Source organism: Cupressus sempervirens, chromosome 11, assembly GCF_028749045.1.
Source record: "Cupressus sempervirens isolate cs-2001-9-10 chromosome 11, ASM2874904v1, whole genome shotgun sequence".
NCBI lineage: Eukaryota > Viridiplantae > Streptophyta > Pinopsida > Cupressales > Cupressaceae > Cupressus > Cupressus sempervirens.
The window spans coordinates 226,873,236-226,945,324 of record NC_143128.1 but is presented as its reverse complement, the minus strand read 5'-3'; the positions used below and the strand labels follow the sequence as shown (position 1 = coordinate 226,945,324).

General features: G+C 36.4%; 1 protein-coding gene across 3 annotated transcripts; it reads right to left on the bottom strand.

Moving 5' to 3' along the window:
• Positions 1-16,467: 16,467 nt before the first annotated feature.
• On the bottom strand, positions 16,468-65,443 carry LOC149528987 (Glycosyltransferase family 29 (sialyltransferase) family protein). Of its 3 annotated transcripts, XM_089809520.1 has the most exons (14): positions 65,288-65,424; positions 65,009-65,188; positions 64,822-64,895; positions 56,319-56,405; positions 56,073-56,150; positions 55,790-55,890; positions 18,729-18,921; positions 18,406-18,496; positions 18,222-18,286; positions 17,883-18,037; positions 17,624-17,705; positions 17,400-17,509; positions 17,060-17,264; positions 16,468-16,766 (listed from the first exon to the last, which is right to left on the bottom strand). In XM_089809520.1, exons 2-13 carry the CDS (start codon positions 65,094-65,096, stop codon positions 17,069-17,071), a joined length of 1,320 nt encoding a protein of 439 aa, XP_089665646.1. In that variant the 5' UTR covers positions 65,097-65,188; positions 65,288-65,424; the 3' UTR covers positions 16,468-16,766; positions 17,060-17,068. The 3 variants fall into 3 exon arrangements, with proteins under 3 accessions (XP_089665646.1, XP_089665648.1, XP_089665647.1); XM_089809522.1 differs by having other exon boundaries at positions 16,468-17,264; positions 65,009-65,137; positions 65,288-65,443; XM_089809521.1 differs by having other exon boundaries at positions 16,468-17,264; positions 65,009-65,165; positions 65,288-65,410.
• Positions 65,444-72,089: the final 6,646 nt, after the last annotated feature.

Below are 72,089 nucleotides of genomic sequence, written 5' to 3'. Positions count from 1 at the left end.
TACATAAAATATTGTAAATTGATTTATATCTTTTATATTTACATTTTTCTAATATAAGTTAAACTAAATGTAAGAAAATTACAGAAGATTCCTTTCTTTATAAATGTATAGTTTCAAATAACTTTTCATCACTAGCAATCAATATTTGCATAGTCGTGTGAAGCTCTAAGAGTATGGTTTTTTTCTTTTATGCATGACATCAAGTGGTGCACATATGTTTTGTTGTGACTTGCTTGTATTGCTAATACATGAAGCTTATTTGTATTGGATGTATCTTTCAAATTCATTTAAGAGAAATCTACAGTGTGCATGGATGCTTACATAGTCGATTATTTTCTTTGATTTTGTTTATAATTTATATTTGTGTCTAGTGTTTTTTGTTGGAATTTACAAATAGGAAGATTACTTTTGAAAGGCAGGGGGAGGGGGGGAGGAATCAGAAGTAACGCACTTTAACCGTTAAAACTTTTAGCTGAAATTAATTACATGCATGTAAACATATCAAAGAAACATAAAGTAAAGATATCCATGAAAACACATAACGCAAGATTTTGGTCACCTAGAAACCCTTCAGAATGAGAAGGTAAAACTAGGGTGGGGATGACACCCACAACTTATCACTACAGTAATATGTAACTAGTTAAGGTTACAAAGTTTTGACCATCATTGATGATCTGCCCTATGAGAGGCCTGCCCTGTTAAAGGCTTTACAACTTGTTAAAAGTGACCTATCTAAAGGATTTACAAACACTCACTTGGAATGTTACCCTGTCAAAGGATTTATCACCTTGTTAAAGGTTCTACAATATAATTGTTAAGCCAACCTATCATCATAGGATTTTCATTCTTCTAATACAATGGTTAGAAAGTATATAGTAGAATGTATTGACTTAATGACTTACAATCTCTATTGCTGATTCCAAATCCTTGTTCTGCTCACTCTATTTTGATTCTTCCTAATCTGATCTCTCTATGAAATGTTGATGCTTTATTCTTACCAACTAAATTTTGCAATGTTGCTCTTCCTTCTCTAAGTCTTTGCACCCCTCTAAACTTCGCTAGCATTCTGTCATGCATTCCATATACTACTCCTTCATGCTTGAATGATGGGGTATTGACCTCCTTATAAAGGCTTTGAAGACTTAAGGTTAGGTATGAATCCATGATCAATATTCATTCATCTTTTCCCACTCAAATCTTTCACTTTTCCTATTGGTTGCATGTTGATTACATAGGGAATATAAAAGGTTTGATCTTATCTTTAAGATCCTTCGAGATTCATCCTGAGTTAGCTCAAAAATGGTTTACAAGGCACAAACTCATATGTTGATTCTGTGTTACTCGACACTTATTGATTGCTAATGCTCGGCAACATATAGGATTTCTATCTTTCTCGGCTCCTATAGTAACTCTATCTTGCTCGGCACCTATAGTGACTTGGCATCTATAGTGACTTAGCATCACTTATCACTCAGCACTTAATACTTGCTTGACACCTAAAGTTCACTCGGCACCTATTGGATTTATGGATTGACACAACTATAGCTCAGCATGTATAGTGTACTTGGCATCAACTTGAAATTGGTTAAGTGTGTTGACACTCAATTCTCAAAACCAATCTAAGACCAACAATCTCCCCCTTTGACATGAGTGTCAAAAACACTTCACTAAGCATTATGAATCTAATCTCTATGAGTATAATATACATCCTATTCGGCATATGTACAAAACTTCAAAAACTTGTTCAAAATTTTGTAAAAGACTATATAATTTGTAACTCCCCCTAAGCTGATGTGCCATTTTGTTATCCAAAATTCCTTAAGCTGGATTTGTCTCATGCTGATGTTTCTGATACTCTTTTATCTTTGCCTTGTCTGCTATGTTTCTGCTCTATTATGTTTGTACTCTCCCTTTCACACATCTTCCTTGTAGTTTTTGTATCCTTTTGGCATTCAAAACTCAAAATTGTATTATCTCCCCCTTTGGGTGTTATCTCCTTCATTTATTATATCTCCCCCATTCTTTATTTCTCCCCCTTTTTGACACTTATGTTAAAGGGTCCTATGAATGAATTGAATATTTAACCAAAAGGGTTTTATTTACTTCCATGATAATCTTCAGAGAAGCATCCCAATTGTCTAATGCAATTTCCAGTGCTTTGAGCTGGATGGTTGTCTTTGTTGCAAGGTGTACCAAGCCTTCTACTGTAGAAAGATTTGGATCTTTCTTCAAAACATTCTTTGCATAGGCCATCTCTTTATGCAATACTTCCATGTGTGGGGTGATGGCAGACTGTATCTATATCAATTTGGCCTTAATATTAGCATCATCTGCTATTAGTATAGCTAATTCCTTTTGAGTGTGAAGCATTGTGGCAAAATGCTTCTCACTTTAAGCTAGATCCTTTGGTAGTTGTGTGCTTGATACCTTGAGGTTCCTCTCCAAGCTCAATATCCTCTAGCTAGTTTCTTGTGTGAAGTATGAGGAATCACACAATTTAGAGTACAATGAGAATATATTATCAAGTATTGCTTTCACCTTTTCTACCTTCTTAGCCAATTCTACTTGAGACAGTGCTATCTCACCAGATATTTTCTCATTCACCTTCATTTGAAATTTCTTCTCAGACCATTCAAGTAATTTGACATTAGTATCAAAGTATTCATTTTGTACATGGTCCACTATGTTGGATAGTTGCTTCATAATGGGCTTTGTCTCATCCGGTATTGACAGGCTAAAAGCATCAAGAAAGATGTCTTTGATTTCTACCTATGGTTGCCTCTGCCTATACTCATTCCTGAGTATTTCTTGCTTCTTCTTCTTCTCCAATGGCTCTTGCACTTCATTTATTTGTGCTATGTTCATTGTTTTATAGTCATAACTCAGTATGACTATCTCCTCATCAAGTGCAGGGTCTCCATAATGAAGTACCCTTGATACCTTGGTAGAGCTTGAGCCTGGTGCTGAAATTTGCAATGGTATTGCATCAATGCCCGACTGCTTAGTAGGAGTCCCTATAGTAGGAAAACTGACCAAAGTTTGTATTGCCTCTTGTTCTCTCTCCTTAGGGGTTTTCTCCTCTTCCCTGTCTTCTTCACTTCTACCTTGATCAATTACAGTGATTAGAGGAGGTGCACCTTGACTCTATGTTGTAGAATTAATGGTATCTTTCTGTCTTGTTTTCTCATTATCTTGTTCCTTAGTAGTTGAAGTTACTATCACTATGGAATCAACCTTAGCAATTGCATCTTGTGCTTGTTGCTCTTGTGGTTGTCCACTTGTAGTTATAGGAGGTTGTGAAGGTGGTTCTTGTGTATTCATCTTCTCCTTAGTTATTTCAGCTACTGCCTTTTGTAATTCCTCTACACTCACCAAAATAGGATTTTTACATAACTGTGATGGCAAAGTTGTTTGGTGAAGAATCTTTCTAAGATCCTCTGCTATCAATGGATTAATGTTCTGACTTGAAGTATTGGGAACATCCTTCACAATTACTTTCTCTACAATTGTAGGTGCTACATGTGGAGGACTAGGTGGTGGCAGTTGTGTGTCTTGGACACTCTATTCCTGGTGCTACTCCTCAGTTGTTGCCATGTCACCTTTTTGTGTTTCCTTCGCCACTATTACCTCTTCCTTTTCTTTCTCTCCTTATTCTTTTTCTTTCTCTCCCTCTTCTTCCTTTTCATTTTCCTCTTCTTCTTCACCATCATTTCTTCCCTCAAAGGGATCTTCATGTCCTTCCTTGATTGTTTGAAGGCTATAAATCACTTTCCATATAAGAGTGGATTTCTTCACAACATCTTCTATTTTGTTTTGCAAAATACCAAAGGCCATGTATTTGGGTGCAAATTTGCTCCCATGTTTCTTGCTAGCCTTTCTTATTTGACCTTTTGTAAGGTCAAGCATTACATGAGCCAATTTTGACTCTCTTATCTCTTTCTCCATATTTAGGCAATAATGCCATTTATTTTCTACAATTGAACTTAGCTCCATAGGCATAGAATTATTCAGTTGAAGTGGAGTAGTCTTGAACTTGGCCATCATAGTGTAGATTGATTCTTCCACTATGTTCTACTCTTCTCTGCTTATTAAAATCAATGGTTTTCAATCTAGTCAAATCCATTTCCTTTCTGCTTCTCTCATTTCCATGTCTCCAATGGCTCCTATCTTGTAGTCGTAACACCTCCTAACATCTTGGACCATAATTACCTTAGGAGGAATTATAGATAGGGCTTCAGTTGGGTCATTTTTGTATGCAACTTTAGGGATTGGTCAAAAATCAGGTTGTTTAACTTCATTTGACACTAATTGGACCTCAAACAGCTCTTTCTCCTGAGGTTTCCTAGAACTGGAGGCCATTTCTTCTATCTAGGGTTTAAACATGAAGAAAATTTGAAACTGTGTAACTCGGCACTAGTATAAATACCTTGAAATCGATGAAACTAAGTTGAATCTCTGTTGAAATCAGCTCAAATGTTGGATTTTTTGTTTGGAATTCACTTTGTTCTCTTCTTCATCTTTTATCTTTGTTCGCGATGAAGAAAAATGGCTCAAAATGTGGTCATATACCCTTATTTTGTAGCATTTAATGTTTAGTGCACTTACAGCTATCCACTCAGCTTCTTAAGCATTACTGCATTACTCGGCTTCCATTGTCTTTCAACCACTCGGCATCCACTGGAGTTTCCCTCACTTGGCTTCAACTAAAATTTCTTTTCACTCGGCTTCCACTACCAACTTGGCTACAATTGACCAGTCAGCTTCTACTGACTTTGGCAAACAACTCGACATATACTAAGATTTTACTAGGCATCTGAAGGCAACTCGGCAACACTTATGAAATCTTGAAATTTTGACTTTGCATCTCTATTCATGTTGATCTCTCCTTTTCAGTACTTACTTGTCTTGGAACTGATGTATGATAAAATTTTGTATATCAGTCTCACATACCTTCTTTTACTTAGTTAGACGAAGTGTGACCACTTGACCTTTTGGGTGAAGTGATCCCTCCATTGGATGTGTTGCTTCCATCTCTTCTCTTCCATGTTTGTATTCATCTCTCCTCTGATTTTTTCAACATCAACTTTTACTTTTCCTTTGTTGAACTCAAACTTGGGTGCCTTGGACTTGGTTGGAACTGAAGCATGTGGACTCAACCACCTATTGTAATCCTGACAGTAGTGATAGCTCTGCCTAGTATTGTAGTCCCAATTGTAGTGATGTCCATGGCTTTTGGTCTTTGTTGGTTGGTTTGGTGTCCACATAGGTTTTGATCTACATTCAAAATCTTTATGACCATACTTCTTGCAATTGTATTAGTGACCTTCAAATTTTGGCGTCCTTATAGTTTTGGTCCTGCAATCTTGTGCCTGGTGTCCTTGCTTATTGCATTTGTGACAGTGACCCTTGTTCTTGGGTTTGTCATGTTGATTGGCATTCTTACTCTTGCATACATTAGAGGTATGTCCCTTTTTACCATAGAAATGACAAGCGGGTTTAGTGTTCTTACCTTTGTCACTTCTTTCTTCTACAATCTTTGATGACTCTCCTTCTTCAGTGCTGGTGTAACCTAGTCCTGAAGTCTCATTGCTGGATCTTGGTGATTTCAGCAGTTGTTCAAAGTGCTTAATGGCTTCACTAGATTTTTTGAAGCTCTCTAAAATCTCCTTCTCTCTTCTCAAGTCATTCTGCAGCTATTCATTTTGCATTTTCAATGTGGAAATCTCAATGTCCTTAACATTTAGCTCATGATGTGCATTCATCATTTGGCTTAGGGTGTCTAGCTGCATGTTGGAAACTCTTGCAAGTTCTATTGACCTTTCTTCCAATATTGGCAAGGTTTCATTTGTCATCTTCAATCATAGCCTTATCTTCAATGGCTCTCTTCTTCTATTCAGTTACCTCACAAAGCATCATGGCTTGTGATTCTTGCTCAATTTTGAGAGATCTAATCTCTTCTGCTCGAGCTCTATTCTTCTCCATCAAATCTGCTATTGCTGCATCAAACTCTTTGGTATCTCCATTGGCAAACACTTTTGTGGTGTCAATCTCCTTGTACTGTGTGTCATTTTCAGCTATGGCATTCTCTCTTCTTCTCTTTAGGGATTTCCTCAACTCTTCCCTAGCTTCTTCAAGGAAATGCAGAATGAGATGTATATCAATCTCTTGGTTATCTATGATCTTCCCAAGTTTGTAGACTTCCATCTCTAGATTTTTTTCTCCAAGCTGTAAGGCTTCTTCTTGTGAGAACTTAGCTCTGATACCAGTTGTTGGAATTTACAAATAGGAAGATTACATCTGAGGGTTGGGGAGTAAATTAGAAGTAACACACTTTAACCTTTAAAACTTTTAGCTGAAATTAATTACATGCATGTAAACATATCAAAGAAATATAAAGTAAAGATATGCATGAAATCACATAACACAAGATTTTGGTCACCCAAAAACCCTTCAGAATGAGAAGGTAAAACTAGGGTGGGGATGACACCCATAACTTATCACTATAGCAATATGTAATTGGTTAAGGTTACAAAGTTTTGAGCATCATTGATAATCTGTCCTGTGAGAGGCCTGCCCTGTTAAAGGCTTTACACCCTGTTAAAAGTGACCTGTCTAAAGGATTTACAAACACTCACTTGGAATGTTACCTTGTCAAAGGATAACATCATCATACAGTTGTTAAGCCAACCTATCATCATAAGATTTTCATTCTCCTAATACAAGGGTTAGAAAGTATATAGTAGAATGTATTGACCTAATGGCTTACAATCTCTATTGCTAATTCTAGATCCGTGTTCTACTCACTCTGTTATGATCCTTCCTGATCTAATCTTTGTGCAAAATGTTGATGCTCTATTCTTACCAACTGAATTCTGCAATGCTACTCTTCCTTCTCTAAGTCTTTACACCCCTCTAAATTTCACCAGCATTTTGTCATGCATTCCATATACTACTCCTTTGTGCTTGAATTATGGGGTATCGACCTCCTTATAAAGGCTTTGAAGACTTAGGGCTAGGTTTGAATCCACGATCGATATTCATTCAACTTTTTCCACTCAAATCTTTCACTTTTCCTATTGGTTGCATGTTGATTACATAGAGAATGCAAAAGGTTTGATCTTATCTTTAAGATCCTTTGACATTCATCCTGAGCCGGCTCAAAAATGGTTTACATCTGAGTTTGTGAAGGCATGAACTCATATGTTGATTTTGTGTTACTCGACACTTACTGATTGCTGATGCTCAGCACATATAGGATTTGTGTCTCGCTCGGCTCCTATAGTAACTCTGTCTTGCTCGACATCTATTATTTTCTCGGTACCTATAGTGACTTGGCATCTATATTGACTTGGCATCACTTATCACTCAGCACTTGATACTTGCTCGGCACTTGAAGTTCACTCAGCACCTATTGGATTTCTAGCTCAGTACATATTGTAGCTCGGCATGTATAGTGTACTCGGCATCAACCTGAAATTGGTTAAGTGTGTTGACACTCAATTGTCAAAACCAATCTGAGACCAACATTTTTTTGGATAATCATTGGAGTGAGATGTGATTATCTCTTATATAGGCTTTGATCCTTCTCAATTCATTAGGTGTAGTGTCAAAAATAATAAAACAAGGCATTTCAAAAAAAGAATGTGGCAGAACCTCATAAAAATAAATATCTTTCTCATTTTTTAATGAAATTTGATCATATGACTTGTGTTGAAATTGAACACTAGGAAAATAAAACCCTAATATCATCTTGAAAAATGTTTTGAAACGCAAGAGGTGGGAAGGGTATTTGTTTAATTGGAAATGAGTGTTGAATATTCAAACTTATACAAACATAGTTTAATGAACTATAAGTTGTAGCTTGTTAAAGGGTACTTACACCATATGGAAACCCTGAAGTCTATAAAAGATATTTAAGATCCATTAAATAAGCTCATTGGATATGAAGTATAAAGTGTTTAGACAATATTGAAGAAGAGATTGTATCTATAAAAGATGGAAAAGGGTGCAAGAACATAAAATCATATAAGTTTTGCTCTCCCGAATTAGCAAGGTAGCATCAATGAGAAAGTAATGAATGATGAGACAAAGGTAATAATTTTGAATACTCTACTGAAGAACATGTATAGTTTACATTAAGAAACAAACACTTTATCCTTAAGAAGTAATTTGTACTATGCTTGGTCATAGTTAACACCCAAAATTAGAAGTTTGATATTTACATAACAAAGCAATCTTGCCTTCAAGAAAGGGAAAGTACAAACTGAGGTGTTCCCCTTCAACATGAAATGCAAATTGTTTCTATTTTAATGCAATGGGATATATAATTTTGGATTGCAAGAAAAAGGGCATGGGATCTACTAGTTGAGAAACTAGATCAACATGCTTCCTTGGTTGAAGAAATGGATCAAAATGCTTCCTTGGTTGAAGAAATGGATTGGGAAGGCTTTGTCAAAGATGAAAAGCTATCTTTTCCTAGCGACAAATATTGTGTTTGATTATAATAAATTACAATAAAATATTTAAGTTCATATTAAAACTAATAAAAAATACAAATATTAGAATCTAGACTTTCAGATGAATAAAAAGATATTTTTAGATTTTTATGAAAGTGCCTTTGTTGTGAGATATATGTTTAAGTTTATTTAAATTTGTTTCACAATAGGGATTAAGTTGCCACATCGATAGTTTTAAGTGAACGGGGTTTTCTTCAAATCTTTGCATTTAAACATAACTTATGTGCCTCAAAATAAAATAAAAAATTATTTAGTTAATAATTACAATTGAAAAGGTTTTAATTATGTATTCCATTGTGTAAGAGTCATTTTGAAACTATTTTGTTTGCCAAAACTATGATATGACTTTGATTTATCCATAATCAAGTGGATTTATCTATCAAACACTTGCATGTGAATTTGAATATGTGGGAGATTTTTCCTTTAGCTTTTACACAATGTTCTAGAAACCTAATATTTTAAAATCATTAGAAATAATTATGGGAAACCATTGTGTTGTTCTTTCCATATGTTGATAGGAAAGGTAACAAGTCATGCTCAAATTTGTGCTTGAATTGAGTTGTCTAGTCTATTCCTAGATTCTTTAAAGATGAGATTAGGTAACATATAATGTATCTTGCAAAAGAGATAATGAAACTATTAGTGAACAGATTGTCCTCCAAAGAAATATATACAATTAACCTCGAAAAGCCCAGATAGGAAGATTGAATATACACTAATAGTTGGGTCACTTCGCTATTGAAAAGCATAAGCACCCCAACTGTTAGTGCATATTCAATCTTCCTATCTAGGCTTTTTGAGGTTAATTTTTATATATTTCTTTGGAGTACAATCTGTTCACTAACAGATTTTTGGCGACTCTACTAGGGATCCGGAAGCTAAGATCGGTGTTAATATTTGTTTCCTCGGTTTTTTTATTATCTTCGTGTGCAGGAGATTGGCAAATCTATAAAGACCATGCCGGAGATGAAAACCATGAGAAAGCCAAGGCCAAATCTCACTCTCATGGAACTTTATTCGATGGAGGATAAAGTGTTGCGCGAATTTGTGGACAACTATAAAGAAAGCGTTTCTCGAGATTTCAAGAACAATTTAAGTTTGGAAGATGATTTTGCGTCTTGGTTGTTGTGGAAAAGCCTTTGTGTTAGATTCCACAAGTTGAAAGAGTTATAAGAAAAGAGAAAATGTTGCAAGTATATCAGAAAAGAGTATCACTAGTTAAGTGAAGAGTTGAAGGTTGATGAAGAAGAAGCTCCAGTTATCTCAATTTCACCCATTTACTTCAATCACCTTGTCATGAATGACCAAGAGGTCTAGACAGATTTACTCCAGTCTCATGCTAATCCAATTTTAAAAGATGAGAATATCCATGACAACACTAGAGAAATGGTAAGCAATAATGATGAGATCTTGCCTCAAGTTCCTTTTTCACCTCTTGTAGAAAGTTTCACAATTGAGGATCATGATGATCATCTTTTTCTTAAAAATTGTGTTGGAATGCTTTCTAACAATGCTCTACTAGAATATGAATCTTTAAATGTCATGGAAGATGGTGAGAATAGTGTCTCTTTGTATGTGAACACTGAACAAGGCCCCAATCTAGAATCTTTTCACTCTGAAAATAATGCAGCAGTAGATATTATTGGTGATGTTGATTTTGAAAATGGTGCTGAAATTTATCTTGAAAGGGATTATGTTGTAACTTTGGCCAAAGGACTAAATATGGAAATAAAACTGGAGCAAGAGGTCTTCCTACTTAAAGAAATGTTACAGCCTCAAGACAACTAGACATGGGTAAACGGGAACATTCAAGTTGAAAGTGAAACCATGGCAGCAATGACAACAAAGATAAAGAAAAACTGGCAGTGAAAGAAGAAGAATCCCCGATAACATCATCTCACTTCACCTCTCACAATTATGCAGTTTTTGTTGAACATGATGGGACTCAGGGAAACATTGATGAAAGTGATCTTGAATTATTTTCCTCTTTGGTTTTAGAAAGCTTTGTATTTGAAATCAATGATGATCATCTTGCTGTGAAAGTTCTTATTTGTGAAAAAATTGCCAATGATATGTTACCAGAATTTGAATCCTTTGTCTCTAATGAGAAGGTTGGAAGTAATATTTCCTATTGTGAAATTGATGGTCAATTCAGAGGAGAATTGTGTCAATCTGAAAATAAAAGTGATGTTTGTGATGAAGTAAAGATTCCTTTGGTTGGAGCTTCTCATGATGAAATTCTTTTTGAAAAACTTGATGACTCAGTCGGAAAGCTGAAGAATACTCTTCTTAATGAAGAAGAAGAAATCATACATGGATTTCTATCATCACTCCAACTAGATCATCTCTTCAATAATGACTCGGGTATTCATTCAAATCAAATTGAAAATGAAACATTAATTGATATTTTTTATTTTCATCTCCTATGTGCGGCTTTGCTGATTTGGATTGTGGAAGTAATAAAACTTTGGGAAAGAAAAAGGATAGCATAAACTACATACTTTAAGGCAGTTTGATTCTTGAAAGGGATGAGGAGAGCATGTATCTAAGAATCGACCCTATGTTGGATGAGGCATCTCTTGGTCTGCGAGTTGATCATGATATCAAATGCCATGTACAAATGGTGAGTCTTTGTGACAGCTTTTTCGAATATTGTGCATCTTTTCTTAAGGAGGTTTCTTCTTTTCAAATTTTTCAGTTTGAAGTGAAACCTAGACGAATGAATGTTGAAGATGAATTCTTGGGTGAAAAGAGTGCTATGATGAGTTATGGTTGTTCAAGAAGAAGTGTTGGGTCAACATATTTATATGCACCTTTAGTTTGAAGTTCAACATTGAAGAAGTCGTCAGTAAGCAATGGTTTGGAGCTACTCCATTAAGACATGCTTTGCTTTTACAAAAAGGCTCCTACTTCTCCCAGCCAGTAAATGGATTCATGTGTGACTCTTTTTCTTTCTTCTATTTCTTGTGATAGACTCTCTTTCTACATTTGTATATATTTTGTAAATATTCTTTTGGTGTGTGTAGTGTTAGTTTGAATAATGTGCAAGTTTCGTACTTGTTGTTAGTTTAGGTTAGTTGGCTTTGCTCTGCTCCCCTCTGCCCTCTCTACAAGAAGCTCTCGGTTCTCCCTTCTTAGTGACTCTATTGCCCAATGGATAAGGCACATGTCTTTTCCCAAAGATTATTGTTCTTTGTTTTTGAGTCAAAAACAGTCCCACACTTAAAGCCCCTATGAGTACCCATATAGAGCTGGTAATTAAGATTTTAATTTATGGTCTTGAACTCCTTTGAACCATGGTTCGAAGTGGTTTAGATTGGTTCGAAGTGGTTCAATTTTGCTCATGCAGGTTCAATGGTTCGCTCTGAGAAGTTCGAAGGTATAATCCCTTGGCTCGGGTTTACTGATTCTTTTTCTAGTTCAGAAATGCAGTTTGTCAGCTTACATAGTTCGGGTTTCAGATTTCAAAGAGTTAGAACCGAGTTGATTCGTAGTCCAAGTGCAAAGATCAAATGCTTTGAACACGAATGCGGTAGTTCAATCCCAAATGCAAGGCCAATAGTACGAAGATAAATCCAATGTGCGATTCAAGTCCTTGGTTGCATTAGATTTCAAATGTTCACAATTTCTAATGGATTCCACGAGATTCATGTTTCAGAGATGCAGTTTCAAACACATGATAGATTTGATTGATCCTATATGCGGAGTTTGTGAGCTTTCAAAAGCTTGGTCTTCAAGATCAACCGAGTCCCTCGACAACCCATTGTGACTGGCAACAAGGAGATTGTTTACAACAATGTAGAGTTCCAAAGACTCGGTCCACATCAAGTATTTGATAGGAATACCCATCCATGCGGCTTTCTCCAATGTGAAACTGGGTGGTCACGCAGAAAACATATCATATGGAGGAGACAAAGCATGACAATACACAATGTATTTTGATAGATGTGGAACAACTATTTGGAGGTGGTTAAGAAGAAAGATTCAAGTCAAAGCCGCACCCATATCTCTGTTTACGGGCTCATAAAGCATCGTGTGCGCAACAGAGGTGAGAAACAATGGCAAAACCATAAAACTCGCGGGACCCGTGAAATGCATCCACTAACTGTCGCGCATTAACATTGATAGGGTTCATGCGGATTGTTTATTAAAATGTCTATGATTCACTACGGGCTTAGAAATAAAGCCATGTGTTAATTGTTAGAAGATCAACAACAGGTGTTCGGCATTCCCACTCATACCAAACACCGAAGAAAGTTACACAGAACCTCCTTCTATATGCAGTCGCAGATGGTGATTAAGTATGGTATGTCCTCGGCTTGAATTAATGAGGACAGTATTCAGGGCTTGAATTCAAAGAGAACACAGAACTTTACTCATCTCAGGTGTATATGCCAGTTTGCTTTGAGAGTGGAGGCGTTCAAATGTAAGCGAATTGTTTGACGAAATACCAAAATGGTGGAGAGAAACATGTGAGTAAGAACAATCAATGAAATAATTGATTATATAATCAAGCCTCAAGCCTTCGGTTCATATCATCCTCAGCTGAATACGGCATCTATCGTAGGAACGAGATATAGCAAACAGAGCTCTTTACACATGGAAATATCGCCTTTGTCCCGTGTAGTGACAATAAGGAAGCGAATTGTGAAGTGTGGTTTAGAAGATGAAGATGTGCAATCCCACCCACTAGCCGAAGCCATTATGCCGAGTTCATCATATTATGAACTCGACATAATATAAAGGCGGGAATTGTGTTCGCTTATTTCGAACAAATCGTGATTTGGGTTTTGACTCAACATGCGGCTTGCAAAGAAGGAAGATGATCAAAGTTTTATTGATCTCTTTATAATGACTCCCACGACACTTTTTAGTAACAGTGAGTATGGCTAGTATACATATGATATGTATGGCAACACCATTGTTATTGTCTGCCACGTGGAGATCATAGAGGAAATGACTTAGTGTTACAGTCACAGGTGCCCCTGAGCAAAAATTGGGAAAGAAGCAAACATAATTATAATGTTTTAATAAAAATTATAATTGCCCTTCACATATTTAGTTTTCCTCGACAATGAGATGTGTAATGTTATGTGAGGACACAAAAAGCCAATAAGAAATTGGTGGGTGAGAGAGAAGCATTCTCACGAATCCGTTTTAATAACTGAAAAATATCCTGTCAAAGCAAAGGATAGGAATAGCTTTCAAGAAACAGTTACAAAAACTAAAGGGGAATTTTGTCTTCAGAATTCGGAGATCAAACTGAAGAGGGGTTCCAATTTTCCTCAATTTTGCTAGGGGAGACTTTGAGCGATAGCAAAATTAGGGGCTATGAATATAGGGAGAGAAGGGAGATATTTCCTTTTCCAAATAGTGGTTTTGTATGTATCAAATAGCAAAGTCAGTTTTATTTTGTTGTGTTCAAAAGAATATTTTAATACATCTAAACTTTGAGTTTGTGTTTTAAATCTCTGATCAATGTTAATCTTTGTACTATATTGGTTATCTCTAAATGCAGTTTGATATATATGATTATTGTCACGATTATATTCTGGACTTTGTGTTTTAATTGTTTGTGTGTTTGGAAAAGACCATTCTTCTTTTTCTCTATGTCTGTTATGTAATGCAGCATTCGGGTGAATGAACTTTGTGTCATTTATTGTTTATTTCCTTTCAGCCAGAATAGTTTTTCCGCATCTATGTTGTGTTTACAACTAGACGTTTGTAAACCCTTTGTGTTTTTTGGTTAAAAACATTCATATTTGTATTTTTGTGAATTCATTGTAAATCATACATGGGGAGCTATACCTGGATAAATTCAGAGGGCACTTACGCTTTTCAATAGTGAAGTGACCCAACTATTAGTGCATATTCAATCTTCCTATCTGAGTTTTTCGAGGTTAATTTGTATATATTTCTTTGGAGAACAATTTGTTCACTAACAGAAACTTTATATAAAATGTCATTCTTAAATGCTAAAACTATGTAATCTAAATGGATCATACACCTAGGGAATGAAATGGTGTCACTACTAGTATTCACGTACACATCCCAAACATGGCTCTTTGTAACACTATGCTAAATAGTCAACAATGTAACTTTTTTTTCTTACACAAGCTCAAGGGAAGATGTGGTCTACACTAGAAAAAATAGATGAGATATCATTTTAATTGTATGTATAGTACTTCAAACCTAGTTGAAAGATATTTTAAAAATTAACATTTACACAAAATATCCACTAATCTTTTAAATCACAAAAACAATACGATCGAGAAATGTTTATATTCACATACATTTTAAAAATTCACAGATAAAAAATGTTGTGTCTAATGTAATCAAACATAAAACTCAAATCCTTCAATCATGAATTAACAATACAACAATTTAAAATCTAAACAAGCAAAACCACAATCAAAACAATGGATTTAAACAACGAGCCAAAATCATTTGATGTTAACACATCTCAATTAATCAACATCTAATCAAACCAATCAAGGCAAGCATCCAAACTACCATCGAAGCACCCAAATTGACTAATCATTATCACACTTGCAAAAAATGATTTACCACATTATTTGATCAAGAACTATTTTGTATGGGCTAATTGTATTTCAAGTGTTTTTGTCCTTTAGGCAATGGCAAGTGTAGAAATAGAGCAATTTCTACTAAAACAAGCGCATAAGCCCAAAAAAAATTGTACTCAATTTATATATCTCCCACCTACATGTGAATCCACAATTTATAGGATTGAAACATAATGTTACAACTTATGAAACCAAACCTAGAACTTTAAATAGTCAAATTCAAATTCAAAGTTGGGGCCAACTTAACCCTTCTAAGTTGTTCATTATGTTTCATTGCATGAACATTTCCTTTCTCTAATTCATTTCAAGTTATCTAAAGACAATCAACACACATACATAGAATAATCAAAGTGTCATTCCTATATTAATTACTAGTATCAACATCCAAGACATTCTCTTCACAATTATGAGTTTTCAAAATTCTTAAAAAGTCGTTATAGCAATATTTTATAAATTTTAACTAAAAACCAACCCTTGCCTAGAAAACTCCAAGTGTTCCTCCACCATTAATTATCTCAAATATATTAGAAACATTCAAAAAACTTTTTTTAAAATACTATAAATTGGCAAAAATTTAGATCTATGCAACAAAATAATAAGATCTACAATTTCACTCAAGTCACTTCCACAAACACAAAAATGACTAAAATGACATCAATCAATTTTCAACTTTTTGAATAATTCGTCCAACAACACATTCTTATCCTACACGTGTATAGAATATATTGTACTTAAGCTAATTCTTTCGAATAAAGTATTTTAAAAAGTTACAACAATAAATTAATATTTAATAAAAATTACTATTATTAATATAAAATAATTACTATATTTTCAGTTTTATTTATATGAACAAAACATAAAATGATGAGCAATGAAAATTTACAACCGTCATAACTTTTCTTTGACAGGCATCGTTACTTTCAAATTCCTGGCCTGGTCTTTCTCAAGGAGACGAGTTCTTGCAATTACATTATTTCATTGCCCATACGATATAGCATTACAAGAGCTATTCTAATGTGCTCTACCATGAATTTTGTATCACGGTTACTATTGAACTTCAGAATAATGTATCACAATTAATAAATGTACAAATTATCTGCACTTTGTTTTTAAGGTGTTACAACTATCTTATCTCCATTCATTCATTGCCTGTACAGTTGCAATTCGGCAATGATTTGTCACCATTACATGTTGCCACTTCAATTGAGTGCATTGTCCAGCAAATTTACCTTCTACCAGATCATCCAAATATAAAAAATATGAAAACAAAAATAATGACCAAACAAGTAAAAACCATTCCTAAGAATTGTTTGTCCATAAAAATGTCTCCTTGGAGTAGTTGTACACCAAGATAAGCAGAAAAACTATGAGAAAAAACAAATTCAAATATTAGAATTGAGCAAAATCTCGTTTGTACATCTGAAAGCCTCCTCTTAAATGCAATTGACCTTCTGAACTCCGCCAACATATGGCTCTTACACTGTAATCGAAAGCTTGTTCTCCTAACCAATCAAGCTAAATTTTGTAGTACTCATAAAAGGGGAGGGTGATTGACTCAACAAATGCAAGAATGTAATTCATGAGTTTCTCAGAGTAGCATATGGTAACTTCAGGCACAGGTAGCATTGTAGAAATTAATCAAATATTTGGATGTAAATGTGAAGACCTGCAGGTTCAAAAATGCCAATCCGGAAACTGTAGTCAGAAATTAAGTATAGACCACTTAGGATGACCATTTTCTTTAATAAGCTAACCATAAATGTAATATAACTGATTGAGAAAAAAATCTCCAATGCCAGGCGTTCCGCTTTTGAACTAAAAGTGTCAGGAAAAGATGATAATCCCAGCTCAACAATTGTGATTGCAATTTAAATCATTTTCAAACTTTGTAGATCCAACAAGACTATTCAGATGTGTTCTTCCATTCAAATTATCAAATTGGAATGATTGGCATGCAACCTGCTGACATCATGTACTTGACTTTATGCAAAGCATTTGATTTGAAGAACTGTGTTCAAGTGGATACATGGTTACACCATGCACATAATCCTGATGCTCAGCAGCGACCTTTCTAAGCCCTGAAGGCTTTTTCAAGATTCTCCTTGAGCGATATTTTATGGTACCACAGGATGCAAGAGGATCTCCTGTTCCTCGAGCAGTCTTCCTGTATTCCATTAAATAACTTAAATAAGCCAGTTACAAAGTGGGATTAAATAATTATATAGACCATAAACCTGCAGATCAAATATTTTTTACTCCAAATTTAAATCAATGAGTTGCAAAAATAAGAAAACTTTACCTGAGAACCCGCTCGGAAGCACTTCTTGCAGCATAAAGAATAGTCTTGTCTGGAATATCCTTCAAAATGCGGTCAGGTTCAGACCTCATTGGAGAATGAATCCTTATGAGCTGTAATTTAAAATCCATTAATAAATTCCGTGCACAACTAAAATAAAACCATTGATCAAAGGATCTTCTCATAGGTTCTTAAACCTTGAACTGTAGTTAATTTGTAAGACCCACCCCCAAACATTCCATCATCTGATAATATGCTCTTCCTTGAAGAGGAGTATGACCTTGTCTTGACTCGGAAAAATATCTAGTCCTGAGAATACACATTTAAAACATGGAACATTATACTGGCTTCCCAATTATAAAATAGGTTCCTCTTTAGACACATGATGAAAACAAACATTAGATACTCTCGAGAGCACCTTTTGTTTCAGAAATACTAGCTAGGCAGTGTATGAGTAATTGCAATAATCTATGCAACAGATTTTACCATTCTGTGTAACCAGGATCCACAGTAAATCCATAAATATCAACCGAATCACATACAGAGAGTGCAAACTCAAGTGCTCTGACACCTGTGCCTTTGGCCGAGGAGCCAAAAGATGTACCTAACATGAGATACACTGGATTGAGAATTGGAACTTCCTGTCAGCCAAAAAAGCTTATATAAGCACATAGGAAATCAAATTCACATTAGCACACAGGAAAGCAAGCTTAAGCAGCATTCCAAAACCATAAACCTTGAATGCCAGCAGTTTTAATAAAAAAATGGCATCCTTTTTAGAACACTTGTATAGACATACTTTAAGCTAATTGGCCAATCACTTACCCGGATCATTTTACTCATGATATCATGAATAGTAGTTTTGATAATAAGAACCTCCTTTCCAGTTTCTACAATAGAGATGAACAAGCCAAAATTATAACACGGAATATTTTTAATGGCTATGAAAGGTCATGATCATAATTGCATTAGGTCAGACTGTTAGGAAAGTACATCCATGAAGCATTACCATCCAGAGCTGCAACTTTATCAAGAGCCTTTGCAGATCCCCTGTTGAGCAGTCGGAATGTAGATTTGTGGCCCACATATTGCGTATAATTCTAAATATGCACAAGAACATACCATCAAGAAATATATATTTATATAAATATAAAAATTGAACATGTGATTTCCTTAGCCGTCAACATGTCTAGATAGAGTAAGCTCAAGGATGTTCTCTCTTTTATCCCTAAAATTATTTTTTTTATTGTTATCCTCTCAAATCTCTTTAAAGGCAGGTAGAGAATAAAAGTTTAATTCTAGATATTCAGATCCTAATCAAAGCACACTGACCTTTATGGGAGCTCCATTCCCTCGTATAACAGCATCATAACTGTCAATCTCTTTTCCAAACTTTGTTTTCAAAAGATCACCTGAATTACCCACTACAGCACAACGTTCAAACTGTCTTGGCAAGAAAGGTGGTGTATCTGGAAGTACTAATGCAAGCTTCTCCATGCAGAGTGTCTTGTTTTGGCAATTATTACTGCATTATACGAGAGAGAACAATAAGATGTAACATGCATTAATTAGCCTCAAAATTATTATATCATTAAATAACCAAGAATATTAAAGATTCTAAAAAGCAATTTTCTTATAACAATTATGCAACTATTTGTTTTCAATTTTCAAACTCTTTGAGCAATAGGAAAAGATCCAACATGACAATCTCACAGAATTCTTTGAAAAAAAAAATCAGTAGAAAAACTATTGGCACCCAGGGTGTTCTCCTTAAGCATATGAAAGATAACTTTTTCAAATTCCTCCAAGGAGATAGAACTCATGAGTGCCTCATTCATATGTGAGATAACTAAGAAAGAGGGCATTCAATGTTAACTTCTATACCACCCAAGGAAAAACCTTCCTAGAAGAGGGAAGAGAAATAATTGATATCCTAAAAGGAAGATAGTTGAGTTCCCTGAGCGAAGTATCAGTAGGGGAAGAATCCTCTATCCTTGACCAACTTATGGAAAAAAAGAGTGTTTTGGTCTCTGGTTCAAAGCTAGTCAATTATTCATTTTTGCTTGCAAAAGATTTTTTTACACCTCATTTATTAAGTTCACTGGACAGGGAAGATCCCATAGTGCAGGGTTCAAGAGTAATATCATCATCACCAATTTGGGAGGAATGTCATCCATTTTTTCTTGCACATTAAATATGTTGCCAAAGGGGGACCTATTCAACTCTTCGAGCTTGAACTTTACATATACCAATAATTTTGAAAAAAGGGGTACATGTTATCCCAAAATGGAAGTTTTCCATCTGCCCACCAACCAACAATGAGATCATGTATCAACTGCTCATGAAGCCACCACTGGAAATAGAACTAGTTCAAGCCACCTTTCTTTTTTTCCAATCTGAGAAAACATTAAAATCACCTTCTAAGACCCAAGGAGGAAACAAATAATCGCAAGTCATATATGAGCCCAGAGGCAATTCTTCCCTTGAGAATCTGAAGCAGCATAATTATTGGAAAGGAAAACCGAATTGCTCCAGTCAAAACATGAGGTGATTAGAGAGATAGAAAGTCTACTTTTTGAACTTATGTTATCATTCATGTCAAAGGAGTATCAGAATGTCATGGTTATTTTAATTCTGTCATGTCTGCCCCTAAGCATTTGAGTTCCAGAAGTACAGTGACTAGCTATGATGATGAAATTAGTTAAATTATGTTTGCATTATCATCTTGTATCTATACCAAATAGTCCAAGGTGATCAGGAAGTGCGATCTAGACTTTTTGAGGCAAACAGTCCTAATTTGCCAAAATTAGAGCATCCATTAGAGGATCCCTTCTAATCTTTTTACTTTCAAAATGATGCTATATCTTTTGCATGATGTAAAGACCTCTGCAGTTGACAATGCAAGATACGCATTTCCATACGTTTAAGAGAGAAATATCAGACTCCACACAAGCCAGTGTCTTGAATGTGCCCATTTTGATTCATTGTTTCAGCATACCATAATGATTGAGGAAATATCCTTGAGGGATATCTTGAAGTCTAATATGCACTTAAAAATCAATCTGGTCATATTGCAGATGTTATCTGGACAGATGTAATTTCCAATTATTGGCTTGCCTACTGATAATTGTTTGCGACTTATCTCAGATCTCACCCGCTACTAATGTTCATACAGTACGCTTCAAAGCACTAGAAGTCATGACTTGAAGAATGTAAAAAGGGCAACCAGTTCATACATGTGTGCATTTCAGCACCATCCAGAATTGCCTGATGTCAAGCATGTCATGGGAATGTTCAGAATCATTGTCCAGAGTGCAAAAGAATATTTTAGAGCAGAAGTATATGCATTCATGCATCAACTTGTTTAAACAGTTCAAGGCCTATGAAGGTCTCTATTTCTTCTTGGAAGCAATAGATAGATTGAAGGATACATGTCTAGAAGCTTCAACATTATCAGATTCATGCTGAGAGATCTCATTTTGGCAAACATGCTGAAAAATGGCAAATTTTGTTCATCTTCATTAAGTGTTTGAAAGGATTCTGTGCATCAAGTCTAGAAGCCTCTACAGTTATCTAACCAGCACAGTATAGTAAAATGTCATACAGGATTTGTTTTGATATATGGGCAACTTTTCAGAAGAATAGTCATGACCAGGGAATTGTACTGGTTTACAGTTCAACATCTGACATGAACACGGAATATTGGCACCTATGGGCCATTTTCTCTGATTTTTTTAGGGCATATTTCCATATAAATTTCAAAGAATTTTATAAACTGTTATTTTTCAGAAGAGATACCATTGTTTATTTTCACATTCGAATCATTCAAATCATTTTGCCTAACTGCTTTCCCGTTTGAAACATTGCTAGGAAAACTTTATTGCACCTCCTGGTCATTGACAAGGCTCCAAACACAGCAACCAAGAGAAGCCAGTCTGCATAAGATCCCAAACTCCTAGAACCACGCAGTCCAGGAAGCCACACCAGTGAGAGGAGACGGAATAGTGAAGTCCCTGATTTCCAATGACAAGGACATATGAAGACCAAAAGGATACGTCCTTATCTTTGCCGTGAACATCCAAATTCAGAAGGGATATGAATGCATATAAAGTATGGATATCCTACATGTTCTACATATGGGATTGAAGGTCCACAGCGCATATGAACCATGATTGATGGCAATGAAAAATAAAATGTTTTGGCCTCACGATCACGACATGCATCAGAACAACTAGAAAAATGGAATTTTTAGATGGAGCTCCAACTGAGCAAAAGGAGGAAGCCAAATAAGAAGATGTTGACCAAGGCAATCCTTCAGAATTCAGCCAGCCGTGAATACCCAATCGATTCCTCCATTGCAGGAATGGATGCTTGACACCCTGATGTCACGCGAGGATACTCTGTGCTCTAAAGTCCAAGGTCAAGAAACACAAGAAATGGGCTCGACATTATATGCATTGAATCGTTTTGCATTTACTATTATCAAATTTGATTTTCGAAAAAAAAAAGGTGGCAGGGATAAGAATTTATAATTCCCAGGCCTGCGGAATCATCCTAACAACTGACACCTATAAAGATAATTAGTCACCATTTTAACCAAGAGAGGATGCAAATGGTCAACGGCCATAGGGAGACTATTACATATCCTAAATCATTAGACTTATGATATGTAATTGAGTAGTTGCTATTGAGTTAGGAGATTTGAGATGGTGCTTTGGTTCAAAATTAGTTTTTTGCACCTTTTTAAATGTATATAAATATGAAATGCAAAAAGCAAATAGCATACCACATTAGACATGATATTTGATGATATTAAAATAAAAAGCACGCTGTCCACAGATACTTGATCTTATATATATTTTGATCAGTATATCAGAATTACTTACGAGCAGGAAAGCATGTAGATGTTTTTTCTTCATGAATCAAAATACTTATATGATCTTGTCCATTTGGAAGCATAGGGATAAAACATCATTAGCAGAGTTCAGTCCTTTATGGTCATCAAAGCTGATTTGTGGATTGCTCAGAATTCGGTGTGTATAAGCATACTTGCTCATAGCATTTCGTGTGTGAAAATTCAAGGATTGTATGAAAGATTAGTAAGTCTTTATATTCCTTGTTCTGATTGGTCTTCCTGTCATAGAAGTCAAATTCCTTTCAGACTGACATTAAATTGCATATATAATTAAGTCCTTTTCATTCTGAATATTTTAGCAATTGACAATATTACATTGTCTCATAAAGTTGCATGTAAAAAACCGTGTTGTGAATGACTCTGTTGCCCAATAAGATAAAGACACTGATTCATTCACAGATAGTCTTTTGTGTTGTGGCTGGAAATAGTAATTCATATATGTTTCTATTTATGTGTTAATTCATTTGTCTTATAAATTGCATATCAACATCTTTGTTTTAAACATTTTTACTTTCAAGTACTCATATTCGTAATCCTTCTAATTTCAGAGCATTGATGTTCAAAACACATTTCATTTAAAGTACATTCATCCTGAAGTAAATGGTGAAGTTTTGAAGTCAATGTAATTTAGGCAACTTTCACATTAAACTAGTGCCCATCTAAAAGTCTTCTGAACCATGTCATTGTCATTCAAACCTGCAATCAAACAGATTAATGGTCAGCATTATTGAAATCTGATAGAAACTTTACAGGATCCTACTTTAAAGACAGAATTTTATTTTTTCGTCGAGCCCAAGAGATGGTTGGGTTCCCACCTCTCTTGGGGCTCTGTAGCCCAAAAATAGGTCGGATTTCAACCTGCTCTGGGCTTCATGTTCATGACTTGTATTTGACCATGCTTGTTTATGATTAACAATAGTGCTTTGCCATTTGAGGAATTGATGAGTGTTGTTCAATTACATGATGAATATGTTAAACTAAACTAGTCGCTGGCATGGTTGACTGGCAAAATGGTGAGAAGTAGACTCAAGCACTGAGTAAGCATTGAAGTGTTGTCATTGATTGGCAACTGGTTAACAAGAAGACTGAAATGTTGCAAGACAATGCAACCACCAGTAGACTGGCATATCAGTCATGACAGAAGTAAAGAAATGATCCAGCCCATGACAGGCAGACAGGCATGGAAGATTAATGGTTACAGCTGAGTCACCACTGATGTGACAAAACCAAGAGAAGGTTTGATAGAGACGTGAAATGCACGCAGAGAGAACCAGCGGAAGCAACAGAAGGAAGCAAGGACACAAGTCTATATGTAGACTCACAGGTGTTCAGGCAGGCCTACATGTAGGTAGTCACGGGTATTTTGTGACTATGTTCGTTGTGCATTTCAAATTTTGAACTGATGATTTGAGCGGGATAATTTTAGGGTTTCTGATCAAGGATTGGACGAGTGGATTTAAGGTCACTCAGACTTCATTTTGAAATTGTTGTTGTTGCTGTTGTGTTGAAGAGAGATCTGTGAAGACAGACAAGAATAGAGAAGAACAGAGTGTAGCGGCAGACCAGTGCCCAAGGCATGTGAAAGAGGTAGTGAACAAAGTTCATTCACTGAGTCAAGCCAGAACAAAGGAAGGAGATCAGAGTATCTTTGTGAAGCATCACAGTGGATCTACAAGGCAAGTTGTGCCACAAAAGAGCTAGTAATGAGGTTCGTAAACAAGATTGTTGCATTAATCGGTAGAATTGTACATACTTATTCACCCCACCACCCCCCCCCCCCGCCCCCCCCGGGCTAGTACTGGTTAGGAAAAACAATCGGTATGTACTAATTCACGCCCCCCTCCCTCCTCTCCGCCTTCTCAATACCGACTGAGACCAACTGAATAAGATGGAGGATTGATCCATGAGAGTGCAAGATGTTGAAAATCAGAATTGAAGAAAGGCAAGTGCATTTAAAGATGATGAAGCAATTGAGAAATGAGATCAACTTCCAACTAGAATGTTAATGAAATGAAAAATGGACAGATTTGAAAATGTTAATAACTTAGCAAATTTTCCTGACATTAACATTGGTGAGTCCAAGAGGCGGTCGGAGTCCGACCTCTCTCAGGGCTTCGAAGCCCAAGATGAGGTTGGAATACAACCTCTCTTGGGGCTCCAAAATCTGACCAACCCCTGTATTCCACCCTTGACTACAATGTATGAGCCTAGTCACTTCTCAATTCGCTCAAACATAGAGTTTAAAATCAGAATGCTTATGTGTAGTTGGCACTTGCAAAGCAAAGTATAAATGGTGGAGATCAAGATTTTGAGGCAAGGAGTGAATGAAAGGACTGAAAGAAAAAGCTCTGATTTTAAAATATGCAAATGATCAATTTGGATTGCAGCCTTGATAAAGAATGACAAAAAAATGTGAAGTTGAATTAAAAAGCATCTTACTGGGAAGTTCCATGCCCAATCTTTCGCCTTAAGCACTCACTTGTTAGGTAAAATCAGAGCCAGTTGAGATCAAGAAAACACAAAGACTTGAACTTTAAAAGCATTCAACTCAGATTTATCAATGAAAATCAAGATTAATGATGCAAACTGAACATTTATTTAATGAAGTTAGTAAGCTTGTGAATTATGTGCTGAGTGCTTTGGATTTTCTTTAATTCTGATTAAAATAGAAAATGGTGATAATGGTTTCCCTACAAAACAGCTGTACTTTAACATATATTATTTTTCTTGTTTTGCAAGGCTGAAGTGAAGGAGTGAGATACTTAAGAGCATGACGCAACTATGGAAAAGTAATATATGAAGAATTCATGCATTAGTAAGCTGCAAGTGGTTCATCTAGAACACAAGTAAGATGATGTTCAAGGTTGAAGAACAAGTGCAACATCAAGGTCAAGGCATCATAAGGACATCAAGATTTCCTGTACATGTAAGTTCAAGCTCATGCCAATGAGAAGATTTCCAAATTTCGAAGATGGAGAAGTGGAATTAAAAGTGAGATTGCAAGATAAGAATGCTGATGTCGAACCTACCCATTTCCAACCAATCAAAAAACACTCATTGAACATGTCCAAAACAGTCAAATCATATCATGCCAAGTGTACATGTGACGTCCACATCATGTCTCTACCTAACTCTTCTCTAAATGATCATTAAAAGAAATGTAATTTCTTCTTGGCCCATGAGGTTGTGCCTTATTATAATTGGACAAGGATTTAAGGCTTGTAACATTTAGTTTGGACCTTGATTCCAAAAGAATCTTGGTCATTCCTTGTAACTGAAAATAATTCTCATTTGTAACTCATTAGATAAGAGAGAGTAGAGTAGGAGAGGACACTTGAATGAAATTGTTGCTAGAATGCTATCAAAGCAATTGCTAATTTATTGTTAGTCTTCATGGTGGATTACTTGTGTTGCTTTGGAGTATTGCATCGTTTCTATATTTCGTCATTTAGATCAGGATTTCATTTCACGGTGATTAAAATTAGTGTTTAGTTGAATGGAAGATATTTTGTATACATCCTTGTTGAACTCATTTAGACCAAACCACTAGCTTCTTGTTGATTGTAAGTTTGTCTTGCATTGTCGAATGACATATTTATGAGCTTTACTTCGATTATGGCTGGCATATTCACATGCATCAGTGGATGGTGTTAATGGAATGGTAATAGTTTGAACAACTTACCTCTACCTTAGGAGATCGCAATAGTTTGGTTGGTGTCGATGGCTAAACAAAGTCTAGTAGAGGCACAAAGACATCTGCAATTTCTTGCATTCTAGAAGTAGAGTAGCTTTCTAAACCCTTATCCCTTTGCAGTTTGTTTGGTTGGAAATAGTTGAAGCAGTTGATATCCATTGATCAACAAGCATAGGTCCCTTTGTGATAACAAGAAAATCACATCATAACTAAGTCAAAGTTTGAGATTGGAAGGAATCTTGGGGTTGTCTTATTTGATCACACAATCTATATACTTTGTTTAGCATATGAGTATCCTTATTCAAAGAGAGAGTTGGAGATCTAGTGTTTCCTCTGGAATACTAAGTATTATATTATGCACTATGTACTGCAATAAAACTCCCATCAATAGTACCCATTTTCTTTTGTATTGAAACAAAAATCTAGGACTGCAATTCATTCACAAATTGATGTTTCTATTATGAAGTAATTGGAAAATATTTTCTTGTTATTAACAATGATCAAGAGATAATGTATACAAGAGACTGAACAATGGTTCCTTAAGAAACAATTATAAAGAATAGAAACATTGTATTCTAGAAACATAAAACTAAATATTAGAAACATTTTAATATTTACACAAGATTACAATAGATAACCATTAGATACTAAACAAAGATAATAGAAACTATCTATTATCGTAATACCCTCCCTTAATGGCTAATCTATCCAGAGCACAAAACTATCAAAAAGCTTAAAAGACAAATTTTGTCTGCTCAGAGTGCTCCACATTGTTCGCTGTGGGTTGCGAACCAGATTGCTTATAGATAAGGCGGCCAAGTGCTTTCGACATTCAACCTTCATGTGCCCAAACTTGTGGCAATAGTTGCATTGAATGTTCTTTTTCCTAGAACCTTCTAAAGCTAGAGCAGAGGACCTCTGCTAAGAAGACTGATGTGAACCTAAACCACCTTATCGCTATCGCGATATTCGACGATGGTTAGCATCTGCTATTTCCACGTGCCATAATTGCAACCGTTGAACTTTTGAATTTCCTCGAGCAAATTATTAGTCAAAGATGCCATACCACGTTTTCCAATGAAGAAAAGTGATATCTGTGAAGGCACTCTTCAAGGCAAAATAATGGAAGACCCAAAAAATTTGAAGGATGACCCAAAAGAGAGCTCAAAAAACCCAAAAAGAATATGTTATCAGTTTTTGGATTGGCTGGCTCAAAAATCGAGGCACCCAGAAAAAACAGACGACAACTCAACTGAGATCTCAAAAAGCCCACCACAAATCTGTAAATGTTTTTTTGATTCGTTACAGAAAATTAGTGTTTTGAACAAAAACGACCCTGCTGCAAAAAATGGCAGAAATGTGCAGAAAAAACCAAACAGATCTGGATAGAAATGGGTTGCAGAACCGAACCAAAAGTCGGCGAATTCAAATCTCTCAAAATGGAATCCCTAGTCGGATTATAGATAGAGTTGGAAGTAAATATGCAGGTAAATAACTTTGAAAATATAAGGCAGATAATTTCGACCAAGAAATTATAACAATTTTCGAAAAAATTTAGAGTATTGATTCTAATACCATATTACAAAGTGATTGGAAAATATTTGTTTGTTATTAATAGTGATCAAGAGATCAATTTATACAAGAGACTAACGATGGTTCCTTAAGAAACAATCATAAAGAACAGAAAATTTATATTCTAGAAACAGAAATTAAATATTAGAAACATTCTAATATTTACAGAAGATTACAATAGATAACCATTATATACTAAACAGAGATAATAGAAACTATCTATTATCGTAATAGTTTCTACCATAAAAGCACTAAGTTTGGGGAATTAATCAGCAAACCTAAAGTGTAGGATATTTTGAAAAAATTAGGAAAATATCAAATCTACAAAAAGACAGGAAAAAAATGAAAAAAAACAGTCAAAACTACATTGAAAAATTAAAGGGGATTTAAAATAGCATTAATATATTGAGAGAAAATAAAATATAGAGTTCAACCCATTATTTGTGGCAAATAGAAGGGATGAACAAATGTCAAAAGCCATTGAATTTTCTATAATGGATTTTCCATTTCCTTGCAGCAGTAACTCTAAACTTGCACTAAGTGTGTTACCTACCTTACCTAGTGGTTCTCTCTAATCATCACAAATCCAATTGGAGGAACTTAAACTTTTCTGTAAGGTCTAAAATCCTATTTACTTGTTTCTCATTGCATGAATACATGAAGACTTGTGTACTAGCAAATCTTGGATCTTGATGTATCACATATGTATTCTCCTTTCAACTTCCTAAGATGGGAGTCTTTTTGTGAATGGATGGGTGCTCCCTAATAGTGAGATTCATCACTTGTTTTTCTGAAATTTTTTGGCCTCACAAGCTCATGTTGCACTGGGGTTATTGTGTATCATTGCATCCTTGTGCATTTGATTGCATATTTATTCTCTTAGACTACAAATTTGCCTAAGTTGCCAATTCGGCTGCGGATTTGGATGCAGGTATGAGAATCGGGTGTGCGAATGGGCAATTTTTTTTTGGGGGGGGGGAGGGTGGGTTGGATGTGGTTGGGTGCATATATATATATATATATATATATATATATATATATATATATGCGCAAAGAAATGCAGAAATATACAAAATTAAATTTGGGTCATGTAAACACACTACATGGCAAACGATAGCTGATGGTAAATTAATTTTGCTAGTAGTAAATAAAGTATTTGTAAAGAGAAGAGAAGGTGCTTATCATGCAAGGGCTTTGCTGAATAAAAAAGACCAAGTTCTGCTAAAATATAGGACTGACCAAGCTCAGGCAACTTAAAGCAATTAATGTGGCTTTAAAAGACTATGTTGACCCCTGATTCTCATGATCAGATAGTTAATGTCAATAATTTGATTCCAATTCTGGCATAGGCAGCAAAAATCTAAATTGCTATCGATAATTAAGTATGCACCAGTGACCACCCAACTAACCTTGGCAAGGAGCTTTTCAAAATACATTATCCCCGTACATACATCTTCAAACCATGATGAATCGAATCCAACAAGTAAACAGCTGAAAATATTTTGCATGGGGTCACCTCAAGTTCTGCAAATGAAGGCCATCTACAGTTCTGGGCATGCATACTAATATACCAGAAATGGAACTCTGTGAAAGATTGAAAGTCCCCGTGGTTCCAACACCTGATCATCAGCGGGTGAATGGTTCATCTAGAAATAGTTTAAGTATTTTGGAGTTAGAGTAGGTGGCAGCTTGTAAAGCGTAAACATTTGTTTAAACTTTTTATGTGAAAAATGAAAAAAAAATTGCTTTTGGGCTATTTTTTAGAATCCTGGGCCCTGGATGCATCTGGATGCTCGGGGATGTTGTCATTGTGCCCACATGAAGCGCATCAGTGCCCTGTGAATGCTGTCATGGTGTTGGATTTATGATAATATGAGAGATAATATTATAGGAAGAGACGTGTCATATGAAGTATCATACATTTGGAAATATGAAGAGTCTTGTAACTGGAAATCGAAGAGACCATCAGTTATGATATGAAGGGTCTTTCAATCCTCTATATATATATACATTATTGCCTTGTGTGATTATGTATGGTATCAAATAAAAGGATTGTACTTGATCATTTTTTATTAATAAAAGAAGATTTTTCTGGTTTGGCTGGGTATTTCCCTTCCAGTTGAAGGGTTTTCACAGGATAAATGTCTTGTGTCTTTTGTATCTATTTTTCTTTTATTATTGTTGTTTATCATTATTTCTTGGCCAATACATTAACATAGAAAAGTGTCCATATTTGTTGCACATGAAGCACTGGATCTTAGAAAGACCTCTTTTCTTTTTCTTGGAATCAGAAGCTAACTCAAAGTTCTTGTCTCTGAATCTTTTATAATTTCCTTTCTTCCCTTTTCCTTTTGAGGTATGGGCTGCAAGTACATGATCATCTTCATGACACTTTTTGTGTCCATTTCCTCTAGCTTCTAATCTGCATTCTTCTTGAATGCAATCAACTCTCAACATGTCAAATTTAGGAAGCTCGTCTCTCCCACTGACACCTTGAATGAAGGATTCACAAGAGTGGGGAAGTCCATTCATGGCAAGCATAACTAAATCCTTATCTGCAAAAGATTCTCCAATTGCTCTAAGTTGGTCCTTTAACTCTGTAATCTTCATAAAATATGAAACAACAGATTCTCCTCTAGCCATTTTCACATGCAGAAGTTGACGTCTCAAGGCTAAAGCTCTGCTAGTGTTGTTGAATTGATGCAAGTACTTGGGAGTCTGAAGCATCTCTTTGGCTGATTCCATTTTTGATATAACAAGAATTGGATGATCCTTAACTGAATTGATTATTATCTTCTTTGCCCTGACATTTTCCATTGAGTTCTTTCAGCTTCTTCAGTTGTCTCCATAACATCAGAATTTACATAGTCCAGAAGCTCATTCTCTTCGAGTGCAATCAAAATCCTAGGCTTCCATGAAGAGAAGTTAGAGGAGCCATCTAATCTATCTTCAGCTTTCAAATCATTCACCATTGTCACAAGCTGGAAAATGAACAACTGACAGCAGAGCAAAAAACAAAAGTAACTTGATACTTCTAGTTCTTGATCGTTTTCTTTGAACCACTCTAATACCATGTTAAATTTGAACCAGAAATATGTATATGAATGCAACAATTAATATATAAAAAATTCAGAAAACAAAAACACTAAGGAATTTATCCTAGGAAAAACCCTCCTGCTCGAGGGAAACATCCCAGCCCACAAAAAAGGATCTCTTTATTCAGAATCTCAGAAAACAATTACAAAGTCTTCAGCTTAAGATTGGAATCCTCAAAATTATTCAATCAATTAAATCTAGTTATCACTTTCAAGAGATTAAATAGAAGTAAACAACATAAACAAAAATCAGTTCTGTGATCAATCACTGATCGTTCTCCTGACAAATTTGATCAATATAAACATAGTTATTGAAACTTCAAAAAGTTCTGATAGACAACACATATTCATCTCACTAAAGAATCACGATGCACAACCTATCTCAGATGCGCTGAAGAAGAATAATATGCGATAGACAAACTGAATATATCTCTCTTGAAAAACGATCACCATTGAAGACCAATCGAACATTCTTCAGTAACTACAAAAAGGGCACTTGAAGAAGAAAAATGGCAGCTGAAATGAGAACCGATAACGTTTAATGCAAGAAGGTGAAATGAATTGATGCCAGCAAACCTAGAAACCGACATCCATAAAAACTATGAACAGTCAAACATAAATGACACAGGCTCAAGCAATATAAAACTGCCAGCATAACACAGGCACATATATAAAGCCAAATAAGAGTACTGTTGAAGTTAATAGCAGCAAGACAGATCTTAATATCAGAATACATTTGATTGAGCTTCTCAGTATTTGCACATGTTATAATTCTTGTTGACGGTCTTGCATCATCCTGACCTCTCTTGTGTTCTGATGGCATATCTCCAGCTACACAGCACTTTGGCATCAATTCCATCTTCCGTGCTATTTTTTATTTGTCGTTATAGTTTCCAGCACCACCATTTTTATTAATGAAATTGATGGTCTCTATTAGTTGATGACTCTTCAATTTTGTGAGGTGATGAATTCGCATAACTGATAAGAAAGATTATCATGCTCGAAGTGGCATCATTGTTGGCAGTCTTTGCTGAAATTTATCGTTTCCATTATCGTGGCAAGACATTTTAAATGATTGCTATATTATTATCAACAGCTTCAACTATTACGTTTTCCTTGTCTCTTCGTGCATTCATGTGGAATCTCATCATATTCTTGGCAGTACTATCCAAGACATTTGCAAGAGGTAATTATTCTACTGGATTGCATGCCTGATATATGTCTCATGCCTTTGCAATCATACTGCTTGTATTGAAGGGACTTTCAGGGGAGAACAGAGATTGTATGTAGTTTGCTTTGAGAATCTGCTGAAGTTATTCAACAGTGTCTATGTTGTATTGTGATTATTGTGTGCTCTGTGTATGAGCAGCTGTATGATGTTCTCTAAGCTTTGTGTATGAGCAATTTATATCATGTTATGTCTATGCTCTGTGTATGAACAGTAGTGTCTTGTTTTCTTATATGTGCATTGTGACTCCCTGACAACAAAACTCTGTTGGTTATTTGATATTGATCATTGAGTGATCACTGCATATTGAAGACGTCAAAAGGAGCAGAGATTCTTGTAATTGCTTAAGCAAATCTGAATAAGGCACTATCTGTTGGCGTGGCTGAATTTTTCCCTCAAGTAGGAGGGTTTTCCCAGGATAAATTATTGTGTCTTTTGTTATTGTATTTTAGTCTTTTGCATTCCATTGTATTCTGGTTCAAAATTTAACATGGTATCAGAGCAGGTCAAAGTAAAGATCCAACGCCAGGATAGGACGGTTGGATTCTTCAAGTTTCATGATGTCTAATATGTGTCACTATTGTTGGCATGTGTTGCCAGAACCATGCTGTTGCTGAGATTGAGGACTGATGATTAAATGAGAAATCATCCTAAGCTTAATGTGCATTAGTCTTGATGGGTGTTGTTGAAATTTCTTGAGTCATTCTTCCAAATAATTGTTTGCTATGTATTCTCAAGCTAATCACATGTGATAAGCTAAGTCACAGAAATTTAAGAGATTATGATGGTGGGAACATCGAAAGACATGAGGAATTCATATAAGTATACATAGCTAAAGAGCCATGGAGAGTAGGGTCTCAAAAGAAACTTCTTACCTGGAAGGATATTTGTCTGCTAATATGATCTATAGTCAAGTGTTCATTGAGGATGTTCTGATCTCAGATTTTGTGGCTTCTCATGCAGCCTTGTTTAAAGTTTTTCTTCTGACTTCAACATTATGGTTTTTGTCATGCTCATCTATGCTTACATGATCAGCATTCTAGTCTGACACAAGGCTGGCATTTAATGTTTTGCAATCATTCATTTGAAATCTGAGTTTTAGGTCGTTGGGTTTGAGGTTGTTCTTTGTAGTGAAGCAAGATTTAGTCGTCTTGTAGAAGAATAAGATATAATTCCTTTGGTACAGTGTGATTAGAAGATGCAGCAGATGGGATGCATATTTGAAAATGAATGGTGTTAGGGTGCTCTTTTTTCTTATCTTAAATTCTTTTATGGGGCAAGATCAGCTGACAAACGGGTTTTCTGGATGAAAGCTTGTCCTTTTCTGGTTGTGTAGCTGATAGAATGCAGAGAACTGTTCAAGGAGATTCTATATTTACAACACAGGAGCCATCCTGATTTCCCTGAGTGGGTGTTGAAGGGGAATCAACTTGTTTGTTGTTCCTATTCTGAGCATATGTAAAGACTGGAAGGTGCAGGAGCATTGCTAAATTAATCAACAACCAAGAGATAACTATTTTGTGATTGTACCTTTGATTATTGGTCATGAATTTTGTAATTCATGTTGTTACGCTAGGAATAGTGAACCATGTTTAGCATTAGTCCATATTTTTTCTCTTCAAATCATAGGTTGAATCTGTTAATTATCTTTTTAAATGTTTTCAAGATGAATCTAGAAACAAATATGGGGATCCTACTTGTTGCCATGGGTCTGATATAATGTCATAAAAAGCTGCAGATTTAAATTGAGACTATTTTGGGCAAGTATTGAAGATGATGTTTAAATCCTAGATATCTAGTTGCTCTATTTGTTACAAGATTCAAGAAGAGTTGGCAGATTAACGGATTTCCGGATGATTGATTCATTAACAGAGGAACAAATGTGTTCCTTATAAAGAATTACAAGGACGTTGTTTCTAAAAGAAACAACGTAGACTGAAGACGGAATTAGAAACAAAACTAGAGACAAGATAGGAAACATTCCTATCTGGACTGAAGAAAAAAGAGACGGGATAGGAAACATTCCTATCTAGACTGAAAGACGGACTACAGACAAGTAGTTGACTATTATAGAAAGTATAAGATATTATCTTAATACCCTCCCTTAATGGTCAACGTACGGATGTCGGAACATTCTGTGATAACTGAGACCCTCCTTGGATCTACAGAATGCTGAAACCAAGAAGCTTTGCCAGAAGAGTGCTATGACTCAAAATAAGTTGCAATTACAAAACTTCGTTTCTGTGAAAAAAAGGGTAAAACCCAGAATCTCACGCAACCTTGCGTATTATAGACAACTTGAAATGATTTTTGAGGAGAAAATCAACAAACCCAGAAAAACAGAAACAAATTCAAAAGGCTCAGCTCTTGTCGAAAGTCTCATGAAGACCTTTTAGATGTGTCCAGATTTTGGCAGCTGTCTTGCCGGATGGAATCTGAGAAAGCCGGTCATCAGCTTCGGATAGTTTGAGAAGCATTACTGCCTCTCGATTATTTAGATCCCATGTATCTTGATCAGGACCCGGAGAAGTCGGACGTTGCGTAACACCCAGAACAAGTTTATCGGTGTTTCGATATTCGAAGATTGCGATGATGCGCTGCTTCCAGGTTCCATAATTGCGACCATTGAATTTGGAATTATGTTCGAGCAGAATATTTGTTAGAGATGCCATGGCACGTTTTTCAATGAAAAACTGTGAAAATCTGTGAAGGCACGTTCTTCGAGGCAAAAATACGGAAGACCCAGAAGAATCAGAGAATGACCCAGAAGAGAGCTCGAAAAACACAGAAGGAATTTGCTGTCGTTTTCTAAATCCGTTGGCTCGAAAATCGAGGCACCCAGAAAAATTAGGGTTTCGAAAAAAAACAGCCCTAGCTGAAAAAAGCTTGAAAAAACTTCAAATTTCTTGATAAAAAATGGTCGAATCTGCTTCCCAGAGCACGATGACGGACTGAGACGGCTAAGAGCATTAAGATTTGATACAGAAACATGCAGATTTTCACCCCAAAAAAGCGAGTCTGCTAGTCGCGCGGCTGTTAGAAACGATCTCAAAAAAAATCTTAGATAAAGATCTGAACCAAAACTGTCGATTCCGCGTCTTTGGTAGGAAGTACAAACCCCTGCAACTACAACAAGAGCCTCCAAATCGCGCAGGTGCAGGCTGAAGACTCGAAAATGGAGTGTAAAAAAAATCGCGATTTGCTGAGAATGGTACAAAATGACCACGATTTTCATGCAATTTGTAGATCCGAGTTCAGAATTTCTCTAGACAGAAAAACCTAGGCGGGTTTTTGGAGAAAATAGCTGAAATAATTTTGGAAAAATTTAAACAAATAATTTCAAGAAGAAATTATAAATTTTAACAAAAAAATTTAAGCATTTAGCTCTGATACCATGTTACAAGATTCAAGAAGAGTTGGCAAATTAACGGATTTCCGGATGATTGATTCATTAATAGAGGAACAAATGTGTTCCTTATAAAGAATTACAAAGATGTTGTTTCTAAAAGAAACAACGTAGACTGAAGACGGAATTAGAAACAAAACTAGAGACAAGATAGGAAACATTCCTATCTGGACTGAAGAAAAAAGAGACGGGATAGGAAACATTCCTATGTAGACTAAAAGACGGACTACAGACAAGTAGTTGACTATTATAGAAAGTATAAGATATTATCTTAATACTATTTGGGTTGCTGAGGATTGTTTTCGATTAAGGATTAAAACAGGTTTTTTACAAGGGACCGGAAATCCCAAAAGTCTTTACAAAATAAAAGTTAAAGTTTTTAACAGTAAAAACAATGATGGAACAGAACCAGCATCCCCAAACAACCAGCTACCCACAGAAGACCAGCAGACAAACAGGGACTAGAACCAACACCAAAACCAAATGACTAATCTATGTTTAAAAATACAAAAAAGCCAAAAAACCAAGCGACAAACAAACCAAACCAGCATTATGCTGCCTCCAACACCATCTCCTCAGTTTTTTCCTTAATCTTCTTGTCGGCCACTTGGACATCCTCTTTAATCTGTTCATCAATCTTGGCCTTCAGCTTCCTCGTAGCAGATCTGGTTCTCTTCTTACCCGATGTCTCTTTCGTGCCCTTAGCCTCGTCCAAGTCCAGGACCATGATGTTATCCACCTCCATATCCAAATTTCCAGCAATTTTATTCATATTTTTTATCAAGGCTTCAAACAACTTCGGGTAATTGTTGACCAGAGTAGAGGTGTTTCTTTCCAAATTCTTAATTCTATTTGCCAGTCCTTGTATCTTTTCCTCCACATGATCACCACCGTTAGCACTCTCTGCCTCCCCATTGAGCTTGTTCTCAATTTCCTCCATTTTTGCATTCAAGGTGCTATAATTGATGCTGAGCTTTTTAATGAAGTTGAAAGCCCATTGCTCCATTCTGAAAGTGTACATCATAGTTACAGGATTCTGTGAGTCCGAGGCAAAGTCCAGATTTCCAAGGCAAATGGCCTCTGGACTCGGAATCGGCCAAGTCCTGGAAGAGTCCACATGGACTCGCCGAGTCCAGAGACCCACCAAACTCACCAAGTCCCAAGTTCAAGACTCTTGTCGGCGGCTGAAGCAAAAAAGTGAAAAAAAAAATCAAAATAAAAGGTTAAGTTGCCTTTTTTGTTTTGTATAACATCCATTTGACCCAAAAAGGTCATTCCACCATTTGCTAATGCTTGTGATAGAAAGGAAAGAGTTAAAGAAGAGTATTGGGGTTTTGAGAGAGAAATTAGCAAACTGGTTGGCTCTCCCATATCGTTTGTTGATGCTTTGTGCAACTTTGTAGCTTGCACTTTAAGCACTGAGAGGAGCTTAAGGAAGCATTTGGAAGAAGCTTCTACAAACTTACTTGCATTTCCATTGTTTGTGCAAATTTGAAAAGGTAAGCAACAAATTGCATTTCTATGTGTTGTTTTGTAAATTGTTTTACATTCATTTTTTTTACTTTCCATTTTCTTTACATTTGTTTTAGTCTCTACTTCTAGTATCTACTATTTAGATTTTTTCTAATTTATCTCGATAACAAACTTGATAAGTAAGAAGGCCCTAAAGTTTAAAAATCTAATTTGATGCTAACTTTTTTCTATTTATAATATATTCATATTGCAACAGCACCCACATTGACATCATGCCTTAGAGTGAGCCTTGTAGAAGTGGAACTAGGTTTGCATGTAACCCAGATGCAAACCCAGCTACAATAGCAAGGGATAGGGCTTGGAAACATGCCATCTCGGGCCACAAAAAGGGAGTTGTTACATGTTGGCATTGTCGTGAAATATATAACGGGGGAGGCACAAATAGATTAAAGTATCACCGAGCACATATACCTAGGCGTGATGCTAAAAAATGCAAAGAAGTACCCCAGGATGTTATGCAAGACATGCAAACTCTTTTAGAGAAAAAAATGGAGAAAAAAGAATTAAAAAAGAAGCAACAAGAAGAAATGGCACAACTAGCTCAACAAGGATCTTCTAGTTTTTGCTCTCCATTATCCCCTATTCCACCTACTACTACTGCTTCTACGAGTGTGACCATTGGGCCTCGCATTTGTAAGCAAAGATCGACACTTGATTCCATCTTTGTCCCACGCACGGCTCCAAGTGCACAACCATCACTTGAGAGCATGGGTTGGAACAAGGAGAAGCATGATAATGTAAAATTGGCACTTGGAGACTTCTTCATCTACAACAACATTTCATTCAATGCTGCAAGGTACTTATTTATTTTATTTATGTCTTACTTATGTTGCTTTCAAGTTTCAAGAGACGATAATATGCTTAAATTGTTTGCTTTAATTTGTTTTCAAATTTAATAGTAATAATATAACATACTAATTTGTTTAAATTTTATTTAATTTGCTTTAGGTCCCCTTATTGGTAAACTGCAATCGATGTTGTTACTGTTTGTGGTCCGGGGTTCAAAGCCCCTAGTGCTGACGAGCTAGGAGGCCCTATTTTAACCCAAACGGTGGCTGATGTAGAAAGTGCAATCAAGGAGCAGCGTGAGGTGTAGAAGACGAAGGGTTGCACGGACTAATAAGAGAGGAACACTCTTCAACTTTCTTGTCTCCTCACCAAGTAATTGTAGACATTAAAATTTAAGAAGTAGAATTTGTACGTAAAATTTAGAATCTTGATAAGTGATTAAGTTTATAAATTATGAATTTATGAATGATCGCTGATCATTATACTAATTTGTTTCTTTTTCTTCAAGTTCCACAATTTTTTTGAAATCAATTAATGCCTCAAGAAAAACAAAGAATGTTGAATATCTTTGTGAGATAATGGATGAAGTGATAAAGGAAGTGGATGAAGAGAATGTGGTGTAGATAGTTACAAATAGTGCAGCAAATTATGTTGCTTCAGGAAAACTTCTTATGGAGAGACACCCTCACTTATTTTGGACCCCTTGTGTTGCTCACTGCATTGACCTCATGTTAGAGGATCTTGGTAAACTCCCTTGGATAAAAACAATTATAGAGCAAGGAAGGAGTGTATGTAAATTCATATATAATCATACATGGGTCCTCAACCTCATGAGGAAATAAACATAACAAAAAGAGTTGTCTCATCCAAGGGTCACTAGATTTGCAACCAATTTTCTCACATTGCAATCCTTGCTTGATTCAAAAGAAGTTTTGAGACGCATGTTTTTAAGTGAGGAGTGGATCACATCATCATATGCAAAGACCACTGCAGGGACTGATACAGCTGATCGTCGTTTTTATGAGGCTTCTTTTGGACACCGATCGCTGAGATTGTGAAGGTAATTTTCTTTTTTGTCCTCATTTCAACTTTTTTGTTTATGAAATTATGTTATAAATTATTGTTCATTTTTTATAGAAAAAACTTAAAGCTGATTGTTTCTCTTTCAACTTTCATAATGAATGCAATTCATAAAGCCGCCTATTGTTCTCCTATGAATTGTTGATGTAGAGAAGCCCTCAATGGGCTACATTTATGAGGGCATGGATAGGGTGAAGGAGGTCATTCGCTCTTTTTTGCAAGGAATCGAGATAGGTATGGGACTATATGGGATGTCATTGATAGATGTTGGCACAATCTACTTCACAAGCCTATACATGCAGCAACCTACTTCCTTAATCCAGCATACCAATTCAGCCCACATTTCAAGGCTAAGGATGAGGTGTGGAGTGGCCTCTATGATCTTGTAGAGAGAATGTCACCTGATTAAAAAATTGAAACAATTGTAGTCCGTGAGATTGAGTTGTTTAAGAAAGCTCAAAGGGACTTATTTGAACGAGAGTTGTGCAAGAAAAATAGGACAGGATTGATGCCTAGTAAAAATCTATGACTTTACATCCCAATTTCTAATTCTATGACTAGTTAATTTGATAAAGTCAAAATTATTGAATTGATTTAAAATTTTCTTGTTTTAGATGCATGGTGGGAGATGTTTGGCACTAAGGTGCCAAATTTACAAAGGATTGTAATTCGCATCTTGAGCCAGCCATCTAGTGCATCGGGATATGAACGTAATTGGAGTCTATTCGAGCATATACACTCAAAGAAGTGCAATAGGTTAGCAATGCAAAAATTGAATGATCTTGTCTTTGTTCACAACAACCTTCACCTTCGCCATAGACAGATCTTGAGCACCGATACATCGCCGATTGTATTAGAGAATGTTAATCCACATGCAAAGTGGAACACAGCGATTGTTGATCCTGTCTTCAGTGATGAAGACGTGGAGTGGGTTGATCAGGTGGATCGGGAAGCTAAGGTAGTAGCGATGGCAATCGAAGAGGCTAGAGCGTGAGAAGACAAAGTGTAGGGCCCTGAGGCTAGGAGTGATGGATCCGAATCTGATGAGGATTATGTGGGTGAGGGTGAAGGTGAGGATGAGGATGAGGTTCAACCTCAGACAGAGGGAAAGAGGATGGTTCTACAATCTTCCATGACTTATCTTAGGCGTACTTGTAGGAGGACATAGGCTACTATGAGCCTTAGTCTTCTACTGTTCTACACTCTAGTTGTTATTTTGATATATGTTTTGAACTTTTGATACCATAGATTTCGTAATCCATGAATATTTTACACATTTGACACTGCAATGACACTGTTTATTACTTTATATTGTGTTATTTAGTTTTTTTCCTTTAGAAATTCGCTTTTATACTTATGTGATCTATGCAAAATTGTGTGTATTAAATAGCTTCTATTTATCTCAATTCTTGTGTATTTGATGTTAGTTGACTAAAAGATGCATGAAAAAATCTTAAAATCCTTTAAAATCTTTGAATTTCATGGGTTTCCTCCCAACATGGACCTCTCCACATACACAGTATTGGCGACAGGAACTGCCTCTCTCTATTTTCCTCATTCTTCTCCTCAAACTCTTCAGGGACCACATTGAGAGGGGAATTCTCAGTCACAATGTACACATCATGAGTCAAATTTTCCTCAAAATATTTATAGCGCGGGGCCTCTTTATCATAATCACCCTCTTCTTCACCAGTCTCCATATTTTTAACTCCCTCCTCTTCTTCACCTGTTTCCATTATTTTGCCTGCCCTCTCCTCCTTTTCGAAACCAGCCTTCACATCCTCAGAATGAATGGAAATAGGGGAGCTATAGGTACTCGGTGGCCTAAAAAAATTTTCCACCGACCTCCCAGAGAAATCACTCTCTACTTCCTCCTTTGTTTCCATGCTTTTGGCATTTTCATCAATAGCTTCTTCAGAGTCCGACTCCATTTCCTTATAGTTCACACTCTTTTATTTCTTTTAGCCGACTCCCTTTCACTTCTCCCAGCTTAGCTATCATTCTCTTGCCTTTACCTTTGCTACTAATTGGGGTTTTAGGTCTTTATTTCTTTTTTAGCAGAGACAAGCGAAGGGAGAGTTTCCTTCACATGATCCATCATAATCTCAAAAATTAACCGCATCAACTCTTCATGGAGAATGGGTTTTTTAGGTTTCGCCTTATACTCTTCGATACAATGAGCAAGCAAACACGGCAGATAAAACGGAAAACAAACCCTAATTTTATGTCAAAACTGATTAAGCAGGACAAAATGATAATTACGAGCCCTAGCATACCTCCCACCACAAGTCACATATTGGATTACAGCTTTAAGAATAAGTTTCCACAATTTTTTAATGGAAGAAGCAGCCACAACCACACCACCCGCCCCCCCCCTCCCCAACTTCTCTAACAAGAGCTCCATCCTCAACCTTAGGAAATTTACTAACCGCTTCCTCTACAATTTATTTGTTTCGGTAGAAATTCAGATTGTTTCAGCAGACATAGTTATATGTTTCATATTTTTAGAGACTGATTTACCCGATCTGAGTAACTTCAAAGGCCATTTTTTGAGGTGGCATCACTTCCGTCATGGTTGGAGGGTTGCTTCCTATAATAAAAGGACACTATTTTCTAAAGGATATTCTTCATTATTGCAGCAAGGGTGCACTGAGCCTATTAGTTACAGATTGCACATAAGGAAGGAAGAACTTGATACGACCTACAAGTTATGTAGGGTAGAGAATGCGGACTCAAAACTGTTTTGTGATCAGTTAAGAGCGTGAGATGACTCTCCGAGGTAGTTAAATTCCAAAGAACTTCTTTGCAATCTCTGAGGCAACAAGGATCAAGAGGGAGCTTTGTGAAGAAGTCTATATGTCAGTTAAGAAGGTTGTAGTGTTGCAAGGCCAAGTGTTATAATATGTAGTAAAACTCTTAAATTGTTGACAATTAGTAACTTCGCAAACTTTCAATATAGTGTGATCTGGATGTGGTCAAGGGAGGACAGTCCTGGACTTTAGCATATCTGGAGTTTCAAAGGTGTGTTTTATTATTCCTCTTAGGCAAGCATTGCAGGCAATCTTGAACGAGGAGGTCAGAAGATTGATGCAAGTGTTTAAGGATTCAAGGGGAGCTTGAGCTGCAAAGGGAAAGTGCCAATTCCTTCGCACAAAATCAACAAGCTTGTGTAGCAATGTGATGGCTAAAGCTCTTTGTTTGGTCATCATTGGAATCAGCTATTTTGTTATGCTAATCAAAGCTCTAAGTATGCTGCCCCTGTTGAGTGAAGGCTTCGCTGAGAGGAAGTCTCAACTTTTTGATGAACTTTTATATGCATTAATGAGTTCTTTTCTATGAAGGATTAGTTCCCTTGTTAATATGTTCTTCTCTGTGAGAGAAGTTTGAGGTGCATTCCCTTGTTGATAAGTTCTTCTCTACGATAAAAGTTCAAGGTGAAAATCTCTTGTCAATGAGTTCTCTGTGAGAAAAGTTCGAGGTGAAATCACTTTTCCACCCTCTACGAGCAGGTATTGTTGACCAACCCTCTACAAGTACGCCTAGTGGAAATGCACTCCTCTAGGATAAGTCTAAGGTGAAAACCCTTGCTCCACCCTCTACATGTAGGTATGGTGGAAGTCATGTGTGTGACTCTACGACTTTATTTTTATGCCTTTATTGTTCACCCTCTAAGAGTAGCTATGGTGAATGATGTTATGCTGAGATAACAATTTTATTGAGAAAAAACTATGATGAGAGTTTTGCGTTGACATTATTTAATTTATTTTCTTGCAGCTTTGTGCACTTGTCATGAGATGGCAAGTTGATGATCTCTCTCTTGCTAAAAGGGACTGTTGAAGTTAGTTGTGAGACAAATCTTATTATCAAAGTTCTGATTGAGCTTCTCAGCATCTGCACATTTTATCATCCTTATTGACAGTCTTGCATCATCATGAGCTCTCTTGTATCATGATGGCATGTCTCTAGCTATGCAGCATCTGGCATCAATTCCCTCTTCTGTGTTATTCTTTATTTGTGCCATTATAATTTCCAGCACCACCATTTTTATTAATGAAATTGATGGTTTCTATTATTTGACGTCTGTTCAGTTTTGTGCAGTGATGAATTCATGTAACTGTTAAGAAAGACTAGGGTGCTCAATGTGGCGTCATTGTTGGCAGTTTTTGCTGAAATTTGTTGTTTCTCTATGTGTCGATTTTGTATTGTGGCAGGACATTTTAAATGATTGCTTCATTACTATCGACAATTTCATTATAATGTTTCCCTCTTCTCTTCGTGTGTCCATGCAGAGTCTCATCATATTCTTGGCAGTATTATTCAAGACGTGTGGCAGAAGTAATTATTCTAGTGGACGGCATACCTGATATATGTATCGTGCCTTTCCAATCATAATGCTTGTGTTGAAGGGATTTTGAGGGGAGAACAGATATTGTATGTAGTTTTCTTTGAGAATCTGTTGAAGTTATTCAACAGTGTCTATGACATATCGTGACTATTACGTGCTCCCTATATGAGGAGTTGTATGATGTTCTATATGCTCTCTGAATGAGCAATTTATATCATGTTATGTCTATGCTCTGTGTCTGAGCAGTAGTGTCTTGTTTTCTTATTTGTGGATTGTGACCCCTTAACAACAAAACTTTGTTGGTTATTTGATGTTGACTAAGTCACCATGGTACCTCCCCCCCCCCCCCGGACCAGCAGAAGTTTGAGCTGGTACAAAGTTTGAGTCTAGTTCGAACTCTAGTTCGGGCAAGGTTCCACTTTTGACCTGCGGGTACGAAGTGGTTCAAACACAATTCGAACACGGATGGATCAATCCAGGAAATTCGAACCAAGTTTGAACCCGTTGCAAACTGGGCCCCACAAATGGCTGAAAACATATTTTTTTTGCAAAATTTAATAGTTGTCTGGTGTCCACAACCCTAAAAGGTTGTTATGAATTGCTTTTGGTGGCCTCTCATTGTCATTTTATGTTTCCAAATAGGTTATTGTGTCTTAAGGAAGAGCACATAAGTAGTTGAGAAAGAATCTGGTTGTGCAAGAAGTAGTTTGAAGATTGATTTACGAGTGTTCTTCAAGTGTTTGTGCCTCATTTCTACATATTTGCAAGCTTACAATGGCTGGAAAAGGTAAGTTTTTGTTCCATTTGCTTTTGTTTTTGTTCTAGTTTTTTAACATTTCCATTTCTCTTTCATTCTTCAAAACATCTTTCTATTTTTTTGAAATTTTTCATTTTCTTGCATATAAATTGTAAAATGAACATGTATCTAATTTCTTGCCATAGGAAAAGGAATGGCATCTACCTCTTCATCAGTAAGCAATACTAAACAAACAATAGAACCCAACTCTGATTCTCCTCTATGGAAGTATGTAGATATTATAAAACCCCTTCCAAGAGGTGTGCATTATGTTGGAGATGTCAGGGTTGTGGTGTACAAAGAAATAGTTCTTATTATCATGTGGTGGGTCATTTGTGTGGATACACTGGAAAAGGAGTCAAGAAACGGCCTGGCAAAAAAGGTGCCCCTATACCAAATGAACCTGTGTTTAAATATATTGAAAAAAATGAGGCAGTGGAAGAGAGAGGACATAGGGCAACCGAACTCAGTAGCAATAAAAGTAAGAAAAGAGCAAAGGGAATGCAACTAGTACAAGACCATCCCTTTTTAGTATCGTAGCAAACACTATGACTGAATATGTACCCCTTGCACACAAAAGAAAGGGACCACTAGAAACTGCTTTTTAAAAAAAGAGTCGGGAAATTGTTCGAATTAAGGTGGGAAGATGCATGTATACAAATGGGTGTTTGTTAATGTTGTTCCCTTTCCATTTTGGAAAGACATGTTGAGGGGTGCCAATGAAGCTCCAAGAGGGTATAGTGGCCCCGGGCTTGAGAAGTATGCACCACCTTGTTGGATCAAGAGGTCCAACGGATTAAAGATCAATTGAAGCCCATAAAGGACTCATGGGTTGAGAGAGGGGTGCCAATTGTTTCAGATGGGTGTTCGAATTAAGGTGGGAAGATGCATGTATACAAATAGGTGTTCGTTAATGTTGTTCGCTTTCCATTTTGGAAAGACATGTTGAGTGGTGCCAATGAAGCTCTGAGAGGGTATCGTGGCCCCGAGCTTGAGAAGTACGCACCACCTTGTTGGATCAAGAGGTCCAACGGATTAAAGATCAATTGAAGCCCATAAAGGACTCATGGGTTGAGAGAGGGGTGCCAGTTGTTTCAAATGGGTGGAAGGATTCCAGGAACCGTCCCTTGATCAATGACCTTGCGATGTCCCCTAAAGGGCAATGTTTTGAAAGCAATGGATTGTGAAGGCCAAGTAAAAGATGGGCTAGTTATTGCTAGTATCCTAATTAAGGCCATTGAACAAGTGGGTGCTAGAAATGTTATCCAAGTCATAATGGACAATAGAGTTGTTGGTTTGTTGGTTGAAAAGCGATATCAGCATATCTTTTCGACACCTTCTGCGGTTCATTCACTCAATCTTATGCTACAAAAGATTAGTAACCAAATTGAGTGGATCAAAACAATTTATGAAGAGGTTGAGGACATCCAAATGTTTGTCACAAACCACCACGTGACTCAATCTCTTTTCAGAAACTACTCAAAATTGGAGCTATTGAAGGTAAACGAACTTGAACTCAAGTTAGTAATTTAATTTTTAATATTTGACAATTTCTGATTTTTCATATTTTGCTTGTGCAATGTATATGCTTTTCTAAAATATGTATCTAATCATTGTTTTTTGCTCTAATTTATGTCACGGGTTGTTGAGACCTGTTTTGCATCACGTCTAATCATCTTGCAACAACTTGTGCAAGTGGAAGAGGCACTCCAAGGTATGGTAATCAGCCACAATTGGGGTGTATGGAAGCAAAAAAACATTGATAGGGCAAAAAAAATAAAGGATAGGGTATTGGCTGACCCATGGTGGGAATGTGTGGAATATCTCCTTAAGATCACCGAGCCCATTATGAGCATGCTTAGGTACACTGACATGGATAGGCCTTGCCTTGGAGAGATCTATGATGGCATAGCTCAATGCTTGAGACAAGATCTGCAAGAGACCTTCAAACAATCACAAGCAATTATTGTTGAAAGATGGAACAAAGTGACCACTCTGCTACATTTGTTTGCCTATGCCTTGAGCCCAAATACTAAAGCTCTCAATATTGTAGTCTACTAGGAAGGTTGCCACCATATAGAGATATGGAAGTGTCTAACGAGTACCAGGCAACATTTAGAAGACTATTTCCTGATAATGATACGAGAGATGTAATCATGGATGAGTTCATAGAGTTTATGAATGCTAGAGGTCTAAGTAACGATGCTCTCCGTCATCAGTTCAAGAAGGATTCTCATAGTTGGCGGTAACTCTATGGCCAAAAATTCCAAACATTGCAGCTCCTTGCATTCAAAGTTATATCACAAGTTTTGTTTTTTTTAAAAAGCTCACTTTATCTTCAAAATAATCATGACTAGAAAGCAAAGTAACGAGACTCACCGCGAGTCGTCGATTCGAGTTACCTCAGTCGGGTCAAATGAACTGTGAACCTGACTCGACGGGTCAACTCAGCTAACTCGGTTGATTTTTAATTTTTTTTTTCAAAATTTTCTTGATACATCTAAAATTTACCTTTCTACTAATGGAATCGATGTATGTTATGTATGTGGTCAAATTACCTTCTATTTCATTATGTTATTGTGTCTTTGAGCTTTATTCAATAATGGGTGCATGGAACTTCTTTAAATCCTAGAAAATCTCTAAATTTCAAGGGTTTTGTCACTTTGTTTAAGCACAAGCGAATCTAAGCCGAGTCACGAGTTGAGTTACCCTTGCCGAGTCTGAGCCAGGTCCGAGTCCTGTTACTTTGCTAGAAAGTAATTTTAAATCTTTTATAAGATTGAATTAATTCTTTTTTAATTGCTTACCCTGTAATGTCCCCGTTATAAAATAAATTAAACTTTGTAACGGGCTGATTGATTTATCTTGGACCCATTTTTATTTTTGTTTATTTTTGTGTTCGAAGTTTGTGTCACCGTCAACTATCTTTGTACACCCTCGGAATGGTTTCCCGATGGGTATTTAAGCACAGCTTGTAGGAAGTCTTAGGTATGCTTTGGAATATATTTCTTTGTATTGTGAACCCCTGTTTAGGGTTCTCTGTTGTTCACCATTTCAGAAGTGAAAGATCTTCCCTATTTGGCTTATTGCGGTTTCAATGGGATTCAACCCTTACCCTATTCCGTCGTGCATGAATTACTTTGCTCGGGTCTAGCAAATCAGAGCACCATCTTTCGGCAAATTTTGAAGGAAATTATTCATATTCAAGTCTCTAATCTCCTCTAATCTTCTTGTGTTGTGTATGAACGAATTATGCATTCATATTTGTAACGTGTGGTATCCAATCATTTGCTACGGCTCTCTCTTTGCTAGTACAGCTTTCACACTTTCCCCCACATCTTCCACTTCACCTCGTACCTTCATTGATTCCTCCTTCCATTCACCATACGGCCTATTGTACAGCTTTCCTGGCTATCATTCCATACAAATTCCCTCCCAACTATCCTTGATCGGCGTACGGCTTGGACTTTGCCCCCACGTACGACATCACTAAAGATAGTGTACAGCCCAATAAGAAATCCTGTCGTACGGCCCTCAATTCCAACTATACGGTCATTTGTTCCAACGTACGGCCAGTCACCATACGGGCATCATTGATCCCAATCACCGTACACCACATTCTCAATACTCACCGTACGGACATTGCTCCATACCGTACGGTTACTCTCAGCCCTACCAGTTGCTCCTCTAACGTGCACATTGCCAATTCGATTGAAAATCCGAGTGATTGGTGTCCAAGCTTTTGCGAACGGGGACTAGACCATCACATACCGTGTGTTGTTTTCATAAGTTGCTAGTTCTTCTACGTCAAAAAGAAATTGGAGCACCTATTCTTTCATCCACTCGGTGAAGCGCAATAGGTTGCAATCAAAAAAAGTAGAGTCTGATATTTGTGCATTACAACTTGCGCCTTCTTTCGCACAAGAGTAAAGAATACAAAGAAGGGTGGACAAAGAAGTGGTATATAGGTGCAGAGATTGCAAATTTGGACGCTTCCACTACTCGGCTTACAGTGGATGATTTTGATGACTTTGATGCGAATACCGTTGTTGTTTCTGTTGCTGATCACATTGGCCTTAGCTCAACTAATACTAGAGAAGAAGAAGAAGAAGATGATGATGATTGAAGAACTTAGAATATTAATAGATTTTTATTCCATTAATTGAACAATGAACATGAAACAATGATACTTGAACTTGATGCTATGATTTATTTTTAATGTTTTGAATCTTTGAAGTTGAACTATATGATGGTATGATCGCTATGATTACAAGTTTATGGTGTTTCTGTTGTTTAAATGTGTTTATGCTACTATGCTACATTCTAATTTTAACTAATGCTTCATAAATATGTATATATGTATATATAAATTTTATATGTTTTTGGACTAACAAACCCGAACCCCTTTCCAAAATTTTGACGAACTTGCGAACCAGTTCTCGAACTTCGAACTTGGAACCGAACCCAAACCAGTAACTTAAGCTATTGATCATTGAATAATCACTACATGTCGAAGACATCATGACGAGCAGAGAACCTTGTAATTGCTTAAGCAAATCTGAATAAAGGCACTATCTTTTGGCATGGCTGGGTTTTTCCCTTGAGTAGGAGAGTTTTTCCAAGATAAATTGTCATGTTTTATGTTATTGTATTTTAGTCTTTCGCATTCCATTGTATTTTGGTTCAAAATTTAACATGTCATCGGGTTCCATATCTCCATTTGACAGATCGGGTTCCATATCAGTGCAAGCATGGGTTATGAAAGCCGATACCTACTTCCAACCGAATCCTATGCCAGAAGAAGAAGCAATCAAATTTGCCACGTTACACTTGGAGGGAGTTGCGCACGAATGGTGGCACCATGGCACCATCACATTAGGGCATGATCAAATAAAGACTTATGCAGAATTCAAGGAGAGATTGATAGAACAATTTGATGGTAAAGATCTGGAGCTCAATTTCAAAGATTTGGCGCAACTGGGACAAACTAGATCGGTAGATCAATTTATTGCAGAATTTCAAAAACTCTTTGTTTTGGTCACGGACATTTCCGAAAAAAGGCGAGTAGTGCTCTTCATGGACGAACTGACTGAACCTCTGAAAGGTTGGGTGAAGGGATTCAATCTGGCTACCCTGTCAGAAGCAATCAGTAAAGCACAAAGTATGGCATCGTCGTCGGCATCATCCTCATCCTCTCGAAGTTATTCACATTCTAAACCGCCGACATTTCCAAGGGACAAACCTCCACCCAAGAAGCCGTCGTTGGATGAGGCTACCAGACAGGAACTCCGAAGGAAGAAACTGTGTTTCAATTGCAAGGGACCTTGGGAGCTTGGCCACCGATGCCTTGGAAAGGGGAAGATCTATTACATTGAGGTCATGTCTAATGAAGAGGACGAACAAGAAGAAATGTCGGGCGAAGATAACCAACCCCACCATGACACCAACATCAATCTGAACTGTACAGAGAGAATTGCTGCTTTGGTACAGCGCAGAGGAGCCATTGCATTGGCTGGCAGCCCAAAGTGCACAGTTTTTCGTGTACGGGGTACCCTTCAAGGACAAAGGGTTACGGTGATGTTGGATAGCGGCGCTACTCTAAATTTCATCAACTCATCCTTGGTAAGACAAAGAAGTCTCCCTTCGGAGGCACACGCAAGCTTTCAGGTCAAGGTCGCTAGAGGGACTTTCCTGCCTTGCACGCACCTTGTTCCTCAGCTAAGTATCACAATGGCGAATCACACGGTGACTGAGGATTTCTTCATAGTGGACCTTGCTGACATGGAAGTTATTCTCAGGATACAGTGGATGGAGACACTCGATGAATACATCAGAGTTTCAAACGGATGGACTTCACTTTTGTTGTTGACGAGAAGAAAGTTGTCCTCCGAGGAATGGCGAATGAAGGTCAGAAGGAAGTTTATGTGCATCGGATGGAGGCAATATTTCAGCACGATGACATTGCATGGGCTGCGCATTGTTTTATCTCGGCGGAACCTATAAAAGGGCAAAGAACACCTCCACAGGATGATGAGCTCCAAGATATTTTAAGTAGATATGAAAAGGTTTTCATGGATATTCCTCCTAGCATACCACCTCACCGAGGGTTTGAACACACTATCGAGTTGGAACCAGGGGCAAAGCTGATCATAACCACACCATACCGCCATCCCAAGAAATTCAAAGATTAGATCGAAAGGACGATTGAGGAATTGCTAGAGAAAGTATGGATCCGTCCCAGTTCTAGCCCATTCGCGTCATCTATGGTCTTGGTCAAAAAGAAGGATTGGACACTACGCATGTGTATAGACTACCATGCATTGAACAAAAAAAACAATAAAGAACAGGTATCCAATTCCAAGGATGGATGAGCTGCTGGATGAATTGCACGGCGCGGTCTATTTTTCAAAAATAGATCTCCATTCCGGATACCATCAAATCCGCATGAGGGAAGATGTGGAGAAAACGGCTTTCCATTGTCACTACGAACATTATGAGTTTCTAGTCATGTCGTTTGGATTGACCAATGCACCTAGTACATTTCAATCATGCATGAACCGCATCTTCAACAAACAATTGCGTAAGTATTTATTGGTATTCTTTGATGATCTTATTTATAGCAAGTCATGAGAGGAGCACCTGAAGCAAATGAATGAAGTTCTAAGTATCATGGAAGAACAGTCCTTGTTCGCCAAGCAATCCAAATGTGAATTTGGTATGACAGAAATATTGTACTTGAGGCATGTCGTCAGTAAATACGGAGTTCAAGTGCATCAAGAGAAGATTCAGGCTATCCTCGACTGGCCTCCTCCAAACTCACTCACGGATTTGCGAGGACTCTTCGAACTGTGCAGTTACTACAGAAGGTTCATTAAAGGATTCTCCCAGCCCAGGGCACCTTTAACAAATCTGACGAAGAAGGGGCCATTCCAGTGGAACGAAGAGGCACAACTCACCTTTGATAAGATGAAAGAGGCCATGAGCACTTGTCCCATGCTGGCACTACCTAACTTCACTCGACCGTTCATTTTGGAATGCGACGCGTTTGGGGAAGGCATTGGAGCGGTATTGATGCAAGATACACATCCCATCGCTTATGAGAGCAGGAAGCTTACGCTAGCAGAACGCCTATATTCCATCTACGACAAAGAAATGTTGGCCATCATACATGCAATAACCAAGTTCCGGCAGTATTTGGTAGGTGCCAAGTTTGTCGTCCATACGGATCACAATAGCTTGAGATATTTTTTGGAGCAACGGGAGTTAAATGAATGGCAACAAAAATGGGTAAGCAAAGTTCAAGCTTTTGATTTTGACATTGAATATGTGAAAGGGAAAAACAATGTAGTTGCAGATGCCTTGTCCCAAAAACCCACCATCTGCTCACTAGACCAAATTTTCGCTGACTGGAAGGCACATCTGTTAGTGGAATATTCCAAAAATACATTTGCCTGTGAAATAATGGATGGCCACACCCATGATGATTGGTACAGAGTGGTAGATGACATCATCTACTATAAAGACCGGATATACCTGGTACCAGAATCCAAATTGAAGCAGAAGATCTTGAAGGAAATGCACGACTCACCTCTGGCTGGACACCCAGGTTTCCTCAAAACTTACAGAAGTCTTCAGGAGAGATTTTCATGGAAAGGACTTAAAGGGGACGTGTTGCAGTATGTAAGAGAATGTACGGTTTGCCAACAAAACAAGTCAGAACACTCTCCCTGCCGGGCTGCTACAACCTTTGCCAATTCCTTAACATAAGTGGGAAAGTATATCAATGGACTTCATAAAATGTCTTCCCAAGGTGAACGGAAAAGATTGTATCTTCGTGGTGGTTGACAAATTAACAAAGTATGCACATTTCTTCGCCATCCCCTCAGACCTACTGGTTGCACAAGTTGCCGATCTTGTTTTTAGAGAATTCTTTCGTCTACACGGATTACCCCGAAACACTATCAGTGATCGGGATGGACAATTTGTCAATATATTCTGGACAGAATTGTTTCGGATGGCAAGGACAAAATTATCGCCAAGCATGAGTTACCACCTGCAAACGGACGGTCAAGCCGAGATTGTGAACAAATGGCTCGAAGGCTACCTTTAGAACTATGTCTCGGCACAACAACGAGCGTGGGTAAAATGAATCCGAGCGAAATATTGCTACAATACCACATATCACATGTCTATCAGAATGACACCATTCAAGGCTCTATACCAGTACGAATCCCTCTCCTTCATCAACACAATTCTGGGTGACAGTCACGCACCAAGGGCGAGGGACTGGCTTCAGGAAGGACAAGACATACTGAGGAGCTTGAAAGAAAACCTACAACGCACACAAAATCAACAGAAGATGTACGCGAACAGGCACCGAATAGAGAGGAGTTTCGAAGGGGGAGATCTGGTTTCTCTCCGGCTCCAACTGTATCGACAATCTTCATTAAAGGGAACAAGAAAGGAAAAATTGAAGCCACAATTTGATGGCCCCTAAAGCGTGGTTCATCACATTGGTGAGGTAGCGTATAAAATGGAACTCCCGGAAGGAAGCCGCATTCATAATGTCTTCCATGTTTCGTGTCTGAAGAAAGCCATAGGGCAAAACATCACGGTTGCTACCGACCTTCTGCCATTCAACGAAGAAGAAAAGCTCATTTTGGAACCTGCCAAGATCCTCGAAGTACGTGAAAAGACCTTACAAAACCGCACTGTGAATAAATACTTGGTACATTGGCGACACCTACCGTTGGATGACACAACATGAGAAGGCGAGTACATTCTCCAGCATCTGGCACTGCATTTGCTTGAGGACAAGTAAACTTTGGGACGGGAGGACTATAATGTCCCCATTATAAAATAAATTAAACTTTGTAACAGGTCGATTGATTTATCTCAGACCCATTTTTATTTTTGTTTATTTTTGTGTTTGAAGTTTGTGTCACCGTCAGCTATTTTTGTACACCCTCGGAATGGTTTTGCGACAGGTATTTAAGCACGGCTTGTAGGAAGTCTTCGGTATGCTTTGGAATATATTTCTCTGTACTGCGAACTCCTGTTTAGGGTTCTCTGTTGTTCGCCATTTCGAAAGTGAAAGATCTTCCCTATTTGGCTTATTGCAGTTTTCGTGGGATTCAACCCTCACCCTATTCCATCGTGCATGAATTACTTTGCTCGGGTCTGGCAAATCGGAGCACCATCTTTTGGCAAATATTGAAGGAAATTATTCATATTCAAGTCTCTAATCTTCTTGTGTTGTGTATGAACGAATTATGCATTCATATTTGTCACATGTGGTATCCAATCATTTGGTACGACTCTCTCTTTGCTAGTACGGCTTTCACACTTTCCCCCACATCTTCCACTTCACCCCGTACCTTCATTGATTCCTCCTTCCATTCACCGTATGGCCTACTGTATGGTTTTCCTGGCTATCATTCCATACGACTTCCCTCCCAACTATCCTTGATCAACGTACGGCTTGGACTTTGCCCCCACATACGGCATCACTACACATACGGCATCACTAAACATAGTGTACGGCCCAATAAGAAATCCTGCCGTACGGCCCTCAATTCCAACCATACGACCATTTGTCCCAACGTACGGCTAGTCACTGTACGGGCATCATTGATCCCAATCACCATACACCACATTCTCAATACTCACCGTACGAACATTGCTTCATACCGTACGGTTACTCTCAGCCCTCCCAGTTGCTCCCCTAACGTGCACATTGCCAATTCGATTGAAAATCCGAGTGATTGGTGTCCAAGTTTCTACGAACGGGAACTAGAACATCACATACCGTGTGTTACCTTCATAGGTTGCTAGTTCTTTTGCGTCAAAAAGAAATTGGAGTACCTATTCTTTCATCCACTCGATGAAGCACAATAGGTTGCAATCAAAAAAAGCAGAGGCTGATATTTGTGCATTACAACTTGTGCCCTCTTTCGCACAAGAGTAAAGAATACAAAGAAGGGTAGACAAAGAAGTGGTATATAGGTGCAGAGATTGCAGACTTGGACGCTTCCACTACTCAGCTTATAGTGGATGATTTTGATGACTTTGATGCGAATACCGTTGCTGTTTCTGCTGCTGATCACATTGGCCTTAGCTCAACTAATACCAGAGAAGAAGAAGAAGAAGAAGATGATTGAAGAACTTAGAATATTAATAGACTTTTATTCCATTAATTGAACAATGAACGTGAAACAATGATACTTGAACTTGATGCTATGATTTATTTCTAATGTTTTGAATCTTTGATGTTGAACTATATGATGGTATGATCACTATGATTACAAGTTTATGGTGTTTTTGTTGTTTAAATGTGTTTATGCTACTATGCTACATTCTAATTTTAACTCATACTTCATAAATATGTATATATGTATATATAATTTTTATATGTTTTTGGACTAACAAACCCAAACCGCTTTCCAAAATTTTGATGAACTTGCGAACCAATTCTCGAACTTTGAACTTGGAACCGAACCCAAACCAGTAACTTAAGCTATTGATCATTGAATGATCACTGCATGTTGAAGACATCATAAGGAGCAGAGAACCTTGTAATTGCTTAAGCAAATCTGAATAAAGGCACTATCTTTTGGCATGGCTGGGTTTTTCCCTTGAGTAGGAGAGCTTTCCCAAGATAAATTGCCGTATTTTCTGTTATTGTATTTTAGTCTTTTGCATTCCATTGTATTTTGGTTCAAAATTTAACACGTCCTACTGGAAACAATAAGAAGAGTCAGGAACGAACTATGCTGATGATAGAGAGACGACAACAAATAGGAGTTAAGCATCAGCCATATGATGCTGGCTATAACATGAATAGAAGAAGACCAAAAAATACACCACATTTATGGAGGTGAACATAACAGGAAACTCCAACTGAAAACAGAAGCACAGCCATGAACAATATCGCAGAGAGTGCAGATCAAAACTATGAGGAAAATAGATCATAGTTGCAGAGAAATTTCTGAGAACTTAATTGCATATAATCTCAGGTATGCAAGCTCTCTTACACAGCTACCAAATTCAACACAGAAAAACTACTAAAACTTAGCTTACTGCCGCTACCAAAATCATGCATTGTTTATCTGTATCTAAAGATCTTGAAAGATAATGAATGGCATTCCAAGTCACTCATCGCTTCTTCATGCTGACGCAATGTCCTCAAGGATCCATTTTCACCAATATGCTCTCTAAATGACTGAGACAATGCCTTATTAGTTACTACTGTAAAACTGTGTAGTACATTTGGCCATAGCTGAGAGCAGTACTGAAGCCACATGAAAGGTTTCCAAACTTCTTGCAAAGAGAAGTTGCTAGAAACCTAGCTTAACCATTCCATGGATGCTAAGAGAATCCTTGGAAAACTCAGTTATGGGTACTTGTACACAGTAATTGTTTATAGTTGTACTACAATAATTACCAGATGTCGCAAACTATGACCTTATTTAATATATGGAGCATAAATATTAAATAGTTGCTCCTCCGGCTCTTAGATGAAGCAAAGGGCTGACAGATTTTGTTTTACTAGAAATAGAATGTACAAATTATCCCATTGACTACCTTTTGGTAATCCATGGGCAATAATAATAAAAATTTATTTTGTTCATACATATCACCCTTCCTTTCTTTACAAAAAAAATATATCAGACCATTATACACTTTTTTCAATTTTCATTTCTCCTTTACAAGCACCCCAAACAGATCCAATGTACATAAATCTCTCAAATTATAATTTGGTCGCAGAGTTTTTAAACAATGTTAGAAAAATTGTTGCAAGCCAGAAAGATTTACATTCACAGAATCCCATGGCTGGAAAATCATAGGCCAATTAAACCAGTAGCTCTTTAAATCTGTCTAAACTCCAAGAACTACAGCCTACAGGAAAGGCTTGATAGAAGAGCTTTAAAAAGTCCTTACAGAAGAATCCCTTTGTTGATTCTCCTCCATGCATATTCCTCCCACCCATGTGCCAATGCATCGATGTACTCTTGTGTGAGAATTGTGCTACTATTTCGGACCTAAACATTTCGCCAATCATGGATGGACATTAGTCATGATTTTTTAACAGAAAACTTTGTTGACCCATGTTTTTAGCAGTGCCAGCTATATTCAAAAAGCTTACAAACTAGCCTCCTTGTTTTCCTGAAAATCTAGTCAAAGATTTATAAACACTTGAAAGTTTTAAGACAGAATAACTTACTTGTTCCCATGTAGCTAAAGCTTCACAAAGATTAAATTCAAATGATAAGCGTTCCAGCTCGCCAGTCTTGGGATCTTTCTGGCAACATTTTGAGATACACAGAATTGTAAATGACCAGCAGCTAACAGAAGTTGATCATATGTCTCTGTCCATTGAGAAAGTGAACATGAACGACCTTGTAAATATTGACTGTAAGCACCAACAACCCTGTCACACAAACCTCTCTAAGAGACCTCAAAAACATACCCATTTCGGTACAGTATCTATTGGAAATATTAGAATCGCCCGACAATAGTCTTTCCTCAGAGCTTGCAATCCCAATCCATTAACCCTCTGTAATATGACATTGAGAACATCCATATCAGATCAACACAATAATCAGGGATAGCATGCATCAATACTTAAACTATTAAACCATCAATCCAAGAAATTGAGCAAGATTACAAGCTAAACTTTTCTTTCCCAATTCTCCTTTGAACAGAAAATATACAATTTAATATCAACAAGGAAGACAAAAGAGAACAAGGAAGCAAACAAAACATCATTAAGGCTTGGAAGTAGATAATAAACTTGCATCCTATGGTATACTTTGTCCGGTATCTTATCAAAATATGGATATTTTAGTACATATGTCACCATCTTTTATTTCTTCTGTGCTCAAAAGTCTGACATTGTACCAACAGTATCAGTGGTAGAAAAGATCCTGATTAAATTGCAAGACTGCAGCTCTAACAAAATACATGAGCAGAGAAAAATATAATGCAAGTCTACTAAAATCACGCTCGCATTGATCATATTTCATTCTTTGCTACATTAAAAGCATTTGCATAAAAAATTTGTTCTGCTCAGTGTTGGGAATGTTTGACTGACAAACATTATGTTTTTAGTGGAAAAACCCTAGCTCTCAACCTTAAAGTCTGTTCACTGACGAATAATGAATTGCTGCATTAAGATGCAATATTGTCAAATGCATTTCAATAGTTGCTATTAAGGAAGTTACATATTGTAGGAACTAAACACAACCTTGGCAGAACACCTTTATCGTATAGCCTACAAACTGTCCCACCACCTTGGAAAACCTGTAGTACCTGTAGAATGCTTCAATTGCTCATTGAACCTGTTGAGATGTCAAACCAGATTCAGAGAAACTTCTTGTATCTTCAAGCAAGTGCATAAAGCTCCTCAAAAAAAGAAAACAACTTGCTAAAGGTGTTGGGGGCATATGCCACAAATTGGCTACTAACCTTTACCAAAGAACAATCGGAACTGAAACATGAATTAAACAACTACAACCAAAGTAGTCCTTCAAACCAAACTCGAAGGAAAATTTTATACTACTACCCTCTTATATTAGGGATAAGAAGTCCTCTTTGGGGTGCTCCCTTGCTGGGGATGCTTCTCCCAGTGGCCTTGGAATTCACCTCACCTTTGCTTTTAGGTGACTTGTCCCTCATACAATTGTTTAGACAGAGTTGTGGATAGAGTCTCCAACATGCCTCTGGTTTATAGCCGCTCCTTTTACAATGAAAGCAAAATGCCTTACACTTGCCTTTGAGAAAAACATCCTTCCTCTTGGAAGTCTTAAGCTCTGCATCACCAAGCTTATTCTTCTTCCAACAAAAGGCCACATAATGATTATTAAAACCAGACCATATACATGATGTGCTTAGCTATATATCCTTTCCTTTTCCAACAATGGCAAACTACACTGGCATAGCTTGTTGGTCTTAGACTTCTCAAGCTCCTCATTGAGCTACCATTTGGCACTTGTCCTTTTTATTTTGGAGTCTGTTTCTCATTGGAGATATCAAATTCCTCTCTTGAAGTGTCTTTTCCTCCTTGACATCCTGCACAGTTACTTGGAGCAACAAACCATCCTTAGCTTTAACAAAACCAAAAAAAAATTTTATACTCGGATGGAAGCTAGCACCTGGTACGTTAGGCTCACTATCCATGCAATTTCTTTCAAGACTGCACATTTAGAACATTCCACAGTCCCAAGGACATCAATGAAAAACCCAAATTTGCATGTTAGGGTCCATCAAACACTGCAATAGGATTGATCACTGCTAGGCCACCATTTCCTATCCCTTGTCATGCAAACCAACTTGATTGACATTTTTAAAACAAACTGCTACTGTGACTTGCAAATATACCTATCGTTTATGCTCAGTATGGCTTTTGTTTATGCCCATTCATTTTACAATGAAAGAAAAAATGTTATAAAATTGCCTCTGGAAAACAAACCTTCCTCATGGAAGTCTTAAAAACAGAAGCCCACTTAATGAGATTTAAACAACAAAACATACATGGATCTGCTTCCAGAAATTATATACCCTTTAATTTTGCGACAATAACAAACTGCATTGGCATAGCTTGTTGATCTTGGACTTTTCAAGCTCCTCATTGAGCTACCCATTGGCTAAATCTTGTTCTTTACATTCTAGAGAATCCATTTCTCATTGGAGTTATTAAATTGCTTTCATGAGGTGCCCTTTAATCCTCACCAAAGTCCCGTCAACTTGGGGTAACAAACCATCCTTAGCTTGAACAAAAGAAATGAATTTTTTAACTTGAATGGACTCCAACACTTGGTGTATTGGGCTAGGGGGTCCTAGCGATTTCCTTTCTACGCTGCATTTTTTGGAACATCCCCCAATCTCAAGTACACCAGCGAAACATCCAAATTTACATGTTAGGGTCTCTCAAACACTGCATGGGATTGACGATGAGTGGGCCATCTTTTCCAATCCTATTGTGACTCTCATAGATACCAATCGATTCTTGACACAAATAAAGAGATATCAATTAAGTTGTAGCAATGAATACATCCGATGGCATTACATATGGAGGATCTTTCACTCCTTCACCACTCCCTTGCAATTTGTCTAGCATCTCTTGCTTCATTTGCAACTTTTGTTGCAACATCTCAATGCGTACAAGGAAGTCTCCATGGCTTAAAAACCTAATACAATTCTTCACACTATTTTTGTAGTCGTTGCAACACCTCACTCAACTTCTTGTTCTCCATTTGAAGTAGATGAGCTGTCTCCTTTTAGCTCTTCAATTCTTGCACTCTTGACCTTTCTTACAGCTGTTCTCTTGTGACAAGTAGATCCCACACTTTTCGATGATATTTGGAGAATAACATGAAACCAAAAAATGAATTAGACAACATCAGACACAAGAAAAACCCCTCTGATATCATTCTGAATCATGATATAGGTGGAGGTGGAAAATTATCCTATCACAATGTTACACCAAACCAAAGGACCAACATGCAATACTAATATCAGTAGAACAGATGGAATTTTCATAACCACTTAATTGAAATCACCCTAACAACCCTTTCACAAACCTGTAATCTCTTTGCATGCTCGTGCTACAAGCTACATTCCTTGCATGATACTGCAAAGTCAAGAGGCCAAGAGAATGCTTTACTACCCTGTAAATGAAAGAACATCACAGGCAAGTACCCTGCCACAATATTTTAACTTGGAGGAACCTAAATTGGAAATTACCCCTCCAAAATTTGGCACTTCCAGCGCTTCCACCTTAGCTTAAAGGAAGTAGTGTGATTTTGTGTACCTAGGCACAACACATTATTTCCTTTTTGTTTATTAAATGTTTTGATCTAAGTCCATGGTTCTAGACTCTACTATTATTATGAAGTAATGTTATGTTCTGAGACCTTATAATTGAAGGGTTTATTCCTGAGTTAACTATGATTTTCTTTCTCATTAAATTTAAAATGAAAGCGAACCCTAAGCAGTGTACCTTTCCAAATTCTGGTTTCTCATTTCCAAATGCAATACAGAATGCTGCCACTTGAACAATATCTTGTGAAAAAACTCTTTGCACCCACAATTATTATCAACGACCAACCACTCATGCATTTCATTGCAGAGCCTGTGATAGTCATATGAGTGGAAATCAGGGATTGAGTTTTGAGAAACAAAAGTTCCAAGGTTTGTATGGAATTCTTGCGTGCTAATTTTTAAGGTGATTCTCTTTCTTTTTGGCTCTATTGGATTCCCTACTCATGTGAATTATTAGATTTGATTTATCTTTCCAGTAACCAAGGAAGAGTACAGGTGAACAACGCTCAAAACATTGCATTGTTAATATTATCTATAATTCTTTGCTTATAAGATGAACATGAACCAAGAGAAAAAAAATTAAAGTAGCCAAGTAAATTCTTAGTACTGTGACTTTTTCTGCTCACCAATGTCTTTACATGGTCCTAATAATAAAATTATTACCAACAAATGAATAGCTCCAAAGTTTTATTTTCAAATTAATAAAAACAAAGCAAAGATAAAATTAATAAAATAATGAACACGCCAGCTGGTCAAGATCTGCAAACTAGCAGTGAAAAGATAGTTAACAACATAGCTATGCTAAAAGAGATGGATGGAAAAAGTACATTGTCAAAAAGTTTATCTCCTAGAGGCAATGGAACACTATTTTGTGAAACAGTTTAAGCTTTGCCCTACAACCAACTGCTGAGCAAATTTTGGAGTTGAGTCAACATGAGAAGCAGAGTTTGATGTAGCCAAGGTTGCATCTTATTGGACAACAGATGAATCCATCATAGATGTCATGGTGGTAAAATATGCCTCTATAAGCGCATAAACTTGGTTTCTTCAATTCCACTGTGGCCTTTGTTTAGCAAATAGATATTGTACAGGAATCTAACCAATGCTTTCAAGTCTCAAAGACACAGTCTGGTAGTCTACTATACTTCAGAGTTTGGATAGCTGCTACCATGTGTTAGATTATAAACCCAGAAATCCATGATGATAAACAGCAGCAAGAAAGAGACAAAACTGAAACAATAAACACCAGAAATATCCTGGGAAAACCATTCGAGAATGAAGGGAAAAACCCAGCCACAACAAAAAGTATCATTTTATTGATCATAAAAGTTACAGTGTACAATGCCCATCACTTGATGCGATATATATAACTTAAAGAGAGACTCTTCACATTTCAACCGAAGATCTTTCAATTTCCTAAAATGTGACTTTACTACAATTACAAATCTTCGCATTTCCATGCCTTAATGCATGATGAATGACACGTCTTTATATTTAATATTACAATTATCATAAACGTCCTTTTCAGCTGAAGGTGACTATAATGGCAATAACGTCCATATTTCTAGAGATAAAGATCTCTATCACAGCTACAATCTTCAACACTCCTTAGCCAGATAGAGATCTTTAGCCGATTAATCACACGGCTGCAACCAAAATGTCAATGATAAAATCTAATCACATGGATCTCATAAAATCACTCAACATAAAAACCCTGTAGGAAACACAAACAGTTTTCATGATGTTTTCATTGAATCTCTAAACATGACGCTAAGAGAACAATTTACTCATTGTTGATAATCATGGAATCACTCAACATGACAAATTTGTAAGAATTCCAGCTAAGCCTTTAATCACAAATTCTCTCCATGTGAACTATCATGGAATCACTCAACATGACATCCAACTCCCATCACGAATTCTCTCCACTGGATTCTCTCCACATTATGATCACTCCCAGAGCGAAATAGTTATCATAGCTGATTCTTAAAATTTCATTTATTCACACAAGAACATAAACAGGCATAACAAAACAAGACTTAGTTCCATTTAAGTCTCAAATTTTACAAATACCACGGAGAATGAAGGGGATTTCATAAGCACTCCCTCTTAACAGAAATAGCTTTGATCCCCATATACAGATAGATGACGTAACCTCCCTTTGAGGCTGATCATCTCCCTCTGAATCACGATCTCCCTCTGAATCTCATATCAAAGCAATATCCTCATCTTATTGCATCTTGTTGCATCCTGCAACCAAGAGAGATTAGTAAATCAATCTATCATATACATAAATCAATGCTAAAAAAAAAAAAAACTATTTCCATTTATTTAGTCAGAGAGTACTTATCTCTTCATTAGGATTAGGAAAGTCACTTTTCCTGTCGATCCAACCAAGTTAAATGCCTTTCACATCTGGCTTCTTAGTCACTACAAATCATCAATGCACATGATAAAAACTTCCTTATGAGATCAAACTACTCCTTTTCTCGTCCGAGTGGTCCCAGAAGAATACAACAATGCAGCTATGTTTGTTTGCTTGAATCTAACCATAGCTGGATCCTTCTGAAGTCCCATGGTTAACACTTCAAAAAAAAGAGTGATAGAGATGCCTGTTTAGGCATACTTAGATCATAAGATCCTATTAATTACCACATGCAAACTCAAATTCTTGACTTTGTCCCAGAGCACAAAGATTGTAATTATGAGAGTGGTCTTTGAGTCTTGTACTTATTTGACACCTCCTTGGTCGTCAAAATAAGACCCTGGCAGAGACTAAACCAATATAAAAAGCAATTTGACTACACCACAACAAATGATTTTCCATCTTCTGTACTCTCGTACTCAATGATGGAGTGCAGATTTGAACTGGATGAAAAATATATGTAACATCTTTTTCAAAGAAAGAGACTCTGATGTAGCAATGCCTTCACCTGAGCAAGTCCAAAAGAGATAAAGTGCTCCACGATGCTCAAGCGTTATTTAATATTGACAATAGGAATTCCTTTGATAGATTCCTCTGTTGATGCAAACAAGAAAAGACAAAATGTGCGCATCGTATTTCCTCAAACAAAGTTGCATGACATACAGCAATCGCCAGGCATAGAGAATTCAATATTGTCTTGGCGTAACAAGAGTAACCAGAGTGACAACGAGAGGTGCCTCGAGTCTCATAATACTTGATCATATCTCCCTTCGCGTCCACTACTTTCCGAATGACATTCAACTACACTAACACATTCTCCGTCTGTTTGAAGTTGTCTATAGCCGGAAAAAGGTTTTTTATGAACGACTTCAAAAATGTTGTTCTTTAATGCTTCTTAAATGCCAACCGAACACCGTAAAGAATACTAACCTTCAATGCAGAGAATTCGACATATCGAACGGCATTTGAAACAAGATGAAAAATTGTTCAATTGTAAAAAACTTAGAAGATAACGAAATCAATGTTACTTAAACAACATTACAAGAATAAAATAGAACCTAAAATGTTCGCCATCCAAAGCTTGATTTAACAAAAATAGTTGTTGGAGATGGAAATCGCAATCAAACTCATGATGTCGTCGATGGGCCATCTACGTAAATGTAGAGCTTGCAATGATCAATCCAGATAAAACTTGAACTAAAAATGAAAATGCTGTCACCATCGCAGACACTGGATCATGATGCAAAGACCGTGAGATGAATGAGCATGTCGCTTTGGAAAAAGATCCAGAATGACGATGAGGCGCAGGGCTCCCTGCATAGGATTCATTAGATCGATGTCACTAGAATCAGTGACAAGGTAGTATTGGCCTTTCTTTCCTCCCAAGACTCCACTACTCAAGCCAATGGCATAGACTGCCAAATTTTGTCGATCCATTTGCCAATTAGGATCATAGGGGCAACATGAGAAATGAGAAAGCACCTTCCTTGATAGTTTTGGATCATAGAAGAAAACTGTATCAAAAGAGACATAAGTGAACAATCACATTTGCTCTTGAACAATTTCCTTGGGGACATTATCAAACCTGGCTCTCATACCATGTTAGATTTTAAGCCCAAAAATCAATGATGTTAAACAACAATAAGAAGAGTCAAAACTGAAACAATAAACACCAGAAATATCCTAGGAAAACCCTTCTAGAATGAAGGGAAAAACCCAGCCACACAACAAAAAGTATCATTTTATTGATTGTAAAAGTTCCAATATGCAATGCCTATCGCTTGATGTGATATATATATATATATATATAAAACTTAAAGAGAGACTGTTCAGATTCCAACCGAAGGTCTTTTCAATTTCCTAAAACGTGACGGTTTATTACAATTACAACTATTCGTATTTTCATGCCTTAATGCATGATGAATGACACACGTCTTTATACTTAATATTACAATTATCATAAACAACATTTTCAGCTGATGGTGACTATAATATAAAGATCTCTATCGCAGCTACAATCTTCAACACCATGAAGCTTGTGAGGGTTAAACATATCACCAGAACTGAAAATACAATATAATAGCAATGATGAAATAACAGCAAGCTTCAAAAGCCTAAAAAAGAGAGTTTAATGTGAAATGAAAAATAATAGAATAACAGAGAGCTTCAGAGGTCCAGAAAAGAGAGTTTAAATGCAGATGCCAAAATTATTTTCTTGTAATTCAAAATTAATTTCACATTGGCTGGAGGGTTGGTTCCTGGCAGCATATCCAATCCAATATCCCAGAACAGCCCTAATGTCGATGGCCCCAAAATATAAGTGGCCCTCCTATTAACATAACCGTTAATTGGTCAGAGTAAGGCCTCTCGTCATGTCTGGCTTGCAAAATCCCCTTAACAAGAGCTTCTTTAAAAAATGTCTTTCCCCTCAATTACATCCGCGTAATCATTTAGAACCATATACCCTGTAGCAACTAAGATTACTACAATCCTTGATGGAGCAATACCTATTCATTTAGATCCATACATTGTGTAGCGACAAAAATTGGTCCAACTCTTGATGTTATAAACTGTAATCACGGTTTCCATTGCACAGCAATATAGAAAAATCAAGTGTGCTTATGATTGCCATCGTTCTTCATTTGCATCTGAATAATTTATATGATGAGATAAATAAGCATTCAGTGACTAACAGTCCTCGAGCTCATGAGTAAAAAATAAATACCACGCATTGCTTGAAGCTTGTCTGTAAATACTCCAATGCACTGACATCGTCCTCTGAGATAAAGGGCTGAGCATCTAACAAGCCAACAAAAAGAATATCGTATGAATTCTGACCGATGTAATTTGATTCATACAGTCCCAGACATAATGAACACATCTACTTGTGAAACTTGAAAGAGAAACATTACCAAATCTGGTGAAGCCGGTGATGTAGAGAAAAGTTGCTGTCAATCCGCTTGAAACAGCTAGGGCTAAACCCCAGTGAAGTGTCTTCATTCCTCGCCCTTCCCTCTGAGACTACCTCAACTTAGTACAAGCTGTAGATTTAAAACTAGAAAACTTCACCTGCTAAATTTGTGAATTTAGAACTGCAAAAATATTCATAAATTAAAAGCTATTGGAAACCGATTGAATCGATCATTGTTTTCCTACTGGTCAAAATTTACGAAAATAATTGAATCACTCACTTTTTTCAATATAAATTTATCAAAGCTAGTCGGTTCTTGACAGTACATAATTTACGAAAATAATTGATTCACTAACTTTCTTCAATATAAATTTATCAAAGCTAGTCGGTTCTTGACAGTACATAATTGGTTTGGAATTTGAAGGTCGCCCTCGGCTGTCTAAATGTTTTTATGACCGATGATTTTAATGCCTTTCAATTTACCTTTACAAAAATGCTGATTGTCCAAGAAAAAAAAAAAAAAAATTACAAATAATATATATTAAATACTTTTAAATTTAAATATGTTTATCAATTTAATTAGTGATATATATTAAATATAATAAAAAATTGTATTTTAATAAAGTTGTACAAAAATCTAGTAAATATTTATTATAAAACTATAATTAAAAATAAATAATTACATGCTATAGGTAAAGCAAACTTTATGCACAATTTCAGGTTTTTATGCATATTTAGGAGGTTAGAAAAATGGCATTGTCACAAGGCAAATGCAATCCTCCTTGGTAGAAGATCAAAGGTTAAAGGGTTAAAGCAAAGGACTGGTTGGCAGGGAAAACTAATGTATCCAACTCATGTCAACACAGGAATCCATGGAAGAATGAAGTTAAGGTTCTTGGGAAGGAGTCATTACACACAAATTATTGGAGGTTCAACAAGAATCAAGCTTATTAGAATTGTGTCCAAAAAATAAAGCCTCAAGTTGTTGATTTTTAGTCCCCTCCAAACAGAAGGAGCAAGTTAATGAAGATTGCATCATCCTTCATGAATCCAAGATGGGGGCATTTCATAAATTGAGGATTGTAAGTCAAGTGGAAAAAAAAGGATCCTCCCAAGAAAAAGATTATCAGTCAATTAGCTAAATCTTTTGATGGTCAGGCAAGTGTTGAAGCCCTAGCAAATAATTTATTCGTTTTTAAATGCATACATCAAAACATTTTTAAAAAAATAATTGGGGGAACCAAATGTATTTTAAGGCTTATGCTTCTCTATAATTGATTGAATTAATATTTCCATAAACTAAAGAAAAGGCCACATTAGATCAAACTAGCTAACTTACCCCCTAAAGATTGAAGTGAAGAAATTCTTGAAAGGAAAAAGAGAGATCTTATGTACCTTCATGGGGTTTGATGAAGAAATTTTCTTTGGAAAATTAGCAGTGCTTAACATCTTGGTAGATCTGGATATGGATCGTACATATGTAGATAATTTAGACATCTTGGTGGAAGAGGGATCCTAGTCTCAAAAATGTGAAGTAGATATCTATGGTGGTAGATGCATTAGCCAGATGCTCGAAAGGCATGGGTAAAGCTATTGTAACAATGGTGAATTGAGGTAGAAATTGTTGGCAATTTGGATAAGGTGATATATCAAGGTTGTCTTTTAGGGCAGCATATAGCCTAGTTTGAGAAGGCAAAAAGAAAGGATGAGTTTGAAGGCATAATAATTCAAAAAATTGCCTAAGTACGTATCAACATAATAGTGTACAGTTGGCTTATTTTGTTTACTCTATTCACTAGAAGTGCTTGGGAATGTGCATACTTACAGGAAGGGAGAATATAGTGTATATGACACGTGGGTAAAATTGTTAAAGATTTTGTTGTATATTGACACAAATATTACGAATTTACCTATAACTACTTATCAGGACAAAACAAAGTAAAAGGTAGAATAAAGGCATTTGGGTTAAGGAATTATTTTGGTTTACCAAAATAATTACTTGACAATATTGGGATGACATCCTAGATGTTAAACCATAGGTGGCAAAGATAATTCAAAAGATGTAGCAAGTATCAAGCAACAAGGCCAACAGAATGAAAGAATTTGATATAAATTAAGAACATTTTGTTTAGTGAAGTGTTGCATTGTATTGTAATGATATGATGTTCGAATGCTCACTTTTTGTGATTAGTATAGATGCAAATTTGATGCTAGTATAGAGAAAAACTTTTGTATGATTAGTTTTGAAGAAAGAAGCAAAAGGACTGTGTAAAGGTTTTTGTGTCTATCTTTATTTGACAGCATTGTAAAATTGTATTTACATGCTTGAGTAGTGGACTCTTCTTGTACTCTTTATTTTGTAATGTATTACCAACTCCTAACTGTGTTGAGGCTTCTAACAAGGCCTAGTCCTCTAACAAGGACATATATACTATACAGATGTAATAGACTCCTAACATGGTCATTATCTTTCACAAGATACTTTTGATTAGTGAATCATTTTGTGGTTACCATCCCCATCAGGGTTTCCCTTGGCCAAGGTTTCCCTAGTTAAAAAATAATGGTGTTATGAGTTACATTGTGTTATAGTTATATTTTCTTTTCCATTTGATCATCCATGCAAGTTTAAAGTTTTTTAATAACATCCATAGTTGGGAAAAAATTTATGGAACATTGACCCTCCCTCACCCTCGGTATTCCCTATTTCTAACAATTGGTACAAGAGCACAATTACTCAGAGGAGGCTTAACAGCTTGAGTAAGATCTCTATGGATATGGATCAATTTCAAAAGAAACTTTAGGAAGGTCTTGAAGAAATTGATACAGTTATAGAGGAAAGAAATAAATCAAAGATCAAACTTAAAGATGCACAAGACTTCATTCAAAAATTGAAAGAGCTGATTGAATCATCTATAATGAAAAAGTAAGAGTTGCATGATTAGATCAAGGATGGTGAAGCAGTTTCAAGACTTAAGAAGGAGAATGAAATTCCAAAGCATGAGCTTGAAATTACAAATTTGAAGATGAGCATGATGGAAGATGAAATGAAAAGTCAATCAAATTTGAGATCTCAGAATGCAGATTTGAAATCCAAACTTACCAAGGTAGCATCTAAACTTGAGACTACAAAGTTACAATATACAAAACTTAAAAAAATATAACACTATTGTGAATGGAGAACTTACACAAACAAATAAACATCTTGAGAAGCAAAGCTATGTTGGAGATAAAATAGGGATTGGATGTGTTGAAGGAGTATCATCTAAAGGATCTAAGAGGAACAAGATCTAGTGAACCAACCACCTAATTAGCAAGAAAATCTAAACAAAGATGTACCTAATAAACCTAAACAACACAAAGAAGTAAAGAAACAATTTAATGGAAAATGCCTTGTATGTGATTAGCTTGGACACATGAAGAAGGACTGCAAACGTATGTATAATAAACCCTTTTCTGGTTATTGTTATAATTACTTTGCTTATGGACATAAATCATATAATGAATGGAGGAAACCTAGATATAATAATGATAATATAATGTATGAAAGTACTAATCATATTGGTAGTAAATCATTGGGAGCAATAAATGTCATAAAAAAATGGAGTTATCTGTTACAAGTGCAATAATTTTGGGCATATTACTAGAGATTGCAAATTACAGAATAATCATTCTGGACTGAGATATGGAAATAGAGTTATAACATGTTAGATTTGAAACAATTTGGGACATACATCAAGATTTTGTAGAATGAATAAAATGAGAACACCTAACATGAGATCACATAATATGAATCCTAGAAGAAATATGAACAACAATGCTAGAAGAAATGATAATGTGAAAGGAATGTAAGTTGAAAAACTTAATAAAACATTTGTTAGAGAAGAAACACCTTCAAGCACTAAGGCATGGGTAGAAAAGACAAAAGACATGTCAGAGAAAAAGATGAAATTAGTGATTGTAGTTGAAACCCCTTATCAACCTAAGAATTCATTTTTTTAAAGGAAACAAGGGATAATGTACTTGAAAAATTCATTAAACTCATAAATGGTAACATAAAGTTTGTCCACTTGAAGAAAACACAGAAATGTTGTGAGAAAGCTACAACTAAGACCGCATAATGAGAGATGATTGTATGTGACCATAGAAACAAATCTATCCTACTGGATAGAGTGTCTACTTTTTGAGTTATGTGTACTTGAATAATTAATGGAGATGTAAAAAATGACGGATTTAAGGATTGAAAGAAATTATCTTGGACACCATATGATCATTTTAAGATTGCAAGGATTTAAAAAGAAGATTAAAAGGTGATTTAGAGCTATTCACAAGTGATTTGACTATTTTTTGTCAAAGCCCTAAATTTATGATTATAGAGGTATCTCTTGATTAATAAGGTTAATTTCAGAAGTGAATTTGAAACTGAATATTGTGGAAATAGACCCTTCACGAGTTCATTATATTTTGGAGAAACCTAGGCATAATTTTAAGAGAAACCCTATTGCACCTTTGGAAGATGACCCTACTCGGGCATTTTTGAAAATTTTGGATGGAGTTTTCATTATGGAAGATATTAGGGCATACATTCACTTGAAACTAGAGACTATAGGAGACTCAGATATAATGAGTAAATTTGATAATGTTTATAAGGAAGATAAGACATTTAAGGATGGTTTTGAGCACCTAGGGCAACTTAAGGTTGCACAGTGCATATTTCATCATGAATTTGAGAATGAGGAATGGACAAGAATCATTTTGAGTTGTGTACATGACAACATGTCTTGGATTAGAAATAAACTTGTTAAAATTACTAATGACATAATCCACAAGGTAACATGATTGATCAACGAAGGTATAATTCCTAGTAATGATTAAAATATGAAGAAGATTGTACTATATAACACATAAACTAAGTGGAATGAGAGAGGCACAATGTTGAGCTTAATCAAGAAGAACGATGTAAGGTTATTAGTAAGATTATGACCTATAAAATGAACTCTAGGTCTAGAGAAGATGATGTATCAATAGGATTTATACATTTTTCTTATAGAATGTGTATGGACAAAGTAGAAGTCAATCTTTGTGAAATTATGAAACAACAACTATTTGATAACTTTGAGAGGATAAAGAAGAATAGGTATGCAACTTTCAAATTTGGATCGTTGTGTACTTATCTTTTCTTTCATGTCTTGAAGAGATTTTCTAACATGCTTGCATCTAAATTGAATTTTAATAAATGCACCATGGAATCAGTGAGTTATTATTTCAAGATGTAATGTCTTGCCAGGGAACCCAAAAGAAATTAACCTAAATTTTCACTATGTTTGCCAAACATTTTTTTTTAAAGACAATAACTTAACAACAATAGATAAAGATATAGCAGAAGCATTTACTTATATACATACAATCAACATAAAATGGCTTTCAACTCTTAAGGGTCCCATGACCTTGAATCATATTTAAGTTTAATTAATGCTAAATCCAATATATAACAAATCCACATCAAAGAATAACTGCAAGTACAAATCCATTTCTGTAATATACAATTATAGGATGCCACTTGGCAATAATTATAATGCATAATCATCCACTGTACAAGTCACGGGGTATGAAAAACTCAAAGAATATACATCATGAATATAATACATCATTTCATAAGATCTCTGATAAACAAATATAGTACAACAGAATAAAACCATCCAACATAAATATAAGATTAGATAGAAAGGAACATCTGCACAAGCACATCCAGCAATGGCATCCAATGGTTAGATCTCAATGGTATAAGAAAATGCACTACCACTCAACCTCATGGCACCTAAATGACCCACTCCCACTGTGCTGAGGAGATAAACTCAAGTCCCAAATAGATATCAGAACACAAGTCATAACCAACATCTAGGTCAAGGAAATTGCTAAAAGCAAACTATCTCAAAGGTACCAAGACACAAGTATTATCTAAAACCAGAGGCATAAAAGAAACATAGGAAATCTACTATGTAAGTGGGAAAGTGTCATTGCATGAGCCAATCTAAGGTTACCCTAGCAGCCTCTCTAGACTTTGGCCCCCTAGTATCTCTATGTGACATCAATATCCTTTCGTACAAATAAGATATACTAATAAGTCAACTCTAAGGTTACCCTGACAGTCTCTTAGGACTCTGGCCTTCTAGTGACTTTATGTGGCATCATATCATATTACTTTATTTTAAACCCATTTAATGAAATGTTATCACTTATTAAAACAACCTACAATGGGTTACCCAGATAGCCTCTTTAGGGCTCTGGCCTCCATTGCAAGTCACTTCCCAACATGACATACAAATAACCTACCCTAAGCTCAATAAAAGAAGAAGATCTCATAAGATCATAAAATACACATTAGTTCTTAAACAAGCAACTAGAAAGCCCTGAAATATCACTAATCAAAATCACAGATTTCACCAATACAATCATACTAATAGGACTGATCCAAAAATCAAGTATACATATACCAAACCATGACATAACATGAGATCACCCAAAAAAATCACTTAATCACCTCAGTCCTATACAAGAAACTAGGAAGCAATCTAAAGATAATTGATCAACAACTCAAAGGTTACATCAGAAAAGTCACACCATTCACTTTAGTTCTACAAAAGAGAAATTGGAAAGCAATAACAACCAATCAATCAAACTCATCAAAGAAGACATGTGACTACATCACAATGGTCAAGTATAAAAGATTGGATACATAACATCATCATAGAACAAACTCCCCAAGCCTTTGGTAAACATTCTGACTAGTCAAAGCACTAAGTCAAACCTGAACCCACAATAGTAAACCACACATCACATAAAGTACATACAAAAGTAATTTTCATAATTTATTACATTTTGAGAACATAAAAGTTCAATTTTTACTATAGGTTTCCAAGTTCTCATTTTCATTTTCAAAACACAAAGATTCAATAACAACCAGGGTTTCAGTTTTCTTTTCCAAGTATTAATATTTATAGAGTTTTCAATTTCAATCAGGGTTCACGTTTTTCATTTTCTCAAAGTATTATAATTACTAAGGATTTCAATTCATAAACTTTCTC

Excerpts from the sequence above, each read along its gene's own strand:
- LOC149528987 (XM_089809522.1), bottom strand. The coding sequence starts at position 65,096 with ATGAAGACACTTCACTGGGGTTTAGCCCTAGCTGTTTCAAGCGGATTG. Across the intron at positions 18,922-55,789 it reads ATCAACAAAGGGATTCTTCT|TAATAATTGCCAAAACAAGA; the intron begins GTAAGGACTTTT and ends CGTATAATGCAG. Across the intron at positions 17,510-17,623 it reads AGATGATGGAATGTTTGGGG|CTCATAAGGATTCATTCTCC; the intron begins GTGGGTCTTACA and ends TTTAAATTACAG.